The sequence below is a fragment of the Podarcis pityusensis genome, assembly GCF_964106645.2.
Source record: "Podarcis pityusensis genome assembly, chromosome: 2".
Classification (NCBI taxonomy): Eukaryota; Metazoa; Chordata; class Lepidosauria; order Squamata; family Lacertidae; genus Podarcis; species Podarcis pityusensis.
Window position 1 is genome coordinate 97,307,958 of NC_138029.1, and position 72,089 is coordinate 97,380,046.

General features: G+C 43.1%; 2 protein-coding genes across 2 annotated transcripts; one reads left to right on the plus strand and one right to left on the minus strand.

Annotated features, from left to right (window-relative positions):
* The first annotated feature begins 35,338 nt into the window (after positions 1–35,338).
* Positions 35,339–53,298, plus strand: PROK2 (prokineticin 2). The gene is made up of 4 exons (XM_080995436.1): positions 35,339–35,553; positions 48,080–48,205; positions 51,733–51,787; positions 52,192–53,298. Exons 1-4 carry the CDS (start codon positions 35,482–35,484, stop codon positions 52,239–52,241), a joined length of 303 nt encoding a protein of 100 aa, XP_080851562.1. The 5' UTR covers positions 35,339–35,481; the 3' UTR covers positions 52,242–53,298.
* An 8,359-nt stretch (positions 53,299–61,657) lies between these two features.
* GPR27 (G protein-coupled receptor 27) lies at positions 61,658–64,505 on the minus strand. Its single transcript, XM_080995853.1, has one exon. The coding sequence runs from the start codon at positions 63,703–63,705 to the stop codon at positions 62,551–62,553; it is 1,155 nt and encodes a 384-aa protein (XP_080851979.1). The 5' UTR covers positions 63,706–64,505; the 3' UTR covers positions 61,658–62,550.
* Between the last annotated feature and the right edge of the window lie 7,584 nt (positions 64,506–72,089).

Sequence of the window (72,089 nt, forward strand, 5' to 3'; positions counted from 1 at the left end):
GGGAAGGCTCTCAAATGATGCTGGAGAAGGGCCCAGCAGGGAGAGAGGCAGCTCAGCAGATGGGGAAGCAATTCAACGCAACACCAGGAATAAAGAGGGGCAGATGGGGGAATCAGCGAGAGGGCTCCCAGACTCTTCACCGGACACCAGCGGGGAGAGCACGGGTCCTCCGCTACCCATGTCCTCCCTGCGCAGAAGACTTCCGCGCAGAGAGAGTAGGAGGAGACTGGGTGTCAAACAACTTTTATGTTGGAAAAGGTTTAAGAAACGCCCACTGACGGATTCTGCTAGCGACTGAGGCAGCCACGAAGTGAAGGGCTGTCCAGACTGAAAGGTTTAACAAGGCAACAAAGCCAGGAGAGGCGGCAACTTACGCACGAGCAACCCATACTCTTTACAGATGGGAATTGATAAGAGGATATATTAATCATATTTAGTCCTCTAAAGACCCATATGTGGGGGTTAACAACAAAGGAAAACAGCTGGTGCCTAGTTTAAAAAACATAGGGCTGGCACACAGAGAGCCCCAGTAGCAGAGCATTGAGTCCCATTATTAGGAAGATTAAGGGACGCTATTAAATCTTATTTATTCCTTTTACCCCTTTTTCAATCAATCAGACCACAGACTGCAGAGTAAGTTTAAATGCTTTACTTACAGTTTCTAAGTCTCAGGCATGAACTTTCCTTTATGCAGCAGCAATAAAATAATACAGGTAAAATATTCTTAGTAGAAATTCAGCAAAGTTAGCTTCAGACATGTGTCTGACATGTGAGAGGCACATCTGCCTCCTTGCTTGCAGCATAACCTCCTCCTCCCAGATTCAAACAAAGTTCACTTTTTATAACCTATGTTGAAGTGTCTAGTTTAATTCACTTAATGAGTCGTTATAATACACATTTCCTTTCAGCTACCCTGAGTTATTTTTAATAATAAATGTGAACCACAATCTTGCACTTTTAAATGTGCCACTTTAGTTAATACAAATCCTCCCTTGCAATTCCTTCTAAACTGTGAGGAGGGGTTCTACACACACACACACACACACACACACACATATCCTGGCTTTTCCTCCCTTGCTTATTTAAAGGAACAAAAGTGATGAAAGAGTGTATATGAAAACATGTGTGCATGGATGTGTTTGTGAATGAGGCCTGGATGCATAGATAGACAGATATGTGTGGAAAGGGTGTGGACATGTGGGTGTGACTTTGTCCCCCATCCCGCTCCGGTTTATGGCTTCCAGAAGATTGCCCATGAGGGAATGTGGCTTTCAGGCCAAAAAAGTTCCCTGCCTGCCTTAGTGGGATGCACGCCCTTGTTGTAAAACAAACCAGTGCCATATCAATTTTTAAATCCCATTTAGCCGCACAGACTCTGTTTGCTAGTGTATTGTGACTAGTTTTGTCCAAGGCTTGTCCCTGTAAGTTTGATGCTGCCAACCCGATGGGGCTTTGAGCTCCATGGGGCAAAAGCTCCTGAAACTGAAAATGAAGAAAGGGAGCAGATGTGACGCTGTGAATAATAATAATAATCAGCTAAAGCTTTATGTGTATATTTATACATTGCTAAACTTCTCCACTGCTGGTAAGAAAAAGAGGCCATGCTAGGACATCCATTTTTCAGCAGAATTTCCCATTGATTTTATGAAACACTCAAATATTCATGACACCATATGGCTCTGAAATGTACTTGGGCTTTATTATAAGCACAATGGCAGAATGAATGGCGCATTTCAAGAGGGACCCAGTTGGTGTGTAACACCAATACTCAGGAAGGCAACCTGAAGCTGGATTTCCAAACCGGGGACTCTTTGCATCTAGTGTAAAATGCAAACATAGAACCATAGAATTGCAGAGTTGGAAGGGGTCCCGAGGGTCATCTAGTCCAACCCCCTGCAGAGATCTCAGCTGAAGCATCCACGACAGATGGCCATCCATCCTCTGCTTAAAAACCTCCAAGGAAGGTTTCACAATTTCGGTCTGCAGAATAAGCAACCTTTTGCTGTTTGGGGGTGTGAAAGACCGTTGTGTGTTGAGCTAGTCCCCCTCCCCACTTTAGTTTCCAGAGCCCTTCTTTCATAGCTCAGGAAATATGCTTCTCGTCGTGATTTATTTTTATTAAATATGTATAACATTTGCCGCTTGCTTTCCTTCTCTTCTGTCCTGAAGAACAATTCCGCAAGGCAGGTCAGGAACACAAGCAGACCCCTGGCAGATCAAACTAAAGCGCCGTCTAGTTCAGCATCCTGTTTTCCATAGCAGCAGCAGTGGCCAACAGGGTGGGACAGGTGGGGCTGGACCCTCACGATAACCAGCAGCCACTCCAATGTTGAGAGGCAGCTTTGCCGTGCCCCACCCAATGATACCACACAGTGGCCAACCAGATGCCTTCAGCAAGTCAATTATTATTATTATTATTATTACAGTGGTACCTTGGGTTACATACGCTTCAGGTTACAGACTCCGCTAACCCAGAAATAGTGCTTCAGGTTAAGAACTTTGCTTCAGGGTAAGAACAGAAATCGGACTCCGGCAGTGCAGCAGCAGGTGGAGGCCCCATTAGCTAAAGTGGTGCTTCAGGTTAAGAACAGTTTCAAGTTAAGAACAGACCTCCGGAATGAATTAAGTACTTAACCCAAGCTACCACTGGTATTGGGAACTGTTAGCCAAACAAAAATCTGGGCTTCCCCAGCCACTCTGGGCAGCTTCCAACAAAATATTAAAATACAGTAATGCATCAAACATTAAAAGCTTCCCGAAACAGGGCTGCCTTCAGATGTCTTCTAAAAGTCTGGTAGCTGTTCTTCTCTTTGACATCTGGTGGGAGGGCATTCCACAGGGCGGGTGCCACTACCGAGAAGGCCCTCTGCCTGGTTCCCTGTAACTTGGCTTCTAGCAGCGAGGGAACCGCCAGAAGGCCCTCGGCGCTGGACCTCAGTGTCTGGGCAGAACAATGGGGGTGGAGACGCTCCTTCAGATATACTGGACCGAGGCCGATCTTGAAAGCAGATCTTGAAAGCAATAGCCTCTTTCTTCATAGCTTTCCAGAAACCAGCATTCAGTGGCCAGTTATTACCTCTGAACCCGGATATTGCATATAGCCTCATAACTCAGAAGCACTGATAGATCTCTCCTTCAGGATTTTTTTTAATCTAGATGCCCCTTTTCTAAAGCCATCTAAAGCTAGTGGCCACAATTTAGACACCAACCCCAGAAAAGGAGTACTTTTATTACAAGGCAGTAACTGGCAAAATTGCAGTCAGGTTGCTGAAAGCTATCCCAGAGGGGATATGGGAGAAGAAGCAAAGCCACAATGAGCCTAAGGCTGTATAGCAGCAGCAGCAGCAGCATCCAGGCAGAAAAAGAGAAAAAAGAGGCAGAGCATGGATGAAGAGGCGGGGAGAGAATGTGGGAAGGAGGAAGGAAAGGGGTTTTACCTGTCATTGCGTCTGCTGAGATGCATGGAAAAATGGAAGGTAGAATGATCCCCTACAGCAGTGTAAATCCAAAGGGAGGCATAGCCAGCACTTCCAGGTCATGATAGAGCCTTTCTCAGGCAGCATCACAGGAGGCAGAGGGGCAAGAGCAGTAACAGCTCAGGTACTTTTGGGTGCAAATCTTGGAGAATATGGATACTGACAAGACCACTCTCCAAAGAGCACATTTTCTTCAGGGGTTCAGAAGCATCTGATATTACAAAATGAAAAACACAGGTGTCTTCTGAAGGGTGTTTTCCAGGGGAACAAATATGGTGGAGGTGCCCAAGCTATTTCCTGAAAAGATGGCCTTTGGCAGACTTGGACATCGGTGGAAAGCCACACAAACGAACGCAAGGCTTTTCATATAGGCACTTAATGGGTGACAGGGTGTTCTCTTTGCTTTAGGACACAGGGAATTTTGACTTTTGTGCATATAAGAATTCCAAGGCAATTAGGGTTCGGATATGTCTTTCATCGTGGCAACAGAGGGTGGCAACCAATTCTAGCACAGTTGGGCAGCAGCAGAGAAGATGGAGACTGAGACAAAATGGAGGTATGGGTACATAATGGAGGCAGTCTGGAAGCATAGGAGCAAATGGAGCACTGGACCATATATTGTTTCTGGGGGTTTTTTGTGCCTTGAGACTTCCCCTCCCATCTTACTTCACATGGTTTCCAGAAAACCCCTATAATGCTGGATGATTCAGCACACTAATACGATGACTGTGGCCGTTTTTGTGCTGGTTCTGGATGTTTTGGTGGTTTAAGTTTAATTTTTATTTGGTAACTTTAAACCTTTTCATGTTATTCCCCCCACACCTGAATATCATTATTAAAGGTGGGATTAAAATTTTGTAAATAGATGAATAAGTAATCTTGCTATAAACCGATAGATATTACAGTTTACAGTCTCATTTCCCAGGTGGGGAACCAAGGATGGGAATTTGTGTTTTCCCCATCCTCACCTAATGACAGCAAGCATGGCAGCTAAGGCTTCACTGCAGTTCTCATAACTGAACTCTACCTTGCCATTCTGGGAAATATCGGGTGGCAGAATTCATGTTGAATCTTATTGTGTGTCTTTGGTTCAATAACTCACACACGTAACAGCAGATTTCTCATAAAAACAGATGCTTTTAAATAACGTGCTTCGGCTTTTCAAGATCTGTTGTCCACAGTGAGAACATGGACCATATTTTCACACACGCACGAACACATGCACCCCAAAAGTGTGCTATGGGTGGGGCGGGATTCAGCAGCGCTAAACAGAGAAGCCCTTGTTTCCTATCTTAACTTGCTTTCTTTGTTTCAGATTTAAAGCCCTCATCTAGCAAATTGCACCCAAAGTTTTCTGGAGAGGCAGTATTCATATCTTTTGAAAAGAAAAATAATGTTCACCCTCTTGGCTGTGATGAGACTGTTTTTCTGTTTGCTGTTCACATTCCACTTACAAGTGATGAGAAGGCAGGAGGGCATTTGGCTCCCTTTATAATACTCAGCAGTACTATGTTATGGGTCCCTTGAGATAAGAGGCAAATGATTTTCCTCTGGACTCTTTTACAATTCTTTGCATTGGGAGAAGAAAGGGGATTGGCTAATGCTGGTAGTAACACAGGGGGGTGAAGATATGTATTCCTTACGTTTCCAGCTGAGTTGCCCAGAGCACTGTATAGTAACAGAACAGACACTTAAAATAACAACCACCAAACAAAAATATAACTCGCAGTTCACAGCCCATACCCAAACAAAGAAAACAGTTTGGTGTTTAAAATCTTGAATAATGCAATCCATTTGCTGTTGGTGGCAAGGGGGAAAATGGGATATAAAAGGAGAATTCCCTGGATGCCAGAATCCAGATTTCAGGCAAGCACTGTTTGGTGAGAGAACCCCAGCAGAGATGAAAAATAAAAAATAAAAATATGCAGCAAATTAAAAAGGTAAAGGACCCTGGACAGTTAAGTCCAATCAAAGGAGACTAGGAGGTGCATCTCGCTTTCAGGCCAAGGGAGCCGGTGTTTGTCCACAGACAGCTTTCCAGGTCATGTGGCCAGCATGACTAAACCGCTTCTGGTACAACGGGACACCATGACGAGTGCCAGAGCGCACGGAAACACCATTTACCTTCCCACTGCAGCGGTATCTATTTATCTACTTGCACTGGTATGCTTTCGAACTGCTAGGTTGGCAGGAGCTGGGACAGAGCAATGGGAGCTCACTCCGTCGCAGGGATTCGAACCGCCGACCTTCCGATCAGCAACCCCAAGAGGCTCAGTGGTTTAGACCACAGCGCCACTTGTGTCCCTGCAGCAAAGTAAAGCATGGAAAAGAAGGGTTAAATCTCCCCTCTCCACTTCCTGTGGTTCCAGTAAAAATTGGGGACCCTATACATATGGGGGGATGTGTCTCTCTTGACATGGCTGAAAAGCCACACAATTACCGGTAATGTAGTGGCACCCGCCCTGTGGAACGCCCTCCCACCAGATGTCAAAGAGAACAACAACTACCAGACTTTTAGAAGACATCTGAAGGCAGCCCTGTTTAGGGAAGCTTTTAATGTTTGATGTATTACAGTATTTTAATATTTTTTTGGAAGCCGCCCAGAGTGGCTGGGGAAGCCCAGCCAGATGGGCAGGGTATAAATAATAAATTATTATTATTATTATTATTATTATTATTATTATTATTAATTAGCCTTAAATTAGCAGAGCTGATGTTTTCAGATAACATAAGCATGAGGGAAGGAGGGAGGGAGATTCATCAGTCTGTTATATCTAGGAAGCAAAGTCCCTTTCATAAACACCTGCATCCAGTGGCGGAGCTTCATGCTCCGGCACCGGGGTGGAGAGCAAGTGGGGACGGGGCTGGCGCACGTCCTGGAGGTGGGGCACCCAGCGCAGGCTGGGGGGGGCAGGCACGATGGCACCCTGGGGATCGCGCTGTCGCACTCCTCTTCCTCCGCCAGTGCCTGCATCATCATCCAAAACATAGCACTGCATTCCTTAACCAGATATTCTCCAGATATTTTGGATAATGACTCCCATCATCCCTGATCACTGGTCATTCTGACTGTGGCTGAAGGGAGGAGTTGTCCAAGGGCACCCGGCTGGGGAAACCTAAGCTAGTATATGTGACAGTTTCTGTCGGAACCCAAGAAGATGCCTTAGGCTAAGCCAGACTAGCTCAGTATTGTCTCCCCTGATAGCCAGTGGTTGCCCAAGGTTTTTTCAGAGAGGGCTCTTTCTTAGTCCTACCTGGAAGTCTAGAACTGAACCTGAGATCTTCTGCATGCAAAGCAGGTGCTTGGCCACTGAGCTACAGTCCTTCTACTTAATAGGCACTTCCTAGGCTTCTCTCCCAGTATGGTTTGTATGATGGTTTAGAAACGAGTCAGCAATTCAGATGTCCAATACTAATGTCATCCAGATGGAGACAAACACAATGAGCATAAATTATAGGTCAAACGAAAATTCAATATCATTGAAAGGTTTGCCATCTTATACACATGGGCCCATAGCAATTATGTTGTCTGCATGGTAAAAATACCCTAATGGTTGCAAAATGTTCTTTGGATTAATTGGCCTTGGCAGCTTATACACTCACATGATTTTTTATATTTTTGCCCATCCTGACAATCATTCCGTGCTCCAGGCAGTCCTTGCCTGAGCTGTCTGTCTCTATAAGCATCACATTATTCTGGCTTTTTGAACATCAGAGAGCAGCACTTTGCCTCTCAGCATCCAGTAAGGTTTAATCTTGTCTTTATTTATGTGCCATTGTAGACTGAAGCAGCTCCATTCTTGGGGAGGAAGGATTAAGTGGTAAAAAGCGCCATTGTGGAGGAGGTAGTGTTAACAGCAAGGGATCCATTTGCATGGTATGCACGTAAGGCTGCAATGCTATCCACACACACTGACACTACATTTAGGACAGCAGCAACACAATGGCAGGGAGGGCATCTAAGTACAGTGATCTCTGTAGAATTTGGTCACGAGAGGAGGGAGTTCAAAGGAAAAGGGGGGAAAGCACAGATGTGAATGTGAAGATGCAGAGGAGCATAATGAGCGTAAGAGAACTGCAACCTGACAATTGTTTTCCGCCAGGCTCTTTCAGGTTAGGGAATTAAACACACTTCACTAATGTTTACGGGGCTTAATCCAATTCCAAGTGAAGCAAATGGTGAAACTGCCAGTCACTTTTGGCCTGCCCTAGATACGAAAAGCATTTGCAGATAAGATCCATGGCTAAAGCAGACGGTCAGAGGCATTGGACAAACACGCCAGGACCGAAAGAAATCTCACAGTCTCCAAAACGTTGTGCTTCAAGTCCAAACTGAACATGCCTTGTCAACAGTGATCATTTGGAGATACTCTGCATTCCCAACACACCTGCTCCAGGAGCTATTTGGGGGTTTCAACTACAATGATAAACCTCTTTAAAATGGCTATTCAAGGTCTCTCCTTACAGAAGGAATGAAAACCCTAATGCAGGAGGGGAAAGGTGCACACATAGATCAGTTTTCTGAGCTGTTTTAGCAGGAGACTGCATCACTTTAGATCACTTGTCTGGTTTTTGTACATTTTGGTGCTGTTTATTCATTTGTTTGGCATTTACACACAAACACACTTTTTTCCACACACTGTCAAAAAGCAAGTGCAAAAATATTTCAAAAAGCACAGTATGCCAAAGAAAACTGCTAAAAAAAACTAATACTACTTTTTTTATAAAAGAGACACAATTGTACTGATAATATAAAAAACCCTAATAATAACTAAAGCATAGAGTTTTAAAAGCCAGAAGCATTGTCATGCCAGCATTCCTTTTACGGTGCTCCTCAAAGATACAGGTTTAGAGTGAGAGCAGGGGGAGAGAGAGAACATATTTGTTTGCAGACGCAGGTGCCAACTTGAATAAAATATTGGGGGGCCCAGGTAAGCCCCACCCCACATAATCAATCACATGATGCAGTGCACACACACCATTTGAATAGCAATGCCCATCAACTTGGGGGGGGGGACTGGCCTCTCATATATTTTATTGGGGGGGGCAATGGGACCTCAGCCCCTAGGAGTTGGCTCCTATGTTTGCAGAGCAGCTTCTAAGAAGAACCTCTTCCGTGGGGACTAAGTTGCAATAACATCAGCACTGCACTGGAACATAGAAAACTAACTTCTATATGGTAAAAATCACTGGTCAGCTCTGACTGGCAGTGGCTCTCCAGGACCTCCAACACCTGCTGTCTGAGACTCTTGTAATTGGAGGTGTCAGGTGCTGAAGTTGGCTTCTCCTGCATGCTGAGCTATGGGCCTTCCACAATCCAAGGTGCAGAGTTTGACCTGTAAATCCGACTTAGCTCCAGGATTTCTTTAAAGGTGCAGCCCGCGAAGAGCTTTCCCATTGGTCACTCTCTGCTGGAAAGGCTTTGCTTAGGGCAGCTCTGGACATTACAGCCTCCAGCAAAAAAGCCAGCATGGTGCAAATTATTCATGTTCCTGCTTTTTGAAGCATCACTTAGAAAGGAGCTGCCTTCACTATGCCCACAGGCAGATTATACAGGCTTTGAATACGTGTTTTAAAAAGGCTCATCCAGCCTTGTGCTTGGCCCATGCCTAGAAAGCAGCGATCCAAACAGTTTTGCCCTTGCCCCCAACGCTTCCCTGGAAACCCACTCTTTAGCAATAAATTGGAACGTCAATTCTAGAAAATCCAAGTGGTGTTTTGTACAGTTCAGCAGTAAAGATCAGGTTTCCTTGGGAGGGGACAGGGGCAAGTCTGAATGAGCCCCAGAAGATGAGTTTCCATTGTCTTTGTCAAGGTGAGAGATGGGAGCAAATCAGCAATAACTTACAAGGTGTCAGTGAAGTCGACTATTTCTTCAAAGAAACAAAACAGCTCAGGCCTAGTGATCACAGCAACACTTCCCAGTGGGTCTTGCCCCAGTTGCGAGGACTGCAAGTCTTCCACCACTCTCTAAGGCTCCTCCCCACCCCGGGTCCTTTCCTAGCAACTTGAAGCTCTTTCGTCTTGTCTCTCTTTGCTCCATCCTCTTCGGGTTCTGGAAGACCAGGAAGGAGGTGAGCTGGTCACAGCAGGAGGGGGAGACTCCCTGGCTACTTTTTGAAATATGGCAACCCTACCCTGCTCTTCACCAGCCTCCGCTTCTGCCTCTGATCCCGGACTTCTCTCTGCTACAGCCTCTTCCTGCTCACTAAACCCTGTTGCCTCTTCAGCTTCCAACACCTCCTCCCCCTAGTCTGCTCCCTCCCTCTGACTCATTGTCACTCATTGTCCCACCACCAATCCCCTGGCTCTGAGCCTTCTTCCCTTGGGGGTTCCCCAGCTGGTGCCTCCTACCACTCTTCTGCATCCAGCCAGTCCATGACAGTCCTTGCCTAGAAAAGATAAGTTTTGGAAACAGGACGGACAGTCTTCAAATAGCAATAACTTGCTCTATGCAAGCAGCAAGCTTTGCCTGCCCATCTGCAGCCTGTTGAGAGCTTTCTGAGTGCTGACACTCGCTTTCTCCTCTCTCCAAGATCACCTAGACAACCTGCGTCTCTGCCTGAGATTCGACACTCACTTTCACTACCCATAGAAGGCCTGTAATCTGACCGGTGCATTTATAGGCACATGAAACGGTGTCATTAAATTGTTCCAGCAGAGTTGTAGAAACAGATTATGAATTAATCGCAAAACCATTAGTGGCACTGAGATATCTGTTTAATTGTGCTGATTAGCTCTTCATACCTCCCGAGTCCCAGCTTTACAATGTACACTGTGCTTGCAGCGTGTTTTGTTCTTTCCCTTCAGCTACATCGGTGTCTGCTTACTCCGAACCGCTGCGGCAACCTATTCCTGCTGTGCTCTTGGACAAACTCCTTATTAATTAGCTCTGTGCCTAAAGAGTCACTTACATTATCTTTCGATTCGTCATCAGGCAGATGGTGGCCAAGTGCTTGCCTTAATCGTTTTCTGAATGACTTGTCGGGAAGCGATAAAAGGGCCATGCAGTTCAGGAGTTTAAGATACCTTGACTTCAGCCCTTTAAAGCCACGGGTTGCCTAAGTGGACCTCTGGCAGAAACCCACAGGGTCTCCCCACTCCTGCTCCGCTCTGAAATTAGCCTTGGAAGACACCCAGCTGTAACCCTCTGAAAATGTCCCTCCTTGCTACAGTTAGACTTGGAAAAGCTTTCTGTTGACTCCAATAGAATATTCCTTTCAAACCTAATTGTTATAGGTGATCATACTAATCCTGGAGATGCAGTTGTGGGGGGTGGGGCAGGGGAAAAGATGAATGCTTGGTCCCTAGCTGCACTCTCCAGGAAGATCAACACACAGAGAGACACACAACTAGGGTGTGTGTGCATATTTCTCAGTAGGCATAGATAGGATTGCGCTGCAAATCGATGTTCTATTATATGTTCTTTAGTGAAATAAGGGACAGGGGAATGTGATGACCATAACTGACTTCAGAACTCTGTGCAGGATGGACTATGGCAGAGTAAATAATGACAGCATGCAAGTGAAGGAAAGTTGGGGTCGGGGGATATAGAAAGTGTTTTGGGTGTTATAAATGCACAATTGCAATGCAATGCACAATTCTGAGCTTTCCCCATGCAAAGCTGCTCATCTATAACTTCCGTTAGCACTATATGTGAGATTGCAGCCGTGATGGTTACTATATTTTATCTATATTAAACATTTTATTCAATTTTCATTTCCTCTCTTCCCTGTTAATCATAAATCTCTCTCCATCTCTTACACACACACACACACACACACACACACACACACACACACACACTGGTATTGCCTCCAGTAATTATAAAACAAGCCACTGGGTAACCTGGAGAACATTTCTAGTTGTGATACAAGCAGAGAATCTTTTAGGGGTTTTAACGACCTTGAATATCAAAGCTGAGGGAGTGAAACAAATTTATGGGGTTATTCGGCAGCTCCTGCCATTAAAATATAAAAGAGAGCCAATAAATCAGCCAAATCATTGTAGGGAAATTGAATATTGTGAACAGAGATTAACAGAACTATGCCAGAATCGAGGGGCTTCAGTTTATTGCTTAGAATGATAATGAGAATATGGGATGTGAAGAGGCTTTAAACTGCCCTTGAAATAGCATTATCACTTATTTGAAAATACATTTTTGGTTTGTATGATTCTGTCAGCTGTATACATTTCCATTTGTGATGGCCTGGGAATCCGATTCAGAGGCTGAACCGGAGGAATCCCAGCCTGCACAGGAGTCCCCGCCTCCAGGGCCGGCTGAACTGGGGCAGGGCCTTGATTCTGAAGCGCCTGCACCTGTGCCGGATCCTCAGGAGCAGGCACCAGGTGAATCCACTCTGGCTCCGGAGGTGGTTGAGGACTCAGTGCCTACAGGTGAGTCTCCCCCTGGGTCCAATAACCCTTCAGCCTCTCCTGAACTGCAGAGGCTCAGGGCAGAGAGGCGAAGGGAACTGGTTTCTCCCAGGAGGAGTGCTCGCCTTAAGGCCAGGAGGGGCGGGTCTCCTGGGGGCCGGGACCGCCCCTGGCCTCAGATAAGATAAAGGCCAGTCAGCCCAGTCCCAGGTTGCGGGAGCAACGTCGTTGAGTACCTGCTCTTGCCCAGACCCAGACCTGACCTTCCAGTGATCCTGTCCCCGCCCGGCTTCCTGCTTCGGACCTCGCCTCGCTCCTTGTGAACTGTTTCCAGACCAGTGACCCAGGACCGGACTTTGACTACGCCAACGGTAACCTTCCCCCCGGGACCAGCACACCATTACTGGCTAAAGAAGCCTTAGACTTGATCCTGAATGGTGCCCAGGATCTGGTGTGAGCAGCGGTGGAGCAAGCCGATCAGACATCTGGGGCAGCGTGCATGCCCTGCGCCCAGAGGTGGGGCCAGCTGACCGTGGGGCCTCTGAGGAGTCTGCCTGCCTCCTCCCACTCAGCCACCCCACAGCTGGGGGGGAGGCAACGGGTGGACCGTTTGGGGCAGTGGGGAGCCTGCGGGTGCCCAAGCCAACGTGTCACTCCCAGGAGAGACCCGTGGCTCAGGCGTGCTGCAGGCCCTGGGATGAATTTCGCCCAGCATTTTGTCACCCCCCGTCAGTGGTGACACCCGGGGCGGCCCGCCCCTACTGCACCCCCCTTCCTCCGCCCTGGGTGCAAGACCTGTCATTGGACTGACTAGGAACCTTGGTTTCGCAAGTTAGGCATGCTCCATTCAAAAAGGGACCAGAGTTTCAATGCTGTGGCTGAATGAGGATGGAGAGGTCACTCTATTTCTGGTCTGTGTCAATATCACATATGTTTATTCATAAATCTGTACCATCCTGTTTCCATGTGACTCTGCAGGTCTGTATGAAAACTAGTATTTATATATTTACCGTTATGTATTTTATCACTAAATACTGTTTATATACATATTTTATCCTAACACACTTATTTATAAACATACTTACCCTAAGATATACAGCATTTTATTTTATTAAGCTGAAAACTGTATTACAAAATTCAGAGAATCTGGTTTGTTTAAAGCAGAGTTCTCCACAGCATCTAATTATGTCAATTTACTAACCAGTATATACCTGGCTAGGGACGTGGGTGGCGCTGTGGGACTTGCTGATCAGAAGGTCGGCGGTTTGAATCCCCACAACGGGGTGAGCTCCTGTTGCTTGGTCCCAGCTTCTGCCCACCTAGCAGTTTGAAAGCACATCAAAGTGCAAGTAGATAAATAGGTACCGCTCTGGTGGGAAGATAAACAGTGTTTCCGTGCGCTGCTCTGGTTCGCCAGAAGTGGCTTAGTCATGCTGGCCACATGACCCGGAAGCTGTACCCCGGCTCCCTCAGCCAATAAAGCGAGATGAGCGCCACTACCCCAGAGTCGGTCACGACTGGACCTAATGGTCAGGGTCCCTTTACCTTTACCTTTATATCCCTGGCTTAATTTCCTGGTTAGTAGGCTGATACTAAACCAAACGTCCCTGTTTCAGGCATAACAAGGAGCACTGGTTTAAACAAACAAGGATCTCTGAGATGAAACTATCATATGAAGAGGCAAGGAAGGAATGTGTAGGGTCAACACTTGTTCCCAGCTTCTTAAGTAACAATTCATTTCATACGCTATGTAATTTAAAACTTGTGTTGCTATTGCTCACATGTTTCAGCTTATAAGAACAGAGAGCCTAATGCTATGCACATCCTTGACATTAACACATACATTTTTATTAAATACAAATGAATAATGAGGCATTAATTCATGTTCAGATTTACTGTGTGAAGGATACTAATTTCCATCCAAGACAGAGAGAAGACATGCAGCATTCCCCAGTGGCTCATGTATTCAGCTGTTGCAAAGGCAGTCAAGAATGGAGGATGCCCAAAAGAGCCTAAGAATAATTAAAAAGCACAGCTAATCATATTATCAAGGGTAAGTCATTGAAAACCCAAAAGAGACCAATGTATGTTCATTATTGGGGGGGTTTCAACATTGCAATGTGGATAAATTTACTTTTTTAAGACTTGGTACACTATCTTTTCGAGTGGGTTTTTTGTTGTTGAGGTTTGCAACTCTGTAATCGTTCTGATCAGCATTATTCCTTAGGTAGTCACAAACATCTTCCTTGGCGATCACTCGTAGCCGAGTAAGATTGTCTTCCATAAACACGGTTTTAACAATGAGTCCGTAAGTGAATGTGGAGGCCAATTCTGGATTCACAGGTCCTTCTACAGTGGGGACATTGGTTTCTGGGTGGGAGTTGATCACAGTGTGGATTTGCCAAGCGTGCCTTCCTCTTAGCATGTTTCTCCCTTGCGTCCTGAGTTCGAGTGTCTTCAAAGCCCATGACACCTTTGGTAAAGGCTGTTCTCCAACTGGAGTGCTCGCAGGCAAGTGTTTCCCCATTGTTAGTGTTTATACTACAGTGGTGCCTCGCAAGTCGAAATTAATTCGTTCCGCGAGTTTTGTCGTCTTGCGATTTTTTTCGTCTTGCGAAGCACGGTGTCGGGAAAGTTTTGGAAAAGCTTCAAAAATCACCAAAGTCTTTAAAAACCTCAAAAAAGGCTACCACACCGCGTTCTATGAGTTGCTCCTCGAAGTCAAGTTGCAACTGTATTAACGGTGTTAAGAAAAAGGAAACAAACTTGCAAGACGTTTCCGTCTTGCAAAGCAAGCCCATAGGGAAAATCGTCTTGCGAAGCAGCTCAAAAAACAAAAAACCCTTTCGACTAGCGAGTTTTTTGTCTTGCGAGGCATTCGTCTTGCGAGGTACCACTGTACATTTTTAAAAATTTGCCTTAAGACAAACATATATAACTACCCTCCACCAACTTCTGTAATTGACCAGTTACTAGAGGGCCCAAAGATTGCAGTGTGCAGCAAATGTGATTTTTCCTATAACAAGCTCACTATCTTGGAAAAAGTTGTCTGGATCCCCACAATGGCAAAACATTTATTTTACAAGGTTCCCTGCGAAGGCCCTTAGCTGCTGTACAAAATAGTAGCTCAGATATCTGCTGTGTTTTCCTCTTGATAAATGATTGACCATGCCTAAGCGGCGGCTAGCTGATTAGAATTACATGAGGATTTTCCAGGAGGTAATAACAGCTTGCCCTTAGTGCTATGAGGACCGGTGCCAACTTCCCCAGGGGAATTTAATACCATGGAGCAAAAGACATCAAAATGCATGGGAAAACTCTCTGAGGGAATAGCTTGGGCATTTTCAAATTACTGGGTTTGCAACGGGCAACATATGCTTAAACATTCAAATCAGGTGTCACAGTAAGTATTGGAGATATGTAATATTTGACAGCTTTTGGTAATGAAATAATAATAGCGTTGTATATCTGCGATGAAAACAGATTCAAGGCTTTTGAGCTCTTAATTGAGCGCCACACTACATTAGAGCCAGATGCTTCGACTTTCTTCACGTTTCCAAGATATGAAATTCAAAGTATTATGCCAGGCGCCCTAGAAATCAGCTGGTGTAATGAACCAGTAAATTAGACCCTTCTATCTCTTTATTTAACATGTTGTCCAATGAATCTATTAGAGTTCGTTACAAAGGTGCAAACTATCTTGCAACCCTGCAAAATTCATTTGCGATTGGAGCTAATGATTTTGGGAATGGGTTTTTGTATTTCGGTCAGATAAAAGCCCATTATTTGTTATTAGATTTATGCCTCCTTGATGCTAATGAAACAGTGTCTTGCTCCCATCTCTGTTCTTGATCAGGCAGCCTTCTAAAGGGAAGACACATTAAGCCATTATACACATCCTGCCCATAACCTCCGTTTTGTATCTCTCTAACTGCGTATGAGAAGCATGACATGATAAATTCCTTCTGAATCTGTTTTCTTCCAATAGTTCCTGCCCCATAATAATTCTGAGTAAATGCAGAGCTTATGGTTATTTTTATCTTTTTCAGTCAAAACAACACTGTTGAAAAACTGCAAAACAGAAACCAATATGTGAAAAACCCAATTTTATGCTCCTACTTACACTCTTAAGGAGCTCATTCCTGTTTGGTGGAGTGTTGGTTCGCCACATCTTACTGTGTGTCAGGAACGCCAGCTTGTCTCTGTGATTGAGGGGACAGGCGCAGGCGCATGGGATGTGCTCACATCTCATGCGCATGCTGTGCAATGTGTGCATGCTTTCACCTGGGGGATGGCAGCACACAAAAACTCTTGGGCTGATTCAAAGTACACACATGCACAGAGAGAGAGAGAGACCTATTTTTTTGCTGGTGGTGGGAGGAAGGTCTAAAGAAATTACTATTTGCTGATGTGGCTGCTTTTGTTACTATGCTCTCATATTTTATTTTATTTTATTTTATTTTAATGATGTTGTTGTAAACCACCTTGAGCATTTTACAGAAAGACAGAAAATGTATGAATGAATGAATGCTTGGCTTCTAGTGAGTAGGTGGGAAGGGTAACATGGATGCTGTCATGGATAGATCACTCCTTGATGAGATTTTGATTGTTGGCAGCAGATTCCCTCCCTGCAGGGACAAGAGGCTAATGGTAGAAGTCAGCCCCTGGAGATTTATCTGAGGAATTCTTGAATGTTCTGGCAGGATATTCCTGCTGGCACTTTTATTAAAGCCCTAGACTTGCTATGGAATGGCAAGATGGAAAGGACTATTGACAGAATCACTCCTAAGTGCGGTCTATGGCACTATAGAACCTGAAGTGCTCGTTGGCTCTTTAAAGAGCTCCGGGCAAGGAAACAAGTCAGATGATGACTGGCATGCAAATTTCACAGCAAATATGACTGAGCACAGGTCAGAGTGTGTAAGTGTGTCTCTCCCATGTGGTGGCAATGGCAGCAAAGAATTCTAACTTTATCACCACCATTGTCTCTTCCAGAAGCACTTTGTAGGGTAGTGAATGATCTGGTTGAAGGACAAGGACTGTTCCTATAAGAGCCTATAAGGGCAAAGTCACTCACATTTGCTCTGACCCTGATGTCACAATTCAGGTCAAGTAGAAGTGTCCAGAGCACTCTAATCTTAGTCCTTGGGATCCGTTTCTGTTTTGAAGCCTGGGGATGCAGACAGGTTGCATGCAGGGAGACCAGCTTTCAACATGCTTACTCTGAGGCGGATTTAGAGCAGCATGAATGATTCAATCACACAGGGTAAGGAGCCTTGGGAGTGCCACAACTATTACAGTGGTACTTCAGGTTACATACGCTTCAGGTTACAGACTCCGCTAACCCAGAAATATCCTCGGGTTAAGAACTTTGCTTCAGGATGAGAACAGAAATTGTGCTCTGGCGGCACGGCAGCAGCAGGAGGCCATATTAGCTAAAGTGGTACCTCAGGTAAAGAACAGTTTCAGGTTAAGAACAGACCTCCGGAATGAATTAAGTACTTAACCTGAGGTACCACTGTATTTAGAATGGACAGTGAGAGGCAGGGGCCCCTGAATTTAGGTATCACACAGGGCACTGCTGAAACATAAGACCCCAAGGTCCATCAGTCCTTTGTGCTCCTTTGACCCTTGTCTGTCACAGCTAATAAAAACTAGTTGAAGGAGTGCTGGTTAATGCCTTATTGAGAGAGTGGGTGATGCCTGCTTCATTGAATAGGTTGGTGATAAGGCCCCTTAAGAGGCCCACCTTGGACCCTGATATAGTAAACAACTACTTCCCATCGCAAATGTCCCTTTTCCGGGCAAGATGACTGAGAGTCTGGTGACCAGTCAGCTTCTGGTGCACCTGAATGAAACTGATGATCTAAACCCACTTCAACCTTGCTTCAGGTGGGCTTCAGCACTGAATTGAACTGGCCTTGATTGGCCTGATTAATGATGTTTCTTGGAGAAGAACAAGGTGTGGGTGGGTGTCTGTGTATGTGTGTTTCATGTCCCTCCTTACTTCCCTTCATTCTGTGGAATTCAAATTGTAATACAATAAAAATGACTATATAAAAATATAAAAGAAGCAATAATAATAATACAATTAAAAATCATACAGCATCTGTCATAGTGAATTACACTTGCTACAAAAGGCGGGGGGCGGGAATTAAGGGGTCCACCCAGACCCTCAGCAATTATCAAGTGGTCTATGGGGGAGAGGAGTTTCCCACTGTGTTACTGTCATTTTAGAGCACATTTGAGAGCCAGTGTGGTGTAGTGGTTAAGAGTGGTGGACTCATAATCTGGTGAACCGGGTTTGATTCCCCGCTCCTCCACATGCAGCTGCTGGGTGACCTTGGGCTAGTCACACTTCTCTGAAGCCTCTCAGCCTCACTCACCTCACAGAGTGTTTGTTGTGGGGGAGGAAGGGAAAAGGAGATTGTTAGCCGCTTTGAGACTCCTGAGGGTAGTGATAAAGCGGGATATCAAATCCAAATCCAAACTTAAGTCTATGTTTGTAAGCTAGCGAGACACATGCACAAACCACATGCAAACCTGAATTGTTTTGAATTTCCTTCTCAAAGGCTGCTGCTGCAGAACCCAAAAGCTGTTTAAAATAAAAAGTGGGAGTGGAAGAGAACAGCACATACAGAGCAACAACATTTTCATTGAAGCAGCTCTTGTGTCAAATACCCACAATGCTTTATTAACTTGGAAGAGTTTGGAGAGCAATTGGAGAGTTCAATGGGGTTGGCTTTAGAGGAGGAACCACTAAAAAATCCAGATGGGTATGCACACACCCTGGATTTCAGCCTCCATCTACCATGCGGTGCCCTCCTGATTTTGCTGGACTTTAACTCCATGATGGCTGGGGCTGATGAAAATGATAATCCAATCCAACAACATTCGGTGGGCACCATGTGAACTACCCCGATCTAGAGACTCATTAGATGTTGTGAAAGTTCTGCTGAACCCCTGAGAAAGATTATTTGATTTTCACCCAAGAGAGCTTTGTTTAGCTTACACCAGTCTTGGTTCTCAAATACGGTAGGATAAGCATGAGATGACACTAACATGCTCTTCTTCTCTTTCCCTGTTTTATCAGTGTAGACTTATCATCACTGACTAGATACTGGAAAAGAAGTTTATACTGCAGAACGATTGGTACCAAATGATAATCTACCAAATGCAAGGAATGCGGTGTGTGTGAGTCTCATGAAACAGATTCATTGTGAAATAAAGAGTGCACAAAGTGTATGTTTTCTGTTAACAGACTGAGCAGACCTGACAAGGAAGTCAGAATAGGGTACATAAGACTTTATGCATTCCCAGTCTGCCATATCACCCTTCCCCAATTATACGTAATCATCAAATGTGTAGAGCATGAAAAGAAATTCCTTAAGCTGCATATAAGGTACTGTTACATGCTCCCCACTTCCAAGAGGTGAGACGTTTCGTAGCTCATGCTTTATGGATTTACTTTCCTTTGGATAAGAGAGCACTGAAGACTTACACTGTTTTTGGAATAATCGCTTTGTTTACAAATATACAAGCAGAACTTGTAGGAAGCAGTCAGACTCACAAAAATAGATTTCAAATTTCCAGAGACAAGAACTGCACTCCCACTGCCAGCCAATTCCAGTAAGAGGTTGTTGGCTGCAAATCTATCTGCCTCTCCACCACAGTCTCCTCCTTTAAGGAAATCAAACCTGAGGTATGCAATGGCACTCCTGAAATTTCTCACCCCTTAAAGTGCACATAACACTGGTGGGATTGTGCTTCCTGGAAGATGAACTGTGTGCAAGGTGTTTCTGAACTTGATTGGAGGGATGGAATAAGGATTGTTGCATGTTTTAATATTGCTTTGATGCCTTCATTTGTTAGCCAACCTTGTGTTTATCTTGAAATTTAAGCAGAATATAAATATGGATATTAATATAAATAAATAAATGCAAAGGTATTTACTAATGTTTTCATCGGAATGTGGCACCCTATGTATCTTAATCCTGGGTACATTTAGCATATCACATATTCATAACCCATTTAATGGATCCTGCTTTAAATCCCTGCACATAATCTTTAATTCTTCCACATACAAAGAGAAGGGAAGATAAAATAAAAGGAGACTGATTTGCCTAAGTGAAGTATATCTGTTGTATATACTCCTAAGGTCGCTGCTTGTTTAAACAAGCGATCTGGAAAGCTGCCTGAAACATTGCTGGAACCCTGCAAGGAATGACACAGCGAGATGTTAAGTGAAGTAGTCAAGGACAAACCACAGCAAGTCAGCTATAGGACTAGGACTGTTCCTGCCCTTGGAATAGCGTACGCACTCACCTAGATCACAACAAGCTCGGTTAACTAGAACTCATTGTGATGAGCAGAACAACTGCTTTGAAAACATGCATTTCAGCTTTAACTCAGTGATTTTGATCAAAAGCCAACATGAGATTTTTAAAAAAGGATTATCTAAATCCTTAAAAATAAAAATAAATACAAGTTCCCTACTATAAATGAGTCTTCCTCCAATGGACCCCTTTATTCAGCCTTAGCTGCCTTATATTCAGAGAAGGGAACTTTTAGATTTAATTCAATAGTTGTAGAAGTTGTTGCAACTAAAATATTTAAAAAACACAAGCTGATGTTGGTAGCAAGAAAGAATACAAGGAGAATTCCCTGGATAGCAAGATCCAGGTTTGGGACAAGTACTCTTTGGTGAGAAAACCCCAGCAGAGATTCAAAATCACAAAATATGAGCAAAGTGTCAAAATATAGGCTATTATATCTTAAAAATAGGCCTTTCTATGTTCCTTCCAAAGTTTCCCACTTCTCCTAGCGATGAGAAAGACCATACGCTAAAAATGGTTTGCTTACAAACTCTTCTCAGGTTCATATGCTTTTTCTTTTAGCATTCAGAAAACACAGGCAGTAAAACTTGAATGTTCCTAAATTTTTGATATAGGAGCACAAGAAAGGCTTGTTAGTCAGTCAACCAGCTACAAATTCGCCTGACAGTTACTTCGTCCAGCCCACATTTTGCCAACTTCTCCACAATGATATCATGGGCAGCCTTGTCAAAAGTCTTGCTGAAATTCCCCTGATCCATCAAGCTTGTAACTCCATTTAAAAAAGAAATGAAATTCATCTGGCATGATTTGTTTTTGAGAAACCCATGCAGGGTCTTAGTAATCACAGAAGCTTTTTCTTACAGACCGACTGTTTAATTATCTGTTTAAGGGCCTTTCCTAGTATTAATGTCAAGCTGACTGGATCTTCTTTTTCCCCAATTTGAAGATGGGAAGATTTGTCCACCTCACCTGTTCTCCAAAAATTATAGACAGAGGCTCTAAGATTAGATCTACAAGCTCCTTGAATACCCTTGGGTGCAGCTCATCAGGCCCTTGAGTTCTGAATTCTTTTCAAATGTGGGAAAATCAGCTTCATATAACCAATATGCTTAACTCTAATGAATGCATGAAGGGGTTAAGACCACAGAGTAAGCTATCCTGCTAGGCTTAGCTAAGCTATACTCCCTCACATTGGAAGGAAAGGTTACCAAACTCTTTGTTCCCCCTATTTTCCACCATGTGAACCTGACCAGTAAGGATGCCTAAGTCAGATGCTCCAAGTTTAGACCCCATGGCTTTAGCAAGCCATCTTTAGCAAGCCATTATACAAATAATTTAGAAACATTTGACCATTTTGAAACTAAGTTACACTTCCTGTCTTTTCTTGCTGCTGTATGGAAAAGCACATGAATCTGACCTTTGAAGGGTTTGTAAGTAAGTCATATTTAACCTACCAAATGTATGCTTTCTTTGTACACTAAGGGAAGTGGGGAGCTTGGGAAGCAACTTAGAAGGGAATAGTTTAAAGCTCTGAAAGCATTAATTGCTATAGGACTGGAAATCCTTCTATATGTCCTGCTTAAAATTAGCTTGAATTCGGTTCAAACAGGAATTCTGATGTGTAACCCTTTAGAAGGTGTGCTAGCTTGAGTTGAGTTTTTAATTTTTTAAAAAAACAAAACAAAACCCCTGGGCCTTGGTTACTGCTTCAGTGATGTTTGTTGTGGTTGCTACCTCTTCTAAAAGCAGATGAGATAGGAGCAAGCCCAAGCTCGCTTTAAATGCACGCTTTTACTACCATTTCATTTTGCAAAATCAGACTGAAAATAACCTGCTTTTATGAATGAGCATTACACTCACTTCAAAACAACTCCAAGCCACCTTGGGTTACATCTTCAAATCGTTCACATTGTACAATCCGTGAAACTGAAGTTGCCTGCTTCAGTGTTAGTACCTGAGATTTCTTAGAATTCAAGGACATTCGGTGCCTTCCTATATGTTTGATCACAGCTGTCACTCAGAAAGAACATGGCACACTCGCTGGATAGATTCCTTTCCTCCAGAGGGATTAAACCCTACGGCAAACCACCAGCAACAGAGGGGACACTGTAGATCCAGTTATTATTAGCAGAAGGCTGCAGACTTCATTGATTATCCAGGCCAAGTTCATGGCTTAGAAACAATGAGAGCCCTAGACTAAAGCAAAAAATAATAGCTATAGGCTTTGCTTGGCATATCGCTTAACCGTCCCCTTCAAATTCTTAACATTACTCCTCGCTGGGCTGCCACCTTGCTTTTGTGCCTAGAATGTTGTTTTTGTTTCAAACACTGCAAATTGTGGACAAAATGGACTGTTTCAAGAGGTGGCAGAGAGATATTTCTAGATTTGTCTGGCAGGGCAAGAAGCCCAGAATAAAATTTAAAATACTAACAGATGCAAAGGAAAGAGGTGGATTTGCCCTGCCAGACCTTAAACTTTATTATGAATCAGCAGCTTTTTGCTGGTTGAAAGAATGGCTGCTTCTTGAAAACACTGACATTTTGGATCTAGAAGGTTTTAACAATGTATTTGGATGGCATGCATATCTGTGGTATGATAAGGTCAAAGCACATAAAGCATTTAAAAATCATATTGTCAGGAAAGCTTTGTTTAATGTTTGGATAAGATATAAGGACTTATTGGAAAATAAAACCCCAAGGTGGCTGTCACCGATGGAAGCGAAAGCCCTGAAAAAGCTCAATATGGAGGTCAAATGGCCGAAATACTGGGAAATTTTAGAACAGGATGGAGATAGATTGAAACTGCAGAGTTTTGAAAAACTAAAAAATAAAGTGCGAGACTGGCTTCGTTATTATCAGATAATGGAGGCATACAATTTGGACAAGAAAATTGGCTTCCAGGTGGAAAAATCAAAATTAGAAACAGAACTGTTAGAACCCAAAACTAAGAATTTGTCAAGAATGTATAACTTGCTGCTGAAATGGAATACTCAGGATGAAACGGTGAAATCTGCTATGATTAAATGGGCACAGGATGTTGGACATAATATTATGTTTGCTGACTGGGAACAGTTATGGACCACAGGTATGAAGTTTACGGCATGTAATGCCCTAAGAGAGAATATTATGAAAATGATATACAGGTGGTACATAACCCCAGTCAAGCTTGCAAAAATCTACCATTTGCCCGATAATAAATGTTGGAAATGTAAAGAAACTGAAGGTATATTCTTTCACCTTTGGTGGACGTGCCCAAGGATTAAGGTTTTCTGGGAGATGATTTATAATGAATTAAAAAAGGTATTTAAATATACCTTCTTGAAGAAACCAGAGGCCTTTCTCCTGGGCATAGTTGACCAATCGGTGTTAAAGAAGGATAGAACTTTCTTTATGTATGCTACAACAGCAGCAAGAATACTTATTGCAAAGCATTGGAAGACACAAGATCTACCCACACTGGAGGAATGGCAGATGAAAATGATGGACTATATGGAATTGGCGGAAATGACTGGCAGAATCCGAGACCAGGGAGAAGAGTCGGTGGAAGAAGATTGGAAGAAATTTAAAGACTACTTACAGAAATATTGTAAAATTAATGAATGTTAGAATGATGACGGATTGAAGTTAAGCAGTTTCTGGCGGTAATGGTATAAAAGAATATGGAAAAATTGGTTTTTAATATCTAAAAATTTAATGTTATAATATATCAAGATTAAAGATCAGGATTAAAAAGGAGGGAAAGGAATCGCTGGACTACTAAATTGAATTGGAATACAAAAGAGGGAGGTATGAGGAGGTCTGGGAAACAAGTAAATGTAAAAGAAGTGATGAAAAGATGAATTGTTTTTAATTGGTTTTTCTTTTTTGTATTTTGTATTTTACCTTTTTACTGTTAATTTTCTTCTTAATGTAATCTTTTTCTTTTGAAATTTTAATAAATATCATTTTAAAAAAAAATAAACATTTTGTCAAAAACAGTCAATGCACTGTCTTTAACTCTTTAACTCTGTTTTTCCATATGCCTTATTCTTTTATCCTTTTGAATCACACTGATACAATGTCACTGCATATTTTTTAATAATTAGCCATGACTCTAAATCACAGTTCATCATCTTCTGTACATATGACATAAGCTTTTTTGGCAGCGAATAGACAAACTATTCCACAGGAAAATTGCAAAATCAATGCCTATCATTTTCCAGATGTGCAAAATTATTTGTTGGGTCTCCTGTACATGTCATTCTGAACATTAATCAGCCAGAGAAGAATAAAGGGGCAGTTTCAGCTAATCAACATCAATTCATGTCTGTGAAGCGCTGGGAGGAGGACAACCCCAGGCGTACAGTTTAGATGGTGAATCTCATCCCTATATCCATGTCTGGGTAATTATCTTAATTATATAGACAAGCTCTTTATCAGAACACTGATTAGATGGACATGCTAAGCTCCATTAGCTTTCAGAGGTAATAGTCACTTGACATTAGGTTAGCAAAACGCCAAGCACATATTGTTACCAGCAAGTGGGTGAAATTTTTGGACTGGAAATTTAACTACTGCTGAGCTGGCAAAATAGGAATAATTTGTGTACTTTTGATGCCAAACTAATTGAAACAGTATCTGAACATAAGCAGAAAAGAATTTGATCAACATGTTTATTGGAGTGCAATCCATCAGGTATGACTTCCCAATTTCCAAACCAACTTTCAATCATTTCAGTGGAGATTGTTTTTCATAGAGGTTTCACATCAGTAGTAGCTGTTAAATTACACTCAAGGTTTTCGAATGATGTGCTCACAACAATGGAAAAGTCCAATTCTCTTTATCCTGCACATGCAGGGATTACAAAAGAGCACAAAGAGAATGCTTTGACTTCTAGAGAAAATTTCATTGAAATAACATTTCCAAAATAAAATGTAAGGGATAAATAAAGAACAACAAGGTAAGGTACAGGAATGGTAAATAGACCAGAAAGTGCCATGTAGTTTTATTTAATTTCAAGTTCCCGCAAAGTAGGAACATTAGTTTAAGGCAGGCATCCCCAAACTCGGCCCTCCAGCTGTTTTGGGACTACAGCTCCCATCATCCCTAGCTAACAGGATCAGTGGTCAGGGATGATGGGAAGTGTAGTCCCAAAACAGCTGGAGGGCCAAGTTTGGGGATGCCTGGTTTAAGGAATGGTTGTTTGCAAATGGCTTCTTGAAATTCTCCATCCTATTTGTGACCAGAAGAATGGCAGCTGGGGTGGAGAGGGGACCATTTCACTTATTTTCTCCAGGTGGCAGAGAAATTCTCTAACCGCTGCTTTGAGCAGGGCTTACCATTAACAGTGACAGTAGTGCATATCCTTTCTTTTTTTCCTAAGACTTTTACGCTGGGAGCAGGGAGGTTGTGTGTGTGTGTGTGTGTGTGTGTGTGTGTGTGTGTGTTGGTAGCTTGGTCATAATTTAACATCCTACACAAATCTCCTGATTGGCATCATTCGAGGACATTGTGGGCAGAGGCAGATTTTGGTCTTTCATATTTCAGCAGCACCCTGTGTGAAGAAGAAGAAGAAGAAGAAGAAGAAGAAGAAGAAGAAGAAGAAGAAGAAGAAGAAGAGAAGAGTTTGGATTTGATATCCCACTTTATCACTACGCGAAGAAGTCTCAAAGTGGCTAACAATCTCCTTTCCCTTCCTCCCCCACAACAAACACTCTGTGAGGTGAGTGGGGCTGAGAGACTTCAGAGAAGCATGACTAGCCCAAGGTCACCCAGCAGCTGCATGTGGAGGAGCGGGGAAGCGAACCCAGTTCCCCAGATTACGAGACTACCGCTCTTAACCACTACACCACACTGGCTCTCCTATTTCTCCAAAATTCGGCTGCCTCCTCTCCACCTCTTGCCTTCTATTCTGCCCAATTCACCATATTGCCAAAAATATAAAATTTCCCACATGGCTTGCCATACATCCGCGCTTTCCAGGACATTTTCACGATTTTCTGAAATTCCACCCAAACGCTATTTCCGACGGACAAAAACCTGGATGTATGGCAGCTCTACACTGCATCATAGTTGAGACGCCCTGTAGTGCCCCCTAGACTCAGCACCCAGTGTGGTCAAACTGGTCACACTGCCCTAAATTCGCATCAATAGTGGAACAGCAAGGAATGGGTGAATGGTGCCCACAGCAAGAAAAAAAGGAGAATATTCAAGGAAAATTCTGAAAAGTGGCCCTCCTTTTCCAGGGGGCGGGGAGTATTATGATTAGTCTGGTTTGATGAATTCTGCACATGAACAGAGATTATTACCTACTGGACCCAGGAATCTGAGGGAGTCTGGCACCCAGAAACTCATAACAATATCTTTGAATCTGAAAAAATAATAATCAACATGCATTCTGCTTCTATTACACGCTTAAGCACAAAAGCCAGCAAACAGTTACAACAAGCTAAATTAAAAATATTGGTTTTGTTCACCACTGTAACAAATGTATACTTTTGATCCCCACCTGTTTTATGAACATAAGACACATTTTGTGTTATTGATAAATGTCATTCAGATGGACTCAAGGACACAGTTTTGTGCACTGTGAGTAAATGTAAATGATACTCATGATGTGTATAGCTGTTACCCTTTAGGGCATTGCTTCACAATTTAACCTATTAATCTCTGCTATATTTCTTGCTGGAATGTTAGTATTTTTTCTACTCTAGCCTTGATCAGCTGGTGCATACAAAGAAAAGGTGAGGATATGTTCCAATTTATTTTCGGTGAGGAGAGAGAAAAGGCTTTATTGTAGTTCTTTGATTGTGGCTTTGTTTTAAAATGAACACAAGTTGATGGGAAAGCTCATGGTCATTTACAGCTGCAAAGGAAAATTACAATAAAATGAAACCACTTAAAACCTAACTATACACAACACTAGAGCGCAATGATTGGATTCCGCAACATTTTTCTTTCTTTCTTTAAGAGTTCCATAGATGGTACCGGTGCAAGACATTAGCAGCTGTAGAGGGACAATTAATATGTGAAAATTGGGGGGAAGGGGGTGAACACACACACACCAGAACCGTCATCCCAGTTAATATCAAGCTCTGTAGCCCCATAGCTACTTCAAAGGTAAAGAAAAAATCAAGAAACTCTAATCACAGTCCTTCTGCAAAACTTTTTCCTATTCTCATTTTCATGAGAAGAGGCTTTGATGTTTTTCTTCTTTAATACCTTTATCTGAATTAGAGAATGGCTTGCAATATTTTGTTCATCACTAATTATCATTGCAGGCATCAAGACACAACAAGGTCTTTCTTAAACTACAGCAGAGATTACAAATGGAGATTACTTTTCTTCATAGTAAAGGTAAAGAGACCCCTGACCATTAGGTCCAGTCGTGACTGACTCTGGAGTTGCGGTGCTCATCTCGCTTTATTGGCCAAGGGAGCCAGCGTACAGCTTCCGGGTCATGTGGCCAGCATGACTAAGCCACTTCTGGCAAACCAGAGCAGCACACGGAAACACCATTTACCTTCCCGCCGGAGCGGTACCTATTTATCTACTTGCACTTTGACATGCTTTCGAACTGCTAGGTTGACAGGAGCAGGGACCGAGCAACGGGACCTCACCCCGTCGCAGGGATTCAAACTGCCGACCTTCTGATCAGCAAGTCCTAGGGTCTGTGGTTTAACCCACAGCGCCACCCACATCCCTTGCTTCTTCATAGTAACTGTTATTATTTCTATGCGAAGAAGATTATGATATACATACAGAGAGTTCTGTTACTTGCAAAACTGCAAAAGGTTTGACGAAAGAGACAAGTAATGATTCAGTCAGCTATCTCCACCCCATTAGGGCCCCTTCACAAGTTATACTGTTGGCTACCATAGTTGCTATTGAGAAGGATAACTAAATGGGAAGCCATCTGCATGTGAAATGGTTTTCCTTTGGTTCAAACTAATTTTAACAATGCCAAGAAAAAGTTTTAATGGTGTCATCAAAATCAATCAACCCATATGGGAGCTGTTACACATAAATGGCTTCCTACACAAAAAGGACACCAGTATGCCCATGTGGATGGCAACGATGTCATCAATGTAAAAGTCTGAGGCAGGTCTCAGTGAATATTGAAGATGCTATACACTGGTAATGCTAGTGTCATGTTTCTTATATTTCCTGTAATCAACATGCTAACAGAAGTGAAAACTCTGATCCTAAACCTCAGCTGCCTTGTGGTATATCTCTTTTTAAACCAATTTTTATACAAATACAAAAGCAAAGACAAGAACCATTAAACACTTATCCAGCAGTACATCTAATGGTGTTTGTTCTTTTCATTGACTTTAGACATAAACTTGCACATTCAGTGTTCAAACATATTACTTAATGTAACCTTTCAACTGAGAATATTGAGTGGTTGGTATAACAAGGTCTTGATTTTGGTCACTAGCATAGTTCAAGAAAGGGGTCCATGTTTCTTGGAAGGTGTCTCTATTCATTATGCCTTTAATTGCCTTCTTATATCTGGTGAGATGCTCAATCGTTGTATCCCATATATTATTTTCTCATAGGTTCAGAAGTATTTTAGTCTGGTTCTTCCATTGTTGAGCTATCGCTAATCACGCAGTGGTCAGTAAGAAGCCTGCTAGTTCTCTGTGGTGCAGGGCAGAGCCCAAGTCTATCTCCAAACCAAGGGACTCATGTTGCTCAGCCACTAATGTTCTATTTTAGGGAGCTGGTTTGCGTTGTTGTTTAGTCGTTTAGTCGTCTCCGACTCTTCGTGACCCCATAGACCAGAGCATGCCAGGCACTTCTGTCTTGCACTGCCTCCCGCAGTTTGGTCAGGCTCATGTTTGTAGCTTCGAGAACACTGTCCAACCATCTCGTCCTCTGTCGTCTCCTTCTCCTTGTGCCCTCCATCTTTCCCAACATCAGGGTCTTTTCCAGGGAGTCTTCTCTTCTCATGAGGTGGCCAAAGTATTGGAGCCTCAACTTCACAATCTGTCCTTCCAGTGAGCACTCAGGGCTAATTTCCTTAAGAATGGATGCGTTTGATCTTCTTGCAGTCCATGGGACTCTCAAGAGTCTCCTCCAGCACCATAATTCAAAAGCATCAATTCTTCGGCAGTCAGCCTTCTTTATGGTCCAGCTCTCACTTCCATACATAGGGAGCTGGTTTAGGAAAGTATTATTCCCACTGATTGCAGCCTTGTATAGATCAACCAGATTTAAGCCTTTCCTTTTTAATGACCTGGAAAACAAATTAAATCTTCACTTAATAAGCGAGATTTTTGAAGAAGAAAAAAGCTTCATAAATATAGTTAGCAAATGCACTTAGTCATTTCTTTTGTAAGAAAACTATCCTTTTAGCGAGCTGATGTACTCATATAACTGTTCTTCAATAATCTATAACCATTGTTGTGCATTACCACTTGAATAGGCCAATTATTTTTTAACTGCCTACTCACACACAATTAACTTTCAATAAAATTGAAAGTTAGGGTGGATTTTTAATGTATATCGAGCAACCAGCTGTACAGAAAAGCTAAAAATAGTCACATTCATATCAAAGAAGCTGAGGGTTTAAAAGCTATCCATATCTTTTTTGTTTTACATGTAAAAGCACTATTATTTAGGATAGTACTTCAGCTTCTAATATTTATTTTTCCCAGGGAGAAAATAATCTACCCCACATGAATTTCTGGCTTTTACCAACAGGGTGGGAAGGTTACAGAAGGATTCTACCCAAAGGTAGAAGGTTACAGAAGGATTCTACCCAAATATATGTATGAGGCATATTTTAAAACCTTAAGTACATCAAATACGCTGAATGCTAGAAATCATCTTGAAGACACCATTCCAGTTTAATGTAACTTCATGCAATGTAGCCCACTGTGGGATACATGGAACCATGGGCAGCTGCCCCACCCCTAGATCAAGTAAAACAATAGAAATACTTAACCAACTGACCAATCGGTTCTGTCCCCTCCTAAAAAAAGTCCTGCCCCCCCCAAAAAAATCCTGGCTACACCCAGGCATAAAACACAATCCCCTTTTGAGCTACTGTAGGGAACTGAGGGGGTTGGTCTGAGGAGATTAGGAGATACAGTCATATCTTGGAAGTCGAATGGAATCCATTCCGGAAGTTATTTGACTTCATTCTGTCCTACTTTGTGGTTTAGAGAATCGCCTTAAACTGCGTGTCCGAGAGTCATCAACCCATGTCCTTGTCACACAGCTCTCCCTGAGCCAGCCCTGCTTTGTGAGGTTGGGATCCAGTTAGGGCAACATGAGAAGGACACAACAGCCATGAGCCCTTTGATCTGAGGGGCTGGGATCAAAGGGCGCGTGGCTGTTGTGTCCTCCTCATGTTGCCCTAACTGGATCCCAGCCCCTCGGGGGAGAGGCTGGAATCAAAGGGCGCATGGTGCCCCAGCAGTCCCCCCCCACACACACACTACACTACGCCCCTGCCTCAGAAGGTGGTGGGCTGTCCTTCATTAAGGTTTTACAGTTAAGGTTTTTAAGTAGAGGCTTAACATTTGAGGAATGCTATACTATTTCCTGGATCAGCAGTGGGTTGGACTAGATTGCGTTTGAAGTCCTTTCCAAAGTCTGGGAGTTTTCAATTAATGGATGGAAGTGCGCGCCAGAAACAAGACGTGGCCGTTTACAAGGGAAATATTCTGTACCACTAAGACAGTTTCAAATTTTCTAGTTCACAGTTACTTTTGCAGCAAAAGCAGTCAGGATCTTCTGTCACCTGAAAGACTAACACATTTATTATTCATATGCTTTTGTGGACTCAAGGTCATTTCATCAGATGCCATTTCAAAGGGCTCTCTCACCTCTCCCTGTTTTTAACTTTATATATCTATATTATTGATATTGTTGGGACTGCTTCACACATTATTGTTAACCTAAGTGGAGAATGTGTGCATTTGAATCCTCCTCATAGGAGCCGACTCCTGGTGTCAAGGTCTCTTCACTCCCCTCAATCAAATATTTGAGAGGGCAGGACTCCACAAAGTTGCTGGGCATTGCCATTTAAATGGTGTGCATGCACCGTGTCCTGTGATCGATTATGCAGGGTAGAGCTTACTCCCCTCCTCCCCAATATTTTATTCAAGTTGGCACCCCAGTCCTGCTCAATCTAATCTAGATTCCCAAAGGAGGGAATAAGCTCACTTTCGCCAGTGACCATGCAAGCAGGTAGGACTGAAGAAGCTTATAGGTCTGGCCCTACACTCAATGAAAGAGGAGGAATTACTGAAACTAAAAGCTCACTGGAAGGACAGATTGTGAAGTTGAGGCTCCAATACTTTGGCCACCTCATGAGAAGAGAAGACTCCCTGGAAAAGACCCTGATGCTGGGAAAGATTGAGGGCACAAGGAGAAGGGGATGGCAGAGGACAAGATGGTTGGACAGTGTTCTCAAAGCTACAAACATGAGTTTGACCAAACTGCGGGAAGCAGTGGAAGACAGGAGTGCCTGGCGTGCTCTGGTCCATGGGGTCACGAAGAGTCGGACATGATTAAACTACTAAACAACAACAACCACAAAAGCAATAAAGTTTAATTTAAATTTTATTTTCAAACTATGTTTTGTTCAAGACCACATGCAACTTTGGTATGCACTTATTTTTTATTTTATTTTTTTAAAAAACAATTTGACATTTATACTTTCAAGCAAGTCTGCCATAGGGGATTTTACAATGGGCAATCAAACCCATGGCACCATTTTAGATCTATCTCAAGATGGCAGGGACTGAATGTCAGAGTCATGCAATTGTCCTTTTGCTCCAGTTTCCCCCAGGAATTCATCTTCATTTCAGAGATGTCGTGCTTTGCCATTCATGACCACTCTCATCTTGAAGGCCAAAAAAGCGATTCGCATAGACTGCCCTACTACTTCTAGATCTTGGCCAAAGAAATTTGCAGTGAAATGCAAAAATACTTGCAGGAAAATTCCATGCTTGTTTCACTATATAATATTCTGCTTTAGGCTTGAGAGTCTTGAATAGCTTATGTTTATAAACTGAAATTTAATTGTAAAAATATTTTTTTAAAAAAATAGAAAGTTTGAGTGATATTATATGGGACAATTGTATCTTTGAGTTTAGTTTCATTTCTGTTGTTCTGTTAAAAACCAACAATGGACAATATGTTTTGGTTTCCAAAAAAAAAATTAATCCTAAAGAGAGATTTTTCCATTTAGATTTAATTTCTGTGGGAGAGACATAAGGATATACATATAAGGATATTTTTATATTATCAATAGTGCTTAAAATTGCTGAGTTTTGCCTAGATTGTGGCTGTTATCAATGTTCTGAATAAAGTTAAAGATTAAGATTTTCAGCGAGTATTGAAAGCTGATGGTTTCAGTGAGTTTATGTAGATTTTCACGAATTGTTTATCCAGATACCTTTATTTCCCTGCTTTGAAATGACCTCCATGAATGGATTGTTTGTTTATGGCCAAATTATAAATATTATATATAGCTACCGGTATTTTTGTAATGAAAATGATGTCAAAATGCTCCCCTTAAATGGGATAGCCCAGCCAACAAGTTTGACAATTTCTGGCTAGAAATGAACAAAAACAGATTTCATACTCAAGATAGTTAAATGTTTCACTCAGAGACCTTTAAAGTTAATTTGTATGAACAATTACGGTAGTTTACTTTAAAAATCAAGTTTACTTTCAACTTTGCAAAATCAAAATTTGAAATAATCTTAAAGGAAAAAAAGGCAAGTGTATGACAGAGATGGAGTAAAAAAGGTTAAGTAGATTGAACTGTCTGCCTAGAACACGGGTCGGCAACCTGCAGCCCATGGGCCACAAGCGGCCCACAGGGGTCGTTTAAATGGCCCACGAGCTGCCCCTGAACCAAGCCGCCTGCTCAGTGAGTCCCCGCAGCACGGAGTGGGGACTCGCTTCTGCGGCACCGGAAATTGTATCTGCGCAGATGCATATGCCGGAAATCGTGTCTGTGCAGACACAATCCGGCCCATGGAGCGACCTCCGCAGGAGTGAACCAGCCCAGGCAAGGTAAACCTTCCCGATTCCTGGCCTAGAAAGTTTAAAATGCACATTACTCAGGTCCAGAAAGGTCAGGGATTGACAAATGAGTAGTGAACAGGGATGAGGTATGTGTTACAAAATTTAGTTGTGTGGTATCATCTCAGAAGCATATCCTGTGTGTGAAAATCCTTGGATATGTCATTTTGATACTTTTCACCACAAAGTACAGTGGTACCTCGGTTTACATACGCTTCAGGTTACATACGCTTCAGGTTACACACTCCGCTAACCCAAAAATAGTGCTTCAGGATAAGAACAGAAATCGTGCTCCGGTGGCACAGCGGCAGCAGGAGGCCCCATTAGCTAAAGTGGTGCTTCGGGTTAAGAACAGTTTCAGGTTAAGAACGGACTTCAGGAACGAATTAAGTACTTAACCCGAGGTACCACTGTAGTTTATTTATAGACGGGTTTTCCACAGTAAACTCAAACTGTGTCCACAGTCAAGCTCATTCAACCACACAACCAGTACACTGAAATACAAGTTTGGAAATAATAATTTTATTATTTATATGCCACCTATCTGACTGGGCAGTTCTGAGAGGCTTCCAAAAAAATATAAAAATACCATACAACATCAAACATTACAAAACTTCCCTATGCAGGGCTGCCTTCAGATAGTTGTTTATCAGTTTGACATCTGATGGGTGTTCCACAGGGCAGGCACCACTACCGAGAAGGCCCTCTGCCAGGTTCCCTGTAACCTCACTTCTCACAGTAAGGGAACCACCAGAAGTGTCTGAGCTTAACAATGGGAGTGGAGATGCTCCTTCTGTTATACTCCAGAAAGTCTCACAGCTTGGGAGGGGATTTGAAATTGCCTCTCCTACACCCAAACCCAATAGCATCACCCTGTTGTGTTCCAGTGTGTGTATCTTTCTGGGTACGCTGCACAAGTGTGTGTGTGGATACCTGACTCTTCCATTCATTTGTCCTTTTGTGTTTCTCTTGCAACCTGCCTATGGCAGCCTGTGCTTTGGTGGATACTTCGTTACTGTGTCTCTTTGGGGACACAATCTGCCATGAGTGTGTTTGCACCTGTGTGCCGGGCTGGATTTAGGTTTGATGAGGCCCTAAGCTACTGAAGGTAATGGGCACTGGCGGAGGAAGAGGGGGTCAGGTGGATCGCACTGTCCCCAGCACCACAATCCTGGTGGGATGCCATCATGGCTGCCCACCCGTGCGCTGGGTGCCACGCCCCCAGGACATGCGCCACACCCCTGGGGCACGTACCACGCCCCTGGGATGTGCGCCAGCCATGCTCCCACCTGCTCTCTGCCCCCGGTGCCTCCGCCACTGGTAATGGGGCCCTTTATTTGTCCAGCTGTCCTTTGTCAACAACAAATTGTCACTGTTATTGTGTTGAATATATGCTATATGGTGATTTATGGGTCTAATAGGTATCTAAATCCATTTGCACATTAAAAAAATGTACATCATAGGAGCCTACACAACACAAAACAATGTTGCTTTATGTAGGTTTTATTTTATTTGTTTTTTTATCTTATATTTTGGAAATGTACATCCAGTGGTTTTTTTCCTTTAATTTTTTTGGGGGCCCCCAAGGGTGTGGGGCCCTAAGCTATAGCTTGTTTAGCTTAGACGTAAATCTGGCACTGCCTGTGTGCATATATTTCCATGTTAGAACGTACATCTACTTGGGTTTCTTTGGTAGGACTGCATCGGCTCCTGCTTCCAGACGCGTGTTTACTGTGGAATCAGTGCTCTTCTTGCAAGTTTTATTTCCTCAGCATCCCCATGATGGCCTTGCCTGCTTCCCCACCCCCGCCCATTTGCCCTTCTCACGGCAAATATATAAAGCTGACAAACCTATTGCCCACCCCACCCATGTGTGGCAAATGAACGCAACCCAGCCTGGAGCGCCCCCCTTCCTCGTATCTGTGCACTTTTCTGCGCGAGGGAATCGCCGCGCAACTACTTCTTGAGAGCGTGAGGGGAGGAGGTGCGCGCTTGTTTTGTGTTGTGCGTTTATGTGGCTGCTCCTGCGCGTGCCCCCCCCCGTCCCTCTCCCCCGACGGCAGCGTTGCTGGGTAGGTGGGTGAGTGACTCATCCTGCTCTTGAATGGCAGCCCTAAGCTTTATAACGGGCTGGAGCGGCCCCGGCTCCACTCCTCCTCCTCCTCCTCCTCACGGTTGCTGCTGCCCTGAGGGGAGCCCGGAGCGAGGCTTAAGCGCGCGGAGAGCTGCACACGCAGCCCCGGGGAGAGAGAACAGAGGGAGCCATGAGGAGCCTGAGCTGCGTCCCGCTCCTCTTCCTGCTTCTCTCCACGGGGGATTCTGCAGTTATCACTGGGGTGAGAGGGGCAGCCTCTGGGGCGAGGGATTATCGCCACCAAATAGACTTGGCAAAGGGAGTGGAGGGGTGGGTGGGGGGTGACACCTTGCACGAGAAAGGAAGGAATGGCGAGACACGAGTTAACCCCGACGGTTGGAGCGGGCGAGACAAGTGCGCGCCTGTGCGCCCTTTCTGCCGTCTGAGCCTGGTGGCTATTTTGGCGGGAAATCCGGGATTGGCTGAAAGCAGCACCACCAGCCGAGACGGGGTGGCGGGTAGGCGAGTGCTTTCGAGTGCGAGAGGCAAGAATGGCTTTGAAGTGTGCTGTGGGGGGTTTTCTGTGGAGGAAAGGACCGACGAGGCGCGCTTTTGGGGAGGCGTTCGCCTGAAACGAGTTGCTGAAGTTTATGGGGTGAGGCGTGCCTGATCCTGAGGCTTTGCGTGCGTGCCTGGTGGTATCCGGCCGTTGTGGGGTGGCTGGAGCTTGCCCCCGGAGGATTATGGCTATTCTGGGGAAAGAGGGTTGAGACGGGAGACAAAGGCGCGCTCATGGCAGTCGCCTCCCGCACTGACTATCTGCTTTAACTGGCTTGTTGTCTAATTTAAGGCTGGGGTTGTCCCTGGGCGGGAGTTGGGAGCCAGCTGCCCTTGCGCCGTCGCAACCTGTAACTCCAAAAGCTTCCCCCAGCTGCGCTCACTTTGGAAGTTGAGGCAACTGTGGAGAAGCGGTTTTTTTTAATGGATTCGATACTCCTGTGCCGAGTTCCTCAGAATCTTCCTTCCTCTGTCACATTTAATTTCTCAAGGCAGGGGAGATGTTCACTCAGCTCCAGAGTCCGGGAGAGATTCTCACCTACGTCCACCCCTCTCCCCCTTTCAAAGAGGCGTTTTAAACGATTCGCAACTCCCTGTTGTCTTGCCAAGAAACTTTTTATATAATCGATTGTGGGGAAGGACGACAAGAAGAGCCTGAGCAACACTTTGCAAGGTTCATTTTCTCTTAAAAGCTCCAGCCAGGTATTTCAGCTTACAGAAAGACTTTGAAATCAAAGTGACTTTATAATAGCCACATTTTTCTGTGATAGGCTGCAATACTTTTAGCTTGTTAAGATTTTCCCTACTTCTTCCTCTGCTAAGGGCTTGGCTATTCCTTACAAAGTGTTGTTATTGACAGAGGTTCTCTAAACGCATTTTTAAAAACTGCTTTATTTAACAATTGTCTTGGCTCTCTACTTTAACTGCTCTATTTTCCCCCTGCTTTAGATTGGATCCATTGTGCCTTTGATCTTGAACCTGTTTCGTTGAATCTGTTTTCCTCCTGCAGTTTGATTCACTGTTAAGGTCCAGGTGACAGAAGGAAAGAGAGCAGCAGGAGGGGCAGGATGGAAGCTAACAAGTTGCAAGACTTATATGACATACTGGCAATGCTGATAGATTTCTAGCACCATGAAGGAAATTAGGCTCTTAAACTAAATGCTGCACAGATTCCTTCATTCAGTACAAAATACTACACTTAATAGCGGGTCTCTTCAAAGGTGCTTAATGTGGCATTTTTATTATCCTCTGCAATTTGGCACTTGGCTGGAACTTATGGCCAGACTCAGTAAAGGAGTACAGGAACAACCTCATGTCTGGTTCCTCTAATACTTTCTATTTTATTTTACCATTGCATGATACTTTATTTTTACAGGTGTAAATACAATTTCAAAGAAATTAGCTAAATGACCACTTCTATATTCGGGTGGCGTATGATCCAGCCTATGCTGGCTTGTGAACGAGGTAATCCAGTGGTAGAAGCAGAGAGCGAATCTTGCATATGACAGCAGCGTGTGCAGGAATAATTTGACAAGAAACTGAATTGTATCCTAGAAGTCAGGTTCCCCTGACTTCTCCATTTGTATTAATGAAATAATAAAAGGAACAACTGTAATTTAGAGTAATATTTGTGTTTTCTTTCTCCCTGTTAAATATACACAATCTGCATAATGCTTGAGGGCAGTCAATACAGATATGCTGATTTCTGCACATATCATGTTCTTAATGCTTACTCATTCAGCCTGCAGCCTACATGCTGCTTAGAGACTTTGGTAATTCAGGGGTAAATAAATAAATAAATTCCAAAGAAAGCCCCTCTTTTATTTTATTTTTTTTATAATGATATTTTATTGAAAACTTTCCACAAAAGCAAAGAAAATTAACATCCACAAAGGAAACAACAAGGATAAGAAAAAAACAATCACCAAACATCAACAATTCCAACAACAACAAACAAAAAGAAAAAAGAAAAAAAAGAAAAAATACAGAAAAAACATTTTTTAGCATAAAAAGAACACTCTTTTATGTTAGTAACTTTCAATACCTTACTCTCTTTGCTTCCACCCGCCTTCCCTTCTTGTACTCTATTTTAAAAGTTAAATCAGCAAGATCGTTTAATATCCATTCTAGATTTTTATCCATCCCTTTATAGTCTAAATTATCTTAATCGCTAGAACCCCTTAACTTCATTTTCAGAGCCTTCAAGATTCATAAATTTTACAGTATTTTTGTAGATAAGTTTTAAACTTCTTCCAATCCTCTTCCATCTGCTCCTCTCCTTGATCTCGGATTCTGCCGGTCATCTCCGCCAGTTCCATATATTCGATCACTTGCATCTGCCATTCTTCCAAGGTGGGTAAATCTTGCGTCTTCCAATGCTTTGCGATGAGTATTCTTGCTGCTGCTGTGGCATACATAAAAAAAGTTCTATCCTTCTTTGGCACCAGTTGGCCGACTATGCCCAGGAGGAAGGCCTCTGGTTTCTTCAGAAAAGTATACTTAAATACTTTTTTCAGTTCATTATAGATCATTTCCCAGAACGCCTTGATCCTTGGGCACGTCCACCAAAGGTGAAAGAATGTCCCTTCGGTTTCTTTACATTTCCAACATTTGTTATCAGGCAAATGATAGATTTTTGCAAGCTTGACTGGTGTCATGTACCACCTATAAATCATTTTCATAATATTTTCTCTTAAGGCATTACATGCCGTAAATTTCATACCGGTGGTCCACAACCGTTCCCAGTCAGCAAACATAATATTATGACCAATGTCTTGTGCCCATTTTATCATAGCCGATTTAACCGTTTCCTCCTCCGTATTCCATTTCAACAGCAAATCATACATTCTCGACAGTGTCTTAGCTTTGGGTTCTAATAATTCTGTTTCTAACTTTGATTTTTCCACCTGGAAACCTTTTTTCCTGTCCAAGTTATAGGCCTCTCTTATTTGAAAGTAATGTAACCAATCCCGCACCTTATCTTTAAGTTTCTCATAACTCTGCAATTTCAGCCTGTCCCCTTCTTGTTCCAAAATTTCCGAGTATCTCGGCCATTTAGATTCCATATTAAGCTTTTTCAGAGCTTTAGCCTCCATTGGTGACAACCACCTAGGGGTCTTACTTTCCAGCAAATCTTTATATCTCATCCAGACGTTAAATAGTGCTTTCCTAACAATATGATTTTTAAAGCCTTTATGAACTTTAGCTTTATCATACCACAGATATGCATGCCACCCAAAAGCATTATCAAATCCCTCTAAATCCAATATGTCAGTGTTCTCAAGAAGTAGCCATTCCTTCATCCAGCAGAAAGCTGCTGCTTCATAATATAACTTAAAATCTGGCAGGGCAAACCCCCCTCTATTCTTAGTATCAGTAAGGATTTTATATTTTATTCTGGGCTTTTTGCCCTGCCAGACAAATCTAGAAATTTCTTTTTGCCACTTCCTGAAACAGTCCATCTTGTCAATGATTTGTAACGTCTGAAACAAAAATAACATTCTTGGCAATACATTCATTTTGATAACCGCAATTCTACCCAATAAGGAAAGCTTCAAGTTTGTCCAAATTTCAAGGTCTTTTTTCACTTCCAACCAACACTTCTCATAGTTATCTTTAAATAAATTACCATTTTTTGAAGTCATGTTCACCCCAAGGTATTTCACTTTTTTAACCAATGATAAACCTGTTTCTCTCTGAAACTCTTCCTTCTCAATTGATGTCAAATTCTTCTCTAAAACCATTGTTTTTGATTTATTCATTTTAAAACCTGCCACCTGACCAAATTCTTCTATTAATTCCAAAGCTCTATTAGCACTGGGGATCGGCTCCTTTAATGTCAAAACTAGGTCATCCGCATATGCTTTAAGTTTATATTGTATACCCTGAACCTGTTGGTCCCTTCTAATCATGTTCAGCAAGACCTCCAGGACAGAAATAAAAAGCAGGGGGGAAATTGGGCAGCCTTGTCGTGTCCCTTTCTCTATCTTAACTTCTTCTGTAACTGCGTTATTCACTATTAGCTTTGCCTTTTGTTCTGAATAAATCGCACCTATACCTCTTCCAAATCTTTCTCCCACCCCCATCCCTTGTAGATTTTTCATCATAAAAGTCCAAGAAATATTATCAAAGGCTTTCTCCGCATCAATAAATATCAAAACAGCTTTAGTGTTTATATCAACTTGCAGATTTTCCAAAATGTCAATCAAGTTTCTTGTATTGCTTGAGATATATCTGCCTGGAAGAAAGCCTGCTTGGTCTTTGTGTATCATCCCATCTAAAACTTTTTTCAATCTTTTAGCCAAAATATCAGCAAAAATTTTGTAATCCACATTAAGTAGGGATATAGGGCGGTAGTTCTTCAGTTGTGTCTTTTCAGACTCATTTTTCGGTATTAGTGTGATAAAAGCCTCTTTCCACGATTCCGGCGCTCTTTTCCCCTCCATAATTTCATTACAAACCTCCGTTAACGGTTGAATTAAAAAATCTTTCAAGACTTTATAATACTTGGAGGATAGTCCATCAGGGCCTGGAGACTTGCCTAGTTGCAAATTCTTTATGGCACCTTCGACCTCTTGTTCGGAAATTTTTTCATTAAAAATTAATTTGTTCTCTTGAGATATTTTTTGTAATCCATTTGTTTCTAAAAATTTCTCGATCTTATTCTCATTCTGTGGCCCCTGTGCATACAATTGTTTGAAATATCTCTGGAAACAGTCTTTAATTTCCTTTGGGTTTTGTATATTTCTCCCATTTACTTCAAGATTAGTCACGGTATTTAATTTTTGTCTTTTCTTCAACTGCCAAGCAAGTAGTTTTCCACACTTATTAGCCGATTCAAAGGTTTTTTGTTTCATCTGTTTAATCTTCCATTCTATGTCCTGATTAACCATTTTCAAATATTGTACTTGATATGATTTAATTTCTCGCAAAATCTCCTGAGACTTAGGTTTAGACCTTAATCTCTTCTCTCCTTCTTTAATTTTCTCTAGGATCTTTCCTTTTTTCTCCTCTTGAAGTCTTCTCTTTATAGCATTTTGCTGAATCAAAAAACCTCTCATTACTGCTTTGCTTGCATCCCAGATTCCTCTCTTTTCCACCGCAGTCTGCAAATTTATTTCAAAGTAGTCTTTTATAGTTTTTTGGGCCTTTTTAATAATTTCTGGGTCTCTAAACAAGGTGTCATTCATTCTCCATCTGAAGGAACCAATCGGTGTTAATTTCATTTCCATTCTCACAGGGTTGTGGTCGGAGCAAGTTTTTGGGCAGATTTCCACCTTTCGAATCTTAGGTGCCATCCCTCTTGTGATCCAAATTTGGTCAATTCGTGTCCAAGTCATATGGGTTTCAGAGAAAAAGGTCCCCTCTCTACCTAGGGGGTTTTTAGTTCTCCAGATATCAATCAGGTCCATGTTGTCTGTCATTTCAAAGAAAGTCTTTGGTAGTCTTCCATCTTTCGTCACTAGCTGTCTTTCAGATTTGTCCATATTTGTCGATACAACACCATTCATGTCTCCCATCAAGATAATATTTTGATCCATATAGTCCAACAAAGTCTCATGCAGTTTCTTGTAAAATTCTGATTTCCCCTCATTAGGTGCGTAGACTCCAATTATTAATAATTTCTCTCCTTGAAATTGTATTTCAATTACTACAAATCGTCCATGTTCATCTTTGAGGAGAAATTTTGGTGATAGTTTCTCTTTTGCATATATTACAACTCCTCTTTTTTTGACTTTATCTGATGAGATAAATTCTTGGCCAAGTTGTTTATTTATCAACAATTTCCTGTGGAGTCTTGTTATATGTGTTTCTTGTAAACAAATCAGGTCTAATTGTTCCTTTTTTAAAATATGAAAAATTCTTTTCCTCTTGCTGGGGGAGTTCAAACCCCTAATATTCCAGGTTAAAGTCTGCAGAGACATGTTGTAGTTACTGTAGGGTTCCTCCAACCGCTCCTAAGAGTGTCTCTTGCTCTAACGGTTGTAACTCTTTCTCTAGTTGGTCCAACCCCGGGGGGTGTCTTCCCAGGTCAAGTGGTCCCACTCCTGGTAGTTCCGGTTCTTTTGTTCTGGCCTCTTTTCGCAAGTCCTCACCAAAGTCCCTCAGAAAACTCACTTTATCTTCCTTTGATCTTATCCTTATTTTCTTTCCTTTAAATGAAAATGAGAGGCCTTGTGGAAATTCCCACCTAAACAGAATGTTGCTTTTCCTTAGCAGGCCTACCAAATCTGTGTAATTAGCTCTGAGGTCCAGTAGGTATTTTGGGATATCCTTGAAAATCTCAATTCTCACCCCTTCTATCACGAATGCTTTCTGATAATGAAGATTCAGAATTTTATCTCTTTCTTCCTTTGATCTTAGTGAAATCAAACAATCTCTTGCTCTATTTTTCCTTTTTATCCTTCCCAATCGGAAAGCACTCACTATCTTAACTTCTTCCTTTTGTGGATCCAGGTCCCAGTAACCTTCAAATTCCGATGTAAGAAATTCAATTAATTCCCCTTCTTCTGATTCTGGGACCGCCCTTATTCTCAAATTGGTCTGTTTGAGTTCAATCAAAGAGAATTGTTCCTTGTAGTCATCCAATCTTCTATTTATTGGCGGTATCTTCTCCTCCACCGCCAACACCCTCTCTTTTGCTTCCTCTGCTGTCTTCTTTGTCTCCTTGGATTCCTGCAGCAACTTATCAATAGCCTGAGTGTTAATATTCACTTTCTGTCCCACATCATTCACCTTCTGTCCGAGATCATTAATGGATGAGGTATTTAAATCAATCTTGGCTGTCAGATTTTGTATGGCTAAAAGAATCTTGTCCAGTGTAGCAGAATCCGTTCCTGCTCCTTCTGTAGCTTGTGGAGTAGAGAGTCCCACTACAGATGCTCTTCTATATAATTGTTGTTGCTGTGCCTGTGATTGCTGTTGTTGTCTGGTTTTAGCTCTAGTCGCCTTCTCTTGAGTCTTCTCGAACGTCTTGTCCTGTTGTTTATCCTGATCCATTACGCAGCCTCTAAAAGTCAAGGTCGTTCGCACAATTCACACACTCCCAGGCTTGCCTTTTAACAGAAGCGAAAGTAACAGCTGCAGTGGAAAATCCCCAGCAGTAACACAAAGTTCCTCTAGGGAAGCAGAGTAGCAAAATAATTCAAAGTGGTGTTCACTCAGCAATAAACTTCCCAAATACTCTACCAGTAGAAACAGTTATAAACTTAAATGTATCCTTTAAAAAGTTACCAGTCTCTTGCAGAAGTCCACAATAAAAGTTACAATGTCTATAAATAACGGTGCGTTCAATGTGACCTTTAAGTTGTTTAAAGCAGTCCGAAATCAATAATTAAATGATAGCTTTTTTCCCCTTTAACGGGGAGGGTCGTGTCCCAGGCAGTGAAGTTTTGCTTTTTGCAATCAGTCAAGTTTATGGTTCAAAGCTTCTTCATCCCTTGCTTTCAAACTATTTACAGGATCGGCAAAGCGGGCTTCCTGTTTACACTTTGCCGGTTTCGGATCCAAATTAATAATAACGTTCAGGATCAAAGTCAGGTTCAAGTTCAAAGCTCATTTGTTCATTCTTATTCTTTGATCTTTTCCAAGCTCCCCAGTTCTTACTCACGGATAGATGTTTCAGTTCGAATTTTCACAGGAAAAAGGTCAGCGCTCTCCGGTAACTGCTGTGCAGCTTCACTCCGCAGAAGTAGCGATCGACTCACAACACAGCGCAAAACCCCCGCTCCGCTCCGAAGCTCTTTACAGAGCTTCTTTGACAGTTCGGGGGTGCGCCAAACGTGTCCGCTGAGTCCCACGGCCCCAGGCTTCTCCCGCCTGCGGGTTTTTTGAGGGTCCTCCGCTTTCGCTGCAGCGGTGGACCCGATTTCTACGGAGCTCTCCCTCCCGTTCAGAGGGAATCCGCCATTACCGTTGGCGCCGCCTCCGGAAGCCAAAAGAAAGCCCCTCTTTTAAATCTCTTGTTTTTCATAATGAAATGGTTTGAAGCTTACCTTCTTGTCCTTCAGCTCGAAGCACCTAGGTAGCATAAGCCCTCCACACCCTGGGAATTATCCTGAGAGGAGGTGTGTAGGGACCAGACCTCTGAGAACATCTTAAGATGTGTGAGGAGGCTCCTCAGTGGCCTTGAGACTGAGGGAGGGGAGAAAATAAACAGAGCAACCTACCCAAGGCATCCTAGGAAAGGAAGAGACACCTGGAGTTAGAGCTATTCTTCTAGAAAAAGAGATGCCAGAACCCACCATGAATGCCAACCTCCTCTTAAAATGGCAATGGCATCCACCTGAGAGGTGCTGGTACCCAACTGAGAGGTGCTAGAAATGAGTTCTGCCAAGTTCTGGCTGAATAAAAGCCCTGCCTGGACTAAGTAGAAAGGGCAAGATGAAAAGGTCAAAAAAAGGACTTTTCATCTACTGCTTTTAGCCTTTTCAAATTACCCGCCTGGTCTCTATCTGAAAGCAGAGAATTTCTGTGGCAGCAATCTACAGTGAAGAGCTCTGTCTGGTAGTTTATATTAAGTGTTTTTTAAAAACAAAAAATAAAGTAAAAGTGCAGCAATTCTTGCACACATAGGAACGTATCTAGGATTTAACTCTGCCCTACAAAATGAACTAGTGAATAGAACTGAAATTTCTACAATGTTAAGAATATATATGAAACATTCAAATATGAAAATAGAATGATACCAGCTAAAATCCAGTTAATATTTCAGTATTTAGCAATTAATATTTTATACATATCTTAGGAATTGGTTTTGCATTTCCTTCCCTATTGACATGTAAACTAACATAACCTTGTGCCTCATCTCTGAATTCAAAATAAAATTGTAGTAATGACTTTGAATATTACCATACAACCAGTTTTTTTAAGCTACCATCTATTATGTAAATATGTGCTCTGATATCAATTTTCTTATTAAAATTACATAATATTTATGCAGTAGAGTAGAGTATAATTATATTCATAATGAAATATTCTAAAGTGAGCATTTGTTTCAGTGGACAGTAATGTTTCCCTCAGAGCCATTATCTGTTCATAAACACTTTCCTGTGAATCTGCTTATTTATGATGCCATTGCTCAGCAGAATCTTATAGAGCTTCACAGTCCAAGTATTTGAAATGAAACAAAAGCAAAGTTATTTTTGCAGTGCAGTCCTAACCATGTCTTCTCAGAAACATGACCAACTAAATTCAGTGGGATTTGCTGCCAGGTAAATGGGGTTAGAATTAAAGCCAGAATGTATTCCATGATTTCAGTAAGGCGGGTGTGGGAAACCTTTGGTCCTTCAGATGTAGCTGACCTCAAACTTGCACCATTGCTAACCATTGGACATGTTTGCTGTGGCTGATCGGAATTGTAGTTCCTCATCATGTAAAGAGCCAACGGTTCCCCACATCTGCACTTAGGGCATTTTCAAATCCACTTTGGCATTAAACTGATCTTAGTCCAATCTTGGGGACACGGGTGGTGCTGTGGGTTAAACCACAGAGCCTAGGGCTTGCCAATCAGAAGGTCGGCGATTCGAATCACCGCGACGGGGTGAGCTCCCGTTGCTCAGTCCCTGCTCCTGCCAACCTAGCAGTTCGAAAGCACGTCAAAGTGCAAGTAGATAAATAGGTACCGCTCCAGCGGGAAGGTAAATGGCGTTTCCTTGCACTGCTCTGGTTCGCCAGAAGCGGCTTAGTCATGCTGGCCACATGACCCAGAAGCTGTACGCCGGCTCCCTCGGCCAATAAAGCGAGATGAGCGCCACAACCCCAGAGTCGGCCACGACTGGACCTAATGGTCAGGGGTCCCTTTACCTTTACCTTTAGTCCAGTCTTAGCTGACTCATCACCTTTGTTTTCAAGTGAAGTTTCTACTATGAAGTTGTTTTTTATTTTAAAATCATATAAGATAAAAAATATAGACAGTCTATACTCAGCCTGTCAGCATCTTACAGATACAGAGGCAGGTGCCTTGTCTCAGCTTTCATGCTATTGTCATGACCACGGAGTTCATCAGCACTCCAGATACAGAGCTGGAGGCCACAGATGCATCAGCTAAGGAGCCAAGTTGAGGGTTCCAAGCTTCCTACTCGTTTTCAGAAGGCCATGGCACCTGTCAGAAACCCACAGAAGGAACTCCCATAGCTGTAGGACTCAAGTCAGGACCCTCACAAGTGCCTTCCCTGAAGAACCTGATACCTATCACTGCACTTAACTGATCCTGCAGTACAGGGAGAACACTTGGAGGGAAGCTGTGGGATGCAGAAGAAGTGCTGGCCCTTTTAAGACTCTGAAGTTCATTCTTATGGTGGTTTTAGGTGGCACGTGGTATCTGTAGGTGGCTAGCAATATCACATAGAATCATAGAATCATAGAGTTGGAAGAGACCACAAGGGCCATCGAGTCCAACCCCCTGCCAAGCAGGAAACACCATCAGAGCACTCCTGACATATGGTTGTCAAGCCTCTGCTTAAAGACCTCCAAAGAAGGAGACTCCACCACACTCATCACGTTCTCCTTTTTGGTATCGTTGTCATGCTCTCCAACTTCACGGATCTTTGTAAACAGAAACTGGCTGCTCATGCACAACTATGTATGAGGATTTGTCCAGGGAAAGTGACCTTTGAGGAGAACAAGGTGTCTGTAATCAAACAGCACAGGAGTAGTATACTACAACTCACCTGCCACACATTAGCATGGATTTGTCTAACAGGCATTAAATCACCAGTCCTTAAGCAACCATTCATTCTACCAGTCTAGGATTCCTGCTGATCTTAACATAATAAAACAGTACAAAGACTTTTTATTTACAAATTAAAAGGAAACTGACTTGATGGGCAAGGAGTTTTGGCCTGTTCTGGTCATAACAGTATGGAAGAGGCAAGGGTGGGAAACGAACACGCAGGAGACTTTAGAGCTTGAATGAATCCTCATTTTGTCTGAAGGTTCTCCTGAGTAAATTTTTATATAAAGTGTTAACCAAATATTTTGGGATAGGATGTTCAATATATTTAACATTTGATGCCTGCCAGTCTTTTATAGCTGACATGTCATGGTATTTAGTATAACTATGGTCAGCATGAATGCCTCAGATTATTCCCTGATAAATTGTGGCCTATGTGTGTCACAAATGAATAAATACTCTAAGAATCTTCTTTTCAAATCGACTTTTACCAGAAATTATAAGATAGACAATGAATAACAGAAAAGCTTTAGGCTGCAATCCTATTGTCACTTACATGAGAGTGAAATCCATTAAATTCAATGGTACTTCTGAACAGGAATGACTGGGATAGTGTTGCACATGTTGTTTTTATGGAAGTTGTAATTTATTTTCTTAAATTTCTTGTGGTTTTGTGTAATTTTGTTCTTAGCATTCTTAGATTTTTGTAAACCACTATATACTTGCATGAGTAAACCACTATATACTTGCGTGAGCAAGCTTGATTTAGAAGAGCTTCAGTTAATATCCAGAGAAACAAGCTCCAATGACTTGTTCCATTTTTAGCTACAGAGTTATGCCTGCTATAAATAAATCAAAACATTAAAAGTATTCTAATAGAAAGAAAAGAGGGCTTCTGCTTTTGTTTGACCAGATTAATATTGTTTTTGTGTTTCAGAAGTGATTGTAGGCATCTGGTGGAGATAAGACAGATCTTACCTCTGCCTGAACATTGAGACATTGTATTGTTAAATATCACAAATATTTGCTCTGCTATTCTGTGGCATAAAAGCTAATATAGAACCTCTTGCTACGCATGTTTCTTTTGGCAACAAATAATCATTTAACCCATCATCTCATTCTGTCTGGCACCATTCATGGTATAAAATAATTTAGTAGCCTGGATCCAACTAAATAATCCCCACTGTTTTCAGTGGGGCCTTTGTGGCTGACTTTAGCTGATGGATCCAGACCACAGGTTATCTTTACTTGAACTGACGATGGTGGTTGGAGGAAAGACAGCATGTGACATTTGATATGTAGGTTCCACCTGTTAAGATTAAAAGATTTCCAATTACTAAATCTAAGGATATTTAATTTAAAGAAACAAACAAACTTGCTTCAGCTTCTAATGGGCTATATGACCATGTGAATCCCGAACCCCGCAATTTCCTTGTGTTAGCAAAGCCTCTTGAAAATATAGGCTTTTAGATGTACAATAAGATAATGGGGTAGTAGTCCAGTTTATTTTTAGTAATTTTACTTATCTAATACTGTGTGCCTGTTTATTATGTTTAAGGCTTGTGACAGAGATCTACAGTGTGGTGGAGGCATGTGTTGTGCTGTTAGCCTCTGGATTCGGAGCCTGCGGATGTGCACACCAATGGGAACCTTGGGAGAAGACTGTCATCCTTTGAGTCATAAAGTTAGTATTTTTTTCTGGTACCTTGTGTGATACCGTAACTGACAGGGTAGAAGGAAATATGAATATATTTTGTTGTGAGTCAAACTGCATAAAATATTATCCATTGCAAAAGTGCAAGAACATATACTTTACAGAGGAAGTTTTCTTTTTATGGAAACAGCATCATAAGAACATACGCAAATAAATATATTACTGTCAGTGTTATTCTGTAAGAGGTCTTAAGGTAAAAAAAATAAAGTCCAATGCTTTTCTTTCACATTACAGAATATAAGCATCTTAAAACTATCCTTATACTCTTGTTTCTTATAAGTAATCATTCAAACCCTGCTGATTTCCAGAGCTATTAATCATTTGAGTAGGCAAATTGTTCAGGTAATCAAAGTACCTCATTGCTTCCTTCCAGAGGTTGGAATCCAACATTGTTTTGAGTAGTCTTCTGATCACGTGCCTTTCTCTCATCTCCTCTGCAGCTCTCCTCAACCCTCTATGGTAGATTTTAAGGGTACACAAGGGCAATTTGGGGTGAGGCATTGCACATGTGATGTCAGGATAAGGTTACCAGATGTTTTTCAATGAATCCGGGGGCACTTATTGTTCGCTACATACATGTGAATCCTGAGAAAGCTGTAAATCTGGGGACTATCCCTGGGAAACAGGGACATCTGGTAACCTTACAGCAGGAGTCAGAAGGAGCCTGGGGCAGATCCGAACATGGCAGTCACGTGGCATCAATGGCCGGTTGCTCCTCCACCACCACCTCCTGGTGCTGCCACCTGCAGGAAGTTGCTTCAAACTTCCTTCCCCTCAGCGGCAGGAGAAGAAGGAGCCGGCCACTGGAGCCACACTATGCTGGGCTCCATGCTTCGCTTTCGTGCTTTTTGAACACCCCAAAAATATTCAAGGTGGCCAAACACCCCAGAAATATTCAGGGAGGCCAAAAGAGCTCAGCCCCAGGAGCTGGCACTGCTGTTCAGGTATTTGGGGCCTGTGTTGTTTAGCCCTTTAAACACTAACATGAGCATCTTAAATTGGGCCCAGAAACAAACAGGCAACCAGTGCAGCTGTTTTAAAAGAGCAGTTATGTGAGATCTAAATGGAACTCCAGCCAGTAATCTGGCTGCTGCATTTTGAACCACCTCTTCTTTTGGAAATTATGCCTGGTCTACCCGCCCGCCCCCCCCCCCCGCCCCCTGCCGCCCCCTTTTGATAGGAGTCTGAGAATATAGTCCAAAATGTTTTGAAAATATTAAGGTTCATAGCTTATGGTTGTACTCTCTTACCATTGCTAGACTATATGACAATACTCTGTTCCTAACCATATCCACATTTCACTATTGCACCATGCACTTAGACTTACTGTACTGCTTCGCCTCTTTTTCTTGTTAAGGATATAGCTCAGTCTCAGCTTGTAACCTAACAATGGAGCTCTCTTCAACCTTTAAGTAGCATTGGCAAGACCCAACTGACAGTCTGACACTCAGTTGCTTGCTAGTACCCTATGTACAAATCATTGGTTTTTCTTCATATTGTTGTATCTGGGCAGACAATGGACGGGATAGTCCATAAAGCTGCAAGAAGGTACTGCCATCCTTTTTCTCCCCTAAATACATTCATGCTCATTCCATGCAATGAGGGGTGGAGCCATTACCTTTCTTCCCATTTCTTTCTTGGTCTGCTGTTAAAGAAGAAGCAGGGAAGAATGTCACTGACTGCATATTCTTGAAAATCTTGGTCTTGTTTTGTATTGTTTCTAGCACTGGTTCTCAAAGTATTTACTGTTCAGTAAAATTAGTCCTTGCAATTTAGCCTTGAAGCTAGGGCTGCCATACGTCATATCCAGAATACTGCAGCCGATGTTCCTCAGAAATAGCTCAAAATCATCCAATTTATTTGCAAAAAAGCTCATATTATCCATAGGGGTTACAGAAGACCATTCAAAGTGTCAAAATACTGACATTCCCCATTTGTCTGCTGGTCAGGTACAAAGCAGACATATTCAATTTCTATTTTCCCTCACTACCACACCACTGAGTTTAAACTTGATCTGCAAGGACAAGCCTAAATTGAAAGGCAATTTTGTCTTCATACTAGATTAGCCTTGAGTGCCCTTTGTTAAATCACACATGGAGAGCTTGTAAAGTGGACCACCAACTGATATAAGCTGATCAGAGATCAGTAAAGGCATACTGCTTAAATCAGAACACAGATTAAATGTTAGTCTTTCAGATAAGATTGAGTTGCAATTCATTTAGCCCTGCTACCACTTCTATAGATTTTTTCCTTTCGATTAAGGTGAATAAAATATTATTTGTGCAACATTTTATAAAGAAAAAAATACACAACCTGATGCTTTGACAATAATACTGTAATGCAAGAACAAAATGCATTGGTCTTTGAGAAGAAAATCTGACACAAAAAAAGGTCTTGTTGACCCCAGTGAATTGTGTTATTCTGATGGGACTAGATACATAATTAATCCCAACCAATTATTTGCAGTAACACTATGAAACAGCATTATTGGCAACAGTTTTCTTTTTAGAGGAAAATTTTGCTGTGGGTGTATGATTTGAAGAAATACATAATACCCCCAAGCCCATGGTTTTTAGCAAAAAGTAGGTAAACCATACTTGTAAACCATGTAGCTAACATGGCACCCTTCAAACATTGTTGAACTACAACTCCCGTCAGCCTCAGACAACATTGTCAGTGGTCAGAGATAATGAGAGTTGTAGTCCACAACATTTTGTGGGCACCACATTGGCTACTCCTATCCCTGCCACAGATATCAAACAGACTGTAGAGGTTTATAGCAAAGCAAACAGGAACAGGAGAGTAAGGGAGTTCACACACCTGACAAAGCATAGATTTTGGCATTTGCGGTTATACGCTCCTCCAAAACTGTACTGCTTCCCAGCTCAGTTGTACAAGAGGAGAAACAAAAATAAGGCATTGGGAAGGGGTACGCTGCAGTAAATAGCACCATCCTATTCTTTTGACTCGTCACATGCAAAATATTTTGGCTACTATATATACAGATAAATTGTATATACTGCATATACAGTTCAGCTGCCTGCTTCCATTCCCTTCCCAGTCTCATCAATATGAAGCAGATTCTGAGTCATTCTGAAATAATTTTTGAAGCGTTAGCTCAAGTGTCTTCATATGTGTTTGTCCTGCTTACATCATAATAAAATTTGATTTTGACTTGTGTTTCTCATTGGCTGAAAGTGTGGCATTGCACTGATCTGCACATAATCAACTCCTAAACTTCTGACTGAAAGGAATCCATTTGGTTCCATTTTGTAAAAGCAAGGTATTCTAAAGATGAACAGATTTATCTGCCCCATTGAGAAAAAAATTCTGAGGTGCTTAACAGAAACATTGGGCAAAAATAAAGTGAAACCTGCCTGTGCAGCTGGTAGGTAAGAAGATTTTTGAGGCTCTGTGCAATCTTACAAGTCTCTTGCCCTATTACAAGTCCTATGCTGCTCCTGTGCTCCTGTTGAACCCATTTCCTTTTTTTACAGGCAAATATTGAGTGCTGTTTCCAGGAAAGCACTAGAAATATTTATTCTCCCACAGGTACGACATAGGTATATGTTCTTGGATGATCCTATTGGAAGGCCCAATCTGAAGCAAGGTAGCATATGTGGGATAGCAAATACCAACACTGTAAAACTTTGGATTAGGTCTTTGCCAAAAGTGATACTCCCATTGGTACACCATAATAATCTACACCAGATTTACTGCTCTTTTGAAATGATGGTTGTGTACACAGAGGATCAGTTTCACATTATATAGTTAAGAATAAACACCAAGAGAGGAAGACAGGTCAGTACACATGTAAGGAAGATGGGATGTGTTTTTGGGGATCCCTTTGAACTACTTTAATATACTAGTGTGGAAACTTTAGTGTTAATGGCAGGCACCTACTGCTGAGTTGTCTTCTTGCCTTCATTTCTTTAACATTAACTATTTGTTTTCAGATTCCATTTTGGGGGAAGAGAATTCATCACAGCTGTCCATGCCTACCTAATTTGGCTTGTGTCTGGATTTCTCCTAGCAAATACAAATGTTTACCGGAGTTCAAAAACAAAGATATCTTTTTCTAGCGAAAGCATGGGGAAGGATTCTGTGCCATTACTGTATTCCATGTATTAAGATCCTTACTTGTTATTGTGATGAAGTCATTTGTCACTGGAAATTTTCCAATATACTTTCTTGCATTGTAACCATTATCATTTTTATGATACCATAGTTCATGGCAGCCAAGATGTTTTCAGCTGGACAATTTCAGGGAGTTCTTCATATTCTTAACAGCACAAGCTAATATGTGCTGAAGTAGACCTGTACAACTTGAGACTTGCCAGTTCAAACATAGCACATCAGTCATGTGTGGCAGACTACCTGAGGCTCAATAAACCTCCTATTTGTGTAGCCTACACAAACAGGTAACAAGAAGAAACTGGCAGGCCCCAATGCATCATTGCTGTGTTGCATTTGGCTTAGATCACAAACTGTGCAGACTTATACTGAAGGAATAGTACAGAATAGCTCCTCTCTCCTAAAATCTGGCCTGCTTAAGGATGATCAGGTTAGCCATCTAGAAAACGGATGCCCATAATTACCAAGTCAGTTTACATAAATTTGCTCAAGATTTTTCTGAATCTACTAAGACTGAATTAAAGTATTTTGCACTGCAATATAGGGCTAAGAACAAGACAATTTGTTAGACTATGATAATCCAGGTACATATTTATTGTAATAATTATACTATTTTAGATTAGAAATAACATTATTTTAAACACTTCAACTGTGTTCTTTATGTTATTTAAAAATGACAACCAGCAACAAAGCATTTAAGTAGTAAAAATACTGTTTAAAATTAATACACTCTGAGTATGAGAAGATAAAGAATTCTTTTCGTTTTATTTGGCATAAACTAGCAGCTTGTCAGATATTTGAAGTGTACTTTATACATTTTTTAAAAATCAGAAAAGTCTATTTAATTAAAGTACATGACTTGTTATGTAAATATAACAATATCACTATGTAATAATTCTGTATCAGAATAATGGCAGTATATTTATTTATTTAAAATTATATATTTATTTTTGCACTGTGGTCTTTGATTTTTTCCAGTGAGTTATTGTTATCTATCAACACTAAACTGAGAACTTATGTATGAAAGTATGCATCACTCAAGATTTCTGTGAACGTTACCATTAAATTTGACCTAAGAACCTCCTATACAATTCAGTGTTCCATGAAAAATTATAAAATGCCATAGAAGCTGTCTTCAGTCTTACTTTTCTTTTTACTTATCCTTGTTAAATATAACACACAAAAAGTAATCCTATGCATGTTTATTATGAAGTAAGCACCATTTAGTGAATTAAGGCTCATCTTCATGTGCATAGGACTGCAGTATAGTATTATACATTTCCTATATTCATAGTGATTCTATGTGTGGAAAGCTGGTGCAAAGTGTATCTGGACAACTGACATGCATTTATTTTCCCGAGTCCACAGTGTTAAGTAGCTAAGGCCAATCACATCAAACACATTTTCTTTAGCTGATGTCAATAAGGACCAGTTTATACCATCAGCATAACCATGAAGGGAAGCAGCATTCCCTGAGCTATACACCATGTTATGCTGCTGGTGGATGGCTGCATATTTAAATGCTTCCTTTAAAAAACAAAACTGGTATGTAGAGTGAGAAACACATGAGAAAAGTCTAGACTGAGCTTTTCCAAGATACCTTTCTTTGTGTAGGACTGCATTCGTTATGAGGAAAGTCCAGAAAAGTTTTAACATTAGATTCTGCTGACTGCATAAACTGACTGAGATGAGTAGGAAATTCATCACAACTTGGCTCTGACTTCTCGTCCCAGTATTTTTGAAGGCAGACGAAGCACACCATGTCATGCATCTTAGGTGTATTTCTAATAAAAGAATGTTTGAAAATCCTTGGGTATCAGAAGTCAGCTTTAGACCAAGTATAGTAGAAAGACTGATGATTCCAGAAGCTGTGCAGGATAACCAACCATAGTTGTGTTGGGTGGCGACTCATAACCTTGCACTCCATAGCTTTTTCTTCCATTAGGAAACACTCCCAAAGTAATTTTGCTATAGCACATCAAGATCAATTGTTCATGTTCCCATGTATTGTCTATATGAGTCCCCTGGAAATGTGTTCCCCAAATATACCCATTTAGTAGATCCTTATTTAGTTCTCTGCTTAACTTCCCCCTCCCCTCGCCAAAATGTGTAGATTTATGTAATAATGTAATGCAACCCAGTGAGGTCTTTCTTCAGCTTCTGAGATGTATGTTGTTTTCAATATTATGTGAAGAAACCCAGAAGCACCAGTCTACAATAAACCTTCTAAAGTGGAACAGCAATAAATTTGTTTTCGATTCATGGAGCTATGAGAAGAGTTTAGCCATGTGCATTATTTCACATGGATCAAATTTTGTCAGAACTAAAGCTGCCTTTCATTAACCAGCAAGCTATTTTTCACACAGCCATTGGCACTTGACTATCAGGTCTTCATTGACCCATAGAACTCATCAACTGAAAGTATCAAAAAGAATGTATTGACCTTGCTGCCAGAACTCCCTGCTAATTAGGAACAAATGAGAAAACAGCATCACAAAATGAGGCCGCTTCATGTGTGGCTCCTCAGCTGTGGAAAACACATTTGCAGATTCACAATTAAAAACATACATTTGCTGCACACACGTATGTAAGTTCACGTAAAACATAAACCCAAACAACATTAAAAAAAATAATGAAACAACCTTTACAGCAGTATATACTTATGGTGAGCCAGATCTAGAAGAAAGGAGAACTCCCAATCTTCATTAAATTCTATAGTTGGGGCCAACAAAACATCAAAGCTGCAATCCTAATCTTTGCTCTCCTATAACTTTAGGAAACCTAGATCTGCTCTGTCTAGAAATCTGCTCAAAGATGCATCAGTGTGGGGAATCACCACTAATTAGAATTCTTCCATGACATCTTTACACCTCCATTACCTTCACAAGGGTGTATTAGCCTTTGTCCCTTTTGAGCAACGCCCAGTATTAGCAGAAGATACACAATGGCTAGGCTTTTCTCTCTGCCCCTAGCTCAAGGTAAATCGTTCAAACAATGGGTGGCAGTGAGATTTGCTAATGAATCAAGCACAGTCCATAATGTGGGCATATATTCATTATACAGTGGTACCTCGGGTTAAGAACTTAATTCGTTCTGGAGGTCCATTCTTAACCTGAAACCATTCTTAACCTGAGGTACCACTTTAGCTAATGGGTCCTCCCGCTGCCACCGTGCCACCACCGCGCGATTTCTGTTCTCATCCTGAAGCAAAGTTCTTAACCTGAGGTACTATTTCTGGGTTAGCGGAGTCTGTAACCTGAAGCATCTGTAACCTGAAGCATCTGTAACCCGAGGTACCACTGTATAGGATGCTTGGAAAGAACATGAACTGCATTTTCCCATTTTAAAGCCATGATGTTTCGATTCATACTATAATACCATTTTGAAACGTTTTCCTTTTCTCCTTGCAGCTAAATAGTTGACGTAGCGGTCCTCAAGCATTTTGTTGCCTGGTGACCCATTTGGAAATCCAAGAAACTGCTGTGGGCCCCACAAAAACCAATTTCACAGTCAAACCCCACCTCCAAAAACAGGCAGAACATCTCCCCCAAAACCAAAGCAGACAAAAAAGTAGGCACTTTTTCCCGCCCCAAAACCCAAGCGAATTCTGCAACTGAACCATCCCCCTAAAAGCCCCAAACCCTCATATGGGAGAGATGGATTAGGTAGAGCCCTTGCCAAGGAGCCAAGGGGGTAACTGAGGACACCATAGTGCCCATGGGCACCATGTTGAGAACCCCAGAGTTATCAAATGAGAATTGGGTTAGTGTTTATTTTAAAGTTCCATCTTTTGCAACTTTGATGGCTGAATAATGTACTGCAATTGTCTTGGTAACTTTCCTTGTTTATTTCCTATCACATAAAAAGGTAAAGGGACCCCTGACCATTAGGTCCAGTTGCGGACAACTCTGGGGTTGCGGCGCTCATCTCGCTTTATTGGCCAAGGGAGCCGGCGTACAGCTTCCGAGTCATGTGGCCAGCATGACTAAGTCGCTTCTGGCGAACCAGAGCAGCGCACGGAAACGCCGTTTACCTTCCCGCCGGAGCGGTACCTATTTATCTACTTGAGCTTTGACGCGCTTTCGAACTGCTAGGTTGGCAGGAGCAGGGACTGAGCAACTAGAGCTCACCCCATAGCGGGGATTCGAACCGCCGACCTTCTGATCGGCAAGTCCTAGGCTCTGTGGTTTAACCCACAGCGCCACCCTTTCCTATCACATACATGAGCTTTAAAACGGCGCTTCGACAGAATGAAGCTGCACATAGGAAGCGTCCCCATTAATTCATTTTAAATCTTGCACCTGCTGTGACAAATGCTCAACTGACATACCTTTCTAGCTTACCAATGTTTTCACCGGAGTGTGTCCTTACAAAAGCAGCAGGTATATAACAATCAGGTTTGGCTATTCAATCATCCACTCAGCTTGGCTAGAAAGACAGAATTCTTCATTGTAGGATATGTCCCCAGTGTGCCTCATCAAGGGACGTCTGACTAATTAGCCATCTCAGCATAGTAAGACATAGTGATGTGCATATTGTTCCAAATAGGACCACATTCAAATGCTTGTAGCTTGCTTTTATGCACACACAACACACATATGCACATTTTTAAATATGCGCATGCTGCACAGGTGAGTGCTTTGGGGGAAAACCCCAGAAGTAACAGCTAAGAATACCTTCACTTAAACCATCTTTTAAACAAGACATCTCTAGTATAAAGTAAGCGGCCTTGACAAAAAGGAACATGTTTCCCAGGAGGAGTTGTTAGTATCACAAAAATTGGCAGGACAATGAAAAGGACATGAGAAGATTTTATGTTCTATATTCTGATTCTTATGAACTACAGAGGCCAGCAGTTAGTGGTGTCTGTTTTTGAGAAGTTGTTTTGCTTGTAATAAATAATAATAATAATAATAATAATAATAATAATACCCCACCTATCTGGCTGGGTTGACAAGAAGCAAAGGTTCAACTTCAACCTATGAAAGCACACACAGGGACTATATTTTGTATGGATGTATGCAGGTGATCTATTTAGGAGGTGTGACAGGATGTTCTTTATGGAGCAATTTACATTTCATGGATGTATTGGCAGAAACATTGTTTTAATGGAAGCAAGTACTTCATTATTCTGCATTCCTTTTTTTCTATTTTAACAATGCCCACCTACTCACAGTCTGAGAGGGAGTAAGGGAAACAAACCTGATTTACCTGGAGGCCCCTTGGCCAACCTGCCCTAATTAAAAGTGCTGTCAGATAGCAGGTGATGGAAAACCTGAGCCAAAGACCCTGAACAGCTGCTGCCTATAGACAATACTGGATTTGTTGGCCATAGGTTGCAATCTATAACAGAGGTGCAGATAAGGGGGCACCAGAAAGTGGAGGCGACATCATCTGCCAAGAAGACCATGCTCACAAGGAAGAAGTGCTGGCACATCTTCCCTCACGCCTGCTTAAAAATACCCCCCCCCCCAAAAAAAAACAACTAATTGCTTACAAGGGGGCTATAAGAATGGCAACCACCACATCTAGCTTGGAAACTATTGTAGTAGACTGCAAAACCTAATACCAGCAAACTGTTCCTTTGATTTACTTGCGCCAGTGGTACTGCTCAGCAACTTCCTTCCCATCATCCTTCTTCTAGAGCTTGGGTGACAGGCAGGAACAAACTCAACATTTTGATGGAGCGAAGTAATACTCTACTAAATCACTCCACTTTCTCTGACTGTCACAAAGAATCATGCCTCCAAGCCTCAAATCTTTTTTTCTTTTTCTAGCTAGGAAGGATCGTGATTTCCACCCTTTCTCTCACAAATGATAAGCTTTTGCTGAAGTGACAAACCCTCTTTTCTGTGGCCGCGGTTAATATTGTCCAAGGAAGAGGTACCCTTTCCCAAAAATTAGAAGTTCAGCATCAAATGTAGTGCACACAGTTGCAAGGGGGGGAGGAAACAAAATTGCAAATCCCACAGATGGATGGCACAACCAAATCCCAAATATTGAAGGTCATAACTAAACAAAAGACAATTTTATTTGTATTCTCTAAGGACTGCATTGGTCCATAGGAGTGCCTGGTGTGCTCTGGTCCATGGGGTCACAAAGAGTCGGACACGACTAAATGACTAAACAACAACAACAAAGGACTGCTATACCTCAAGGGCCGCCTCTCCCCATATGAACCGTCCCGGACCCTGCAATCGTCATCTGAGGCCCTTCTTCATGTGCCCCTTCCACGAGAAGTCTGGAGGCAACACAGGAACAGGCATTTTCTGCAGCAGCTACCCATTTGTGGAATCCTCTCCCCAGGGGCACTCACTTGACACCTTCCTTACATATCTTTAAAAAGGTAAAGGGACCCCTGACCATTAGGTCCAGTCGTGGCCGACTCTGGGATTGCAGCGCTCATCTCGTTTATTGGCCAAGGGAGCCGGCATACAGCTTCCAGTTCATGTGGCCAGCAGGACTAAGCTGCTTCTGGCGAACCAGAGCAGCGCATGGAAACACTGTTTACCTTCCTGCCAGAGCGGTACCTATTTATCTACTTGCACTTTTGTGCTTTCGAACTGCTAGGTTGCCAGGAGCTGGGACCAAGCAAAGGGGGGTTAACCCCGTCACGGGGATTCGAGCCACTGACCTTCTGATCGGCAAGCCCTAGGCTCTGTGGTTTAACCCACAGTGCCACCCGCATCCCTATTTCTCTATAATCAAGCCTTTGGCTGACTAAACAATCAATCTATGGGCTTTTAAATATGTTTTGGGGGATATTATTGGTATTTATCATGTATTTTGTGTTCTCATTTTGATTTTTATGTTGTGAACTACCCTGTACAGTGGTACCTCAGGATGCGAACGGGATCCGTTCCAGAGCCCCGTTCACATCCAGAAGCAAACGTAACTAGTTATGGCACGTCTGCGCGCGCACGCGTCGCTTTTTCACCACTTCCACGCATGATGTCATTTTGAGCGTCTGCGCATGCGCAAGTGGCGAAACCTGGAAGTAACGCGCTCCGTTACTTCCGGGTTGCTGCAGAGCGCAACTAGAACACGCTCAACATGAAGCATATTCAACCCGAGGTATGACTGTCTTTTTCAGATGAAAGGCAGTGTAGGAATTTAATAAATAATATCCCACCTTTTAACCATTTCATGAGGCAGTAGATTTCCCACACGGCTGTAAAACAGTTCAATAACACACATGTATAATAGTACTGTAGATATGAACATATAGACAACGCAATACATCAAAACGGATTGCTAGAACAATAAAACTTGGTTTCACTCCTTCTCCTTCTCTTTCTCTCGCTCTCCTGTCAGCTCCTTCTGGATGTCTATGTTCCTCTTTATCTTCTGGGTGTATACACTAGTGGCCAAAATTGTGGAAACCTTTTGGGGAAAGTGTATTTCCGAGGTTTGATGGCTCATAACACCACCTTTTTTTGGAGTAAGACCATAAAATTATGTATCAATGGAAAGATAATTTAGTGAAGAATGTATTGCAATGAAGTTTGTTCAATTATCTGTATTCTATCAAGAGTTATAGCCAAATAACCAGAAAAAGGAAACACAACTTGCTTAGGTGGTTGATATGCAGCTTTCCACAATTTTGGCCACTGGTGTACTTTCCTTCCCCTCTCTCCCCACAGGATCAGATGACTAGGGCCCCACAAGCTGCCTAGAAATCCACACCTCCCAAAGTTCCTCTTTCCCACAACTGTCAAAATCTGACCAAAGCATCTTTCCCTCTCTGATGGGTTGCCCTGAAGGGAGTGAACTTTCCACACCTCCATGTCAAGTTCTCTCTCTACAATTAATATCATGGCTGCTGAGATAGCATTCAGTTCTTCTTTGCTTGCCTTCTTATTGAACTACATTAAAATGTTAACTTCTGCTATACCACTAAAGCTCATTCGTTTTTTAAAAAACGAATCTGATGGCTCACATTGCTCCTGTATTTCCAAAAAGTAAGCTCAGCAAAAGTAGTTACAGTAGTTAACAGTTAGCTTAGTGATATTTTTAGAAACTGTTTACCACATAATCTGCAGTTTTTTTAAAAAAAACCAGAACATTAATAATTTAAAAATGATATCTGGCAAGGCAGATAAGCAATTATGTGCAGGAACTGCTTTGTCTACTAAAATTAGTGATACACAAATTATCTAGAGACTCTTCTGACATTAACAGATGAGGAGCCATTTAGAAATAGACATTTGTTTTAACAGATGTGGGGGAGGGGAAGAGTTGTTCTATTTAGGCCTATAAATTAGCATGAACTTGGAATTATTATTATTATTATTATTATTATTATTATTATTTAGAAAAGTGCAGTCCTTTTTAGGATGCATAGAACTGGGATGCAGTATGAGTTTACGCGTAAGTAAGTCCTACCGTGTTCCCAAGGATGTGCACTTCCTCTGGATTGAAGCTAGGTGAAAGGTAAAGGACCCCTGACAATTAAGTCCAGTCACAAACGACTCTGGGGTTGCGGCGCTCATCTCGCTTTATTGGCCAAGGGAGCCGTTTTTCTGGGTCACATGGCCAGCATGACTAAGCTGCTTCCGGTGAAACCAGAGCAGCACACGGAAACGTCATTTACCTTCCCGCCGGAGTGGTACCTATTTATCTACTTGAACTTTGACGTGCTTTCGAACTGCTAGGTTGGCAGAAGCAGGGACCGAGCAACAGGAGCTCACCCCGTCGCAGGAATTCAAACCGCCAACCTTCCGATCGGCAAGCCCAAGGCTCAGTGGTTTAGACCACAGTGCTACCCGCGAAACCAGGGTCTAAGAACAAATCACAGTGCAAAGTCGAGGGTAGGGGATCTGCTTCTGCCGCCTTATTAAAAAAACCTGCCCATTTCCCAGGTTTTTGTTCCCACTGGAAACAATGGACAGAGAAATTTACACACACAGAAAAATGCTCAAGTCCCCCCCCCCCCCACACACTTGGGGATTCTGAGGATCCGGAAGGGGTTTGTAGCCTAAGTGCTGTGCAGAATGGCCCAGAAATTTTCCCTCACTGGACATACTAGTGCCACAACACCAACCTCAGTTAAGTCAGAGCTTCAGTTGAGCTGGCACATCCGAGAGGGAGGCACCACACCAGATCTCCCTCTTCCATGTTGTCTCCCGAATCAGAGGAATTGATCCAACCTGTCCTATAGTCCTGGGACAACCCTGCCAGGAACCACAGGAATGCACCCACATATAATTATTATTTTCTTCCTGTAGCATAGATTGTAGGCAAGCCATGCGAAAACAAGAGTAGAAAACTAAGCATAAACATTTGATGTACGAGAATTGAACAGTGTTTTTATTAAAACAGTCAAGATGTACAAGTATTGTCCAGTATTTGTAGATAACATTTTAAAAAGCCAATAAAGTATGAAAGTCAGTGTGATTTTAAAAACCTGATATTGACAGTTTTTTTTAAGTTGATATGTAATCAATTTGCTTTTTAAAATTATCATTTCCTCTCCCCCCGCCCCACCAAAGGGGTTCTGAAATACTATCAAAGGAACAGTGCAACAAGAAAATGTAAGTTAGTCTACGTCAAAGCAAGTGACCCTAATTCTCTTCAGGTCAATAGGAAACGACCTAATAACTTGAGTAAAGTTAAGATGCAGGTTAGGGTAGCATCTCACATTTCTCTATTTCAGGCAAAGTTAGAAATTCACTGCTTTTAGTACTGAAATAAAAATTAATCCAAAAGCTCCCCAGCAAGAAACGACTTCTAAACCCAGTACAGTTTCTCCTTCTTGGTCACCCTTTAAAAACAAACACTGTAATACAATATTTTGAGGTCATCAAAAATAACACTTTAGTATAAAATTTCATCTTGGCCTTTTATCAAATCTTACATGAATAAAATCGCTTAGCCTTTATCAAAACCAGTAGGGTCTTAAAAAAAACAACACAAAATTATGGCCTTTTTATCCATGTCAGAATCATTTGTAGAAATGTTAGAAGCAGCCAAGAAAGTTGGAGCCCTGTGTTACTTCCCCGATTTCCTCCCCTCCCCTCCCTTCCCCCCCCCAAATCCCCCTAACACATAAATAAATAAATATCTTAAAACCTAAGGGTGTGGGGAAAAGTCAAGGTGTCTCCTTAGATAACAATTTCTCAAGTGCATATACCCCCAAAAAAAGCGCATAGAGAGTACTATTTTCAATTGGAAAGATAAAACTACATCCCAAAATTCTTCAGATCACACAGAATGGTGCCTTGAGTATTTTGTATGCTTTGGCAGCAGAGAAAATGAGCTCTGAAACAGACTCTGAGCTCCTTGTTGAAAATGAAGCACAGGATGGGGTTGACCCCTGCCTGGGCAAAGGTCATCCAGACAGAAGTGGTCAAGTAGACTTGGGGGATGGCGCTAGCCTTGATGAAGACCCGCAGGTAACAGGCCACAATGTAGGGGGACCAGAGAAGCAGGAAGAGAAGGGTGATCATGTAGAACATTTTGCAGATCCTCTTCTCCGTTTTGAACTCCTCCAGGACCAGCAGCCTCTTGATCTGGCTATGGGTAGTGTTCTGCCGGATGCCCACCAAAGTGGGAGGAGTGGGACCCCGGCCAAAGCCAGCGGTCCAGTTTGCGGCCGCCTGGCCAGTGGCTCCTGGCCCGTGGAAAGTCCAGTTCTGGCTAATGGCCGGCACCAACTGAGCGGGCTTCATCTTGCGGTGGCTGTGGATGAAGAAGAGGAGCTTGACGTACACCAGGTGGGTGGCGGCAACAACGGTGGCAAGCATGAGCATGAAGCCCAGCGTGTCGTTGGCCTTGACGTAGCGGTGCTCGAAGATGCACTGCTCTTCTTCGCGGATGAACTTGTAGGTGCCCACGTCGAAGACAGGCGGGAAGGCCATGGCCATGGAGAGGGTCCACACCATGCACACCACCGCCAGGCAGGTCCAGCCCGTCATGCGCTTGGCGTAGAAGCGGTGGTGCGCGATGGCCATGTAGCGCGTCACGCCCACGCAGAAGAGCAGGAAGGCGGCGTGGAAGCAGAAGAGCACGGCCAGGAAGGCCAGCACCTTGCAGCTGAGCGCGCCGTGCGGCCAGGCGCCCGCGCCGCTGTGCACCGACAGCATGACGAAGGGGAAGCACGCCAGCGAGCGCAGCCCGTCGGCCAGGCACAGGTCCAGCAGCAGGTAGTAGGGCGCGCGGTGCAGGGGCCGCTCCTTGAGGATGAGCCACGCGAAGAGCCCGTTGCCCGCCAGGCTGAGGCACAGGATCAAGCCCAGCGTGGTCAGCTTGAGGCCCGAGGCGCTGAGTAGGCCGCCGGGGCCGGGCAAGTGCGGGCTGCTGCTGCTGCTGCTTGCAAACTCGCTGGCGTTCGCCATGGAGCGAGGCTGAGGATCGCCCACCTCCCCGCCGACCCTGAGGCACAAACGCTGCGGAAGGAGCGAGCAGACGGGGCTTCTCCTCAACAGCAGCTAGCGGCGGCGCCGCCTCGCCCCGCCGGGCTCTCCCGCCTCCGAGACCAGCTGCCTTCTTCGCCTACCGCCGCCCGATCTGCTCCTCTCCGCGAGGGCGGCATCGTCCTCCTCCTCCCCGCTCGCTCCCCCGCGCCTCGCCCCCCAGCAGCGGCCACCTCGAGCTGTGCGGGCGCCGCCGGGCGCAGCCCATTCCCGCGCGCCGCTGCGCTCAGCTCCGCCGAGCCGACGCCGCCTCCGTCTCCGCCAGCATCGCGATCGGCTCCTGGCTCGTTAGGGGGCGGCCATCGCCGTCGCCATCCAACTTTAAAAGGCTCCCGGGAGGGATGCAGCGGGCGACCCCGGCAGGAAGCAGCAGCAGCAGGAGGAGGAGGAGGAAAGGCTGGCACCGACGAGGGTCCCCTTTCCCCGGCCTGGGGCGCGCTGCCGCTGCCGCTGCCGCCCTGTCAGCATCGCGCCTTTTGTTGCCCGCCGCCCTTCTCCTATTGTCTGCTTCCTCGTCTCTCGCTCGCTCGCTCGCTCTCTACCGACTCCTACCGCACGGCTTTCGCAGCGGAGGCCGGGCTTCCCTCGGCCACTTTCTCCTCCGCGCCATCACCGCCGCCGCCGTCTTCCCAGCCAGCAGCAGCACCGAGGGGAAGGGCGAGCGCGCCGCCACGACGCGCGCAGGGGGCCGCGGCTCGCGATGGAGGACAGGTATTGGCTGGGGCCGCGCTTCCGGCGGGGAGGCGGCTGCGGCTGCTGCTGCTGCTGCTGCTGCCGGAGATCAGGTTCAGGGGTGGGGTGGGGTAGTAGGGGGCGCAGGCTGAGCCTGCGCAAAGAGGAAGGCAGAGAGATGGAGGGGCGGGGAAGGAGAGGTGGAAGGGAGCGCAGAGGCAGAGGCAAGCCGCAGGCGACGGCAGCTGCCGCTCCTCTGCCTCTCCCTCTAAGGATCAGCGAAAGCGCTCAGAGGCATTGGCGCCTTCTTGCCGGCGGGGCGGGGGGGTTCTCAGCAGAAGATGGGGGAACAATGGCCATTCAGCAGTCCTGTTGTTGCTGCTGCTGCCACAGTCATCCGCCATCCGTGAGCATCCTGACAGATCCGGAGCGACTTTGCCCAGACGACTGGGAACACCGCTGGGCGAGCCACAACACCTGCGGTAGAGAAGCACGCAAAATTAAAAGACACCTGAGTTCTACACTGACTGTGTGACCATTGAACACCAGGGCTGGGCCCCACGATGATAGGAAGTTCTCGCCGCATCAGAATTCATAAAATCATAGAATTGCAAGAGTTGGAAGGGAACCTTGGGATCCTCTAGTCCAACCCCTTGCAATGCAGGAATATGCAACTATCCCATATGGGGATTGAACCTGCAATCTTGGCATTACCTAGAACCCTTGGGAGGGGTTGGCTGTGTACCCACTGTGCGTTTAAAGCGTGTTTCCCGGCCCACAAGAATCCTGGATACTACAATTCCCAGCACTTTTAAACTATAGTTCCCATGATTCTTTTCTTGAGGAGGGGGGAGGAGGTGCTTTAAATGTTTCCTAAAAGGATGGTGTGCATGCAGTGGCTTTGGCGTGAACGAATACTTCATGGGCCCCATTCCCCACATCTTCTCTGCAGAAATATCTCTTACCCAGGAACCTTCATCTCAACATTCCTCCCTATTGCCAGCAATCAAAATCTACGAAAGAGAATGGCCTAAGCATGCACACTCTACCTGGTTGGCAAATTTAGCACCTGGGTATGTGTTCCATCCATCATAATGTCAAAAACAGCCCTGTGAAGGCAGGCTCCAACATCAGAAGTCAGAAACTCCCCTGGAGGTCGGTAGACACCCAGGGAGGCAAGAACAGCTGGCTGCCTGTCTCTGTTTGTCACTCCTTGTTTATCTTGTCTCTCTCTTTTCAAGGTTTAATCATCCCTGTTTCTCTCCCTCTCAACCCCTAGGCATAATTAGCCCCTCTAGAAGAGATGATAAGCTGAGATAAACGGGTTGTTTGGGATCCCTTCCAGCCTTCTCTGCCTGTTTAGAGAAGGCTTCAGAAATCTCAGCAGCCAGAGCCCATATCCATGTACGGAGCAGCTTTTGACATGATGAGCCTGACATTCAGCCAGGATCTCAAATTCCTGATGGTCACCATAAATCCCCGCTTTAGCGTGTGAAAACGGAACCGCCAGAGCCCCATATTCTCATGCCTTGGCTTGTTCCTCTTGGCCCCTGTTTAAAAGGCAGGATTCATGACCCATGTTCTCAGGGACAGAGGTAAAAATGTTTCCTTTTGCAGCTAAAAGAGGGGGAAATGACCCCTCACCTAATGCTCACTAATCCCCAGATTAATGCCTTGGCATTTTGACCAGTCCGCAGTCAGCGCAATTGAAGGCAGTGGCACACAGCTGGTGGCAGATTATAGGCCTCTCAGCATAATATGGAATGGGGCTATATGCAAAGTAATTTACAGGGCCAGATTTTAACAGTTGCAGGTTATTTCTGTAGGACTGCACATTTATTTCACTAAGAAGAGCTGGCTGGTTTTGATCGTTGACAGGCATTTACCAGTATGGCCATATTGCACATATATTCAGTGAGCTACATTGTTGGTTTCCAGGTACAATGGAAAGTGCTGGTTTTTACCTCCATGAGCGAGCACACAATGCTCTGGGACACGAAAGGTCCAAGGCTCAGAAAGATTCCTCAGATAGCAGTTGCCAGCCAGTGTACACAATACGGATGCACTTTGAGCAGTAGTTGCTTGCTTCCTATGTTCCAGAATGCTCTGGGATGAAGGTAGCCAAAGAGCCACCTGCTACTGTGCTGAGTGGTGATAAGACTGGTTTTGGAGACCCTCCGATGGTCATTTCAGCTGCTTGACAGATTCAAACCATTATACAGTGGCTGATGTTTTAATGCAGCCAAATCAAATATCTTTAATACGGTCAATGACCAGCAAGCAATTTATAAAATAAAATATGGCAATATAAGTACTATTGTACTACAGATAACAGTGGAGATATGGCCAAATCACAAAATTGGTACTTATGTTTATGACCAAGTTTCGACGTTTAAGGTTTTAAGGATTCAATTCAAATGTCACTACTGTTTATTATCGTTCCTTCGATGTTTGCAATTTGAACTCCGTTGCTGTCATCATTGCTCGTCTTATTCTTGTTGCAATGTAACAGTACTTCGCCACTGGCCTGTTGATTTCGGGGTCTTTGTCAGCTAAGAGGTGTCTGATATAGGTGTCGTCTGTACTATGAAGTATTTTCCTCAGAATCGGCTCGATCAGCTCTTTTCTTGAGTCTCGATATAATGGGCAATATAAGATGACATGCAGCCTTTCTCAACCTGTGGGTCCCCAGATGTTCTTGAACTACAACTCCCATCACCCCTAGCTAGCAAGGCCAGAGCTCAGGCGTGATGGGAGTTGTAGTCCAACAACATCTGGGGACCCACAGGTTGAGAACCACTGTTTTAATGGGATCTTGTTAAGGCTCCTTGGTTGCCATCAGTGATGTACTTTGGTCATCTGAGACTGTCTGCTTACAGGGGGCAGGGTCTTTAGATCAACCTTGCCCAAACTGGTTCCCTCAAGATATTGGGGACTGCAGCTCCCATGCTGGCCAGGGCTGATGGGAGTTGTAGTCCAAAGCAGCTGGAAGTCACTAGGTTAGTGAAGGCTGCTTTAAATGGCAATGTACATTACTTCAGTCATTTCAAAATGTGGTAAGCCATGCCTGCTGCTAATTCTGCTGGCTCTCTTTGGACCTCTGCCCAATAATTCAGCCCTGACAGCACTAGATACCATTAGGCACAAAAATGGCAAACAAATAACAAACAAGCTTTGTGGGACTTCTTTCCAGCTGAGGTCAGACAGCTCCCTACTGAACTTCCAGTACCTACTGAAGATTTTTATTCCAGCAGGCATTTTAATTGAAATTTGATTTTATATTTCTAACTGATTTATTTTTATACTGTATCTTTGTAAGCCGCTTAGAGACTTTTGTAGTGAAGGGTTATGAGATATATAATATTTTGTGTGTGTGTGTGTTTTCTCCAAATCAGAGTCTATTATTTCTCCAAGCCAGCTTCTGAAAAGGGTATTTGGGAGAGAACTTATTTTTTTAAAAAATACTTTTTATTAGCTTTTTCAAGTAAACACAAAAGAGAAATAAAAGACAAATACAAAAACAGACAACATAAAAAAAAATAAAAAATACAATAAAACCATCTTTACAATCATTTTTGGTATCATCAACTTATTTACACTGCGTTAAGTCACGCCTTGACTTCCTTCCCAGTTGCAGATTTCTTGGTATGCCTCTTCTCTTACAGAGTCTTTCCCCTATGTATATTGATACGGAAGGGGGGGGCATGTCTTCTTCACCTCCTTCTTCGCTACAATATATCCATTTATTTCCAATTCTCAATGTCAAAAGGGACTAAAATCTATAACATTCATAGAAAATCAACGTGCCAATTTGCTCAATTTCTCTAGGACTCCATGACACCTCCCCTGTCCTCCATAATCCCTCAAGCAAGGTGTCAAGACCCTAATCCTGTCAAATCACTCTGCCTAGCCTTTCCTCCAGGCAATGCCAGGTGACAGAATATGCATACATGGACCATTGACTTCTCATCACCGGTACTCAGGAAGTGCTTATCTGCGCATATCTCCAGCTCTGCATATTCCCCCCTCCCTCTTCCATATGTTAATCCGGTGTAACCCAACCTCTCCTTAATGTATTCATGATGTAATCTGTGTAACCCAACCTCTCCTTAATATATTCATGATGTAACTGTGATGTATTTTGCACTGTATTCTGGGACATGGAGGGAAGTTTCAAAAGTTCATGTCACCCCTTTCTCGCTGTTCAATCTCGTCTTGAACCTGTTGCGCAATAAACTTGGATCTTCTGCAGTTTGCTCCTGTCTCCGGCTGAGCTCATTTTCTTCCGCAGGGACCCGCAGAGCTAGTCCGACGACCTGGGTGGCAGAGTAGCCCCGCACCCAGATTTTACCGTAACAATATAGAAGAGGACTTCTTGAATAGTAAATGAACAGTTCATGTTTACTGAGTCCTGAACATGAGATAAAACAATTTTAAATAGATAAAAATTATTCAGATATTGTTATGAAAATAAAAAGGTACTAAAAGCTGTGCACAATTCAGTAGATCATTCTGCCTGTTCCTCAGTTCCAACAGTGTTTTTGTATGCCAGAAGGCCAAAGTCTCCTTCACTTTACACCACTGCAAATGTGATATGATGCCATGAAACGGTTATATTTTACATAAGTGACTGAGACTGCAGCCTGAAGACTCATCCAGGGCAATTTAGGCTAATTTGTCATGTATCCTAAATAGGTTTCATTGACCCGTGGCTTTGTTCCCTTTTGACATTGCCCTGGTAGCAAAATAGGAGATAATTGAATTTGGGGGTTTTGCTTACCACTAGCACATACAAGCTGGTTTGACTTGCTAGGTTTCTCATCTGCATGCAGTACATTGCCAATGGGTTGGTTACTGTTTGTGCAGCTTTTGAGACATTTCACACATTTTTATAGAGAGTACATGGACACCATCTCTCTAGGCTGAAGAATTATTCACCCAAAGGCTCCCTGTGAAGTCAGCAGCAATATATTTGAGAAGGTAGCTAACAGCAGTGATATAAACAGTGTAGGAGAAACTATTGTCCCATTGGATGGTCTGTTGTTAAGGCTGCAACTGGGAGGCCTGAGTTCAAAGCCCCGGTTTGCCGGCAGTAAAGCACCATTGCTTAGCCTTAAGTTCCCTATCTGGAAAACAGAGACAATAGCCTCCCAGATAAGGAATTTTGATGGCAAAGCAATGCTGCAGATCCTTTGAACAAGGTCTGTGCAAGCAGTGTTGTTCCTATTGCCTGTTAAGAAATCCAAATGTGTCACAAAGTGAGACCATGCTGTTTGCCAAGACGACTCAGATATTGGGCCCAGAATGAAATATATGTATCAAAATGCAAAATAGCCTGGCACTCACACTGACTGAGCTACAGTTCCACAGAGGAGTCTTTAAGTGCTGGGTTGTGTTACTGAGACGTGATGGATGGAGCTAGGAAGGCTGAGAGAATTAGGTATGCTATGGGCTAGGATGCTATTTATTTATTTAGAATACTTGCACCTCACTTTATAGTCCCAAGAGGGTCTCAAATCAACCTCTCTCTCTCTCTCTCTCTCTCTCTCACTCACTCTCTCTCTCTCTCTCACACACACACATGTGTGTCTGGTATCAGAAACAAACATGTGACAGGATTATCCAAGTGGCATTTGCTGTCTATATTGTTGGCCTTCCTTTATGTTGACTTGCCTCCACCTTCTAAGCAGCAGAACCCAAGGAAAGGGGGCTGAGAAGCTAGAATTCACTCAGCCCACAATGGAGGCAAGTCTTTCCTTGCTGGTGGTTGCCAGGCAACAGCTCCCACAAAGGTTGTCTGAGGGAAAAGCAGCTAAGGTGGTGGTTCTGGTTCAGCATATGATGGAGCCAAATCATGAGGAAACTACAAATGCTCTATCATGAGCCACACTTTTGTCAGCTGTGGTGACTTTGCAAGAAGGCTGCTCAGATGTCAGTTGGGAATTGTTAAGGCACTGCACTCAACAGGAGTGGACATAGGGGGCACAATTCAAATAATGAGTCCTGTCAGCTGGAACCCTGCACGAGGGCTTTCATTTGTGCAACAGTGCTTCCCACCCCCCCAAATGGCTCAGGAGATCTCCCAAAATAGCATTCGGGGGGGAGGACCATCATTGCCCTGATGGAATGATCACCTTGGCACAATGTCCAATTCCTGCCAGCGGCAAAACATGCCACAAGATTAGTAGATACCAAGAGGTCAATTCACACTTAGCCAAGGCAAAGATCCATGAAGAAACAGGCAACTGTTTTGGAGGACCATTCTAGGTTTGAAAAGACATAATTCAGGGTTCAGGTCTGAGAAAGTCAAGCATGGGTAGGTAATACGACCAGGGCCACAAGTATTCTGAAATCCAAAAAGCAAGCCATGTCAGGATAATGAAACCAGGTGGTTCTTCAGTCTGTTATGCTGAGGAGCTAGTTGCAAATGAGAGCCACTTTCAGGGCTTGTGCTCTAAAAGGATGATCCTTGTTTGTCACCCGAATTCCACTGCTTGGCATCACTTCAATACCAGAAAAACCAAGCCAGTTGCTCTGTGTGCAGATGTACCGTATTTTTCGCTCTATAACACGCACCAGACCATAACACACACGTAGTTTTTAGAGGAGGAAAACAAGAAAAAAAATATTCTAAACAAAATAGTGGATATATGATTTTTGTGGTTCATGCTGTGGCCACAGACATGTGATCTGACAGTGAGTTTGGAGTAGCCCAATGCAAAAATCCTGAGGATCCATGTGGATCCATGCTTTGTAACCACGGAGGAGGGAAGGAAGGGGAACCATGGATCCTCTGCTCACGACTGCAGCAGATCCCCCCCCCCCGCCACCCGCAGGCATTCGCTCCATAACACGCACAGACATTTCCCCTTACTTTCTAGGAGGAAAAAAGTGAGTGTTATGGTGCAAAAAATACGGTAATTCTGCAATAACTTTTTGTGAGCTCTTTACCCAGTGGAGGCTGGCATGCTTTCGAACTGCTAGGTTGGCAGGAGCTGGGACTCAGCAATGGGAGCTCACCCCATCATGTGGATTCAAACTGCTGACCCTCCAATCCCCAAGCCCAACTAGCCTAGGGGATAGCCCCGGCTGCCTAGTTCCTGCTCAAGTCTCTATGTTGCCCTTGAAGAACACAGCAGGAGCAAGGATGGGGGCAAAGCTAGAATGTGTCAATTCTGCTTGCCATTGGTTCTGGCTCCACCTACTGTTGGCCTTCTTGCCTTCTGCCCTTCCATTCTCAATGGGCACCAGTTACTACTGTATTTCTCTCTATGCCACAACAGTGGGTAGCTGTTTTATGAACTGGTGACTGATATATGACCTATAGCTGATCAATCTAGTGAGCACCCCTGTCAAAGGATTCCATTTCGTCCGGGATCCTGTTTTCCTAATGGGTGGCTTTGTTCCCAGTTACGCTCTTAAAATAGTTGCTGAGTAAGTTCCACTCTGCCCGCAAACCTTCTCTGCTACAAGAACATCTCCTCTTCGTTTTCTCCATCTGACTGTGAGTCAGGCAGGGTTGGCATCTCTATTCTTCTCCATAATTGAGTGGGAGATTATTTTGACTGGAAACAACCAGACGTGAGTAGCACGCCTATGAATACCTCTCCATCGATTCCATTTGCTTAGAGGTT

Excerpts from the sequence above, each read along its gene's own strand:
- PROK2 (XM_080995436.1), top strand. The coding sequence starts at position 35,482 with ATGAGGAGCCTGAGCTGCGTCCCGCTCCTCTTCCTGCTTCTCTCCACG. Across the intron at positions 35,554-48,079 it reads ATTCTGCAGTTATCACTGGG|GCTTGTGACAGAGATCTACA; the intron begins GTGAGAGGGGCA and ends ATTATGTTTAAG. Across the intron at positions 48,206-51,732 it reads GTCATCCTTTGAGTCATAAA|GCAAATATTGAGTGCTGTTT; the intron begins GTTAGTATTTTT and ends CTTTTTTTACAG.
- GPR27 (XM_080995853.1), bottom strand. The coding sequence starts at position 63,705 with ATGGCGAACGCCAGCGAGTTTGCAAGCAGCAGCAGCAGCAGCCCGCAC.